General features: G+C 31.1%; 5 protein-coding genes and 1 pseudogene across 8 annotated transcripts; 2 read left to right on the top strand and 4 right to left on the bottom strand.

The window, feature by feature from the left end:
• The first annotated feature begins 7,580 nt into the window (after window positions 1-7,580).
• LOC8281949 (probable polyol transporter 6) lies at window positions 7,581-9,492 on the top strand. Its single transcript, XM_002531383.4, has 2 exons — window positions 7,581-7,871; window positions 8,053-9,492. Exons 1-2 carry the CDS (start codon window positions 7,766-7,768, stop codon window positions 9,438-9,440), a joined length of 1,494 nt encoding a protein of 497 aa, XP_002531429.2. The 5' UTR covers window positions 7,581-7,765; the 3' UTR covers window positions 9,441-9,492.
• Window positions 9,493-14,156: 4,664 nt separating this feature from the next.
• On the top strand, window positions 14,157-18,896 carry LOC8281948 (transmembrane emp24 domain-containing protein p24delta3). 2 transcript variants are annotated; one of them, XM_015726753.3, is made up of 5 exons: window positions 14,157-14,497; window positions 15,623-15,835; window positions 16,448-16,524; window positions 16,613-16,757; window positions 18,591-18,896. In XM_015726753.3, the coding sequence occupies exons 1-4, from the start codon at window positions 14,279-14,281 to the stop codon at window positions 16,755-16,757; spliced, it is 654 nt and encodes a 217-aa protein (XP_015582239.2). In that variant the 5' UTR covers window positions 14,157-14,278; the 3' UTR covers window positions 18,591-18,896. The 2 variants fall into 2 exon arrangements, with proteins under 2 accessions (XP_015582239.2, XP_015582238.2); XM_015726752.3 differs by lacking the exon at window positions 18,591-18,896 and adding an exon at window positions 18,405-18,565.
• Window positions 18,897-19,050: 154 nt separating this feature from the next.
• LOC8281947 (F-box protein At1g10780) lies at window positions 19,051-22,329 on the bottom strand. Its single transcript, XM_002531381.4, has 4 exons — window positions 21,823-22,329; window positions 20,004-20,746; window positions 19,583-19,863; window positions 19,051-19,467 (listed from the first exon to the last, which is right to left on the bottom strand). Exons 2-4 carry the CDS (start codon window positions 20,743-20,745, stop codon window positions 19,231-19,233), a joined length of 1,260 nt encoding a protein of 419 aa, XP_002531427.1. The 5' UTR covers window position 20,746; window positions 21,823-22,329; the 3' UTR covers window positions 19,051-19,230.
• A 20,961-nt stretch (window positions 22,330-43,290) lies between these two features.
• On the bottom strand, window positions 43,291-47,321 carry LOC112536681 (probable LRR receptor-like serine/threonine-protein kinase At3g47570). Of its 2 annotated transcripts, none has more exons than XM_048375480.1 (2): window positions 44,582-47,321; window positions 43,291-44,477 (listed from the first exon to the last, which is right to left on the bottom strand). In XM_048375480.1, exons 1-2 carry the CDS (start codon window positions 47,250-47,252, stop codon window positions 44,101-44,103), a joined length of 3,048 nt encoding a protein of 1,015 aa, XP_048231437.1. In that variant the 5' UTR covers window positions 47,253-47,321; the 3' UTR covers window positions 43,291-44,100. The 2 variants fall into 2 exon arrangements, with proteins under 2 accessions (XP_048231437.1, XP_025015259.2); XM_025159491.2 differs by having other exon boundaries at window positions 43,291-44,399.
• Window positions 47,322-56,297: 8,976 nt separating this feature from the next.
• On the bottom strand, window positions 56,298-62,496 carry LOC8281942 (pentatricopeptide repeat-containing protein At1g53600, mitochondrial). Of its 2 annotated transcripts, XM_015726745.3 has the most exons (3): window positions 59,267-62,496; window positions 58,056-58,716; window positions 56,298-57,284 (listed from the first exon to the last, which is right to left on the bottom strand). In XM_015726745.3, exon 1 carries the CDS (start codon window positions 62,053-62,055, stop codon window positions 59,899-59,901), a length of 2,157 nt encoding a protein of 718 aa, XP_015582231.3. In that variant the 5' UTR covers window positions 62,056-62,496; the 3' UTR covers window positions 56,298-57,284; window positions 58,056-58,716; window positions 59,267-59,898. The 2 variants fall into 2 exon arrangements, with proteins under 2 accessions (XP_015582231.3, XP_048231733.1); XM_048375776.1 differs by lacking the exon at window positions 56,298-57,284 and having other exon boundaries at window positions 57,977-58,716.
• Window positions 62,497-63,563: 1,067 nt separating this feature from the next.
• Window positions 63,564-68,447, bottom strand: LOC107262230 (annotated as a pseudogene).
• Window positions 68,448-72,089: the final 3,642 nt, after the last annotated feature.

Here is a 72,089-nt window from a genome sequence, read left to right as displayed (position 1 = left end):
TAATTTATAATAAATAATTATTGTTTAAAAATCATATTTGATAGTTAAATAGTTATGATATTTATAATTATGACATTTGAAATCATTTAGTGAATTAAAATTTTATTAAAAAGTTTAGAAATATTTTTAATAATAATGCAATTAAGTTGAATAAAATTAATAATAATATTTTTAACTATTATGAACTATTTTATTAATTCATACGACTGAAAATAGCATTATAAAATAAAATACATTAAAAGATAAATTATATATCCAATGGTCATTTAACATACTAATATCAATAAGTAATAGAATTTTATCAAACGATTTAATTTATCAGCTATCAACTATCAACCAACAACAATCGGTTATATTGCTTAGCCAAGCGGAACACATGCCCTAAATTATTTTTATTATATAAAGTTCTACTAAAATTATACATGAAAAATTTATGAAATATGGCTATTTTATTCACAATCAAGTTATTAAATATTAAGTTATGTTTAAAATTTATGAATTCATAATATATTATATTCTTTTTTATATATAAATAAAATATATGAATCATTTATATAAATGCTATAGAATCTGTCTTTCACTTATATTTATAAGAATTTAAGGGTATTAAGTTTGAATCCCAAACGCTACATTACTATTTAATTTTTTTTTTAAAAATAACAAACTACCATATCGCTCATCAAAATCTCACCAACCAACCGATCGACCAGTTCAATAATTAGTATCAAGTTTATAAAAAAAAAAAAAAAGATTTGTCATCAAACTGAACTAATTTTGATCCGATTTTTCTCAGATTTTTCAATTTAATTAATCGGTTCAATCCGGATGCCATAACTATATTGGTGCAAAGTTGATAAAAAATGCTAATTGACTACCTTAAATAAAAATGATAGATACAAATAAAATCAAATAAATATCTTCCTGTTTTATTTGACCGGACAATGGAAGACCAACTTAAAAATATTGATGTACTGTTCGGAGAACTATTATCTATGTCATGTCCAAAAGAAAAAGGGTATCCTCCAATAACTTGTAACCACCATGAATGTGCTCACCGAAAGATTTGGCCTTCGCACCTGAAAGAAAAGAAGGGCAAAGTACAATCTGACCTATCACACTCATATTTTATCTACAATATGGATCCTACCATTCACTTTTTAGGTCAATATAAGAGAGCCCAGTCCCCCACTCACACATATAGTAGTGCCATTATCTTCTTAGCCCATTAATGCTTTAGACTTTGAGTTCAGATCACCCATATAAATGCATGTATCACATTATATTGCTGGTCACCATCTAATAGGGCATAGAAAAAAGAAAGAAAAAGAGAGAAACAAAATTATTTTCTTTTTCTTTATTCAACAACTGACATGCTAAATGTTTTTTTTTTTTCCTTAATTAAGATTTTAAGAATTTTATATTTATATAATTTATCATTCATAAAAATTTTGTCTGAAACACATTCTAGATTAATTCTATAATATAAAAGAGAAATTTCTTTTCCTTCTTCATTTTACTATCAAGAATTGTTTAAGCTAATGTTAATTCAAAAATTTGGACACATTTCCATGTAATTATACCAACTAAGATGTGGTACTGAAGTTGTCTAAAGGAATTCATATACAACTAGTTAGATTGAGATAATTAATTGCATCAAATTTGTCACAGTGATTTAGAAAAAGAAGTTTGGAGATTGGTGATGTTTGAACAGTAATTTCTATTTTTAAAATGTTAGTCTAATTTTAGGAATAAACTACTATATGTATTGATATTTGAGGGATGACATTCAAAAATGTCAGAAAAGAATAATGAAAAAGATTAATTATTTAAACATGGAATCCTCAGATTCCTCAGTTAGTAGGAGGAAAAAACACATGGTCATATCATATCGCTAATTCTAATTGGTGTGAACTGGTAAGATTTATTGGGATTAATTAATTCATTAATTGGATTAGTATGCAGCTATAGCCGAACAAGCAAATTTTTATTAGCCATTTGGTGAGAAATTATTATGTTAATCTACCCTATAAGCTTTAAATTAATTAGATAACTTTTATATTTTAACTCTCTAGTTTGAATATACTAAACAAACACATTTTAGTTTAATTTGTTCCAATTCTTACCTCTGTATTTGACGTATAATATTTTTATAAAATTATTTTATTAATCAATTGCGCAATTTCAAACCAGTTTTATAAACATTATACATCATATTATGTGAAAAAAAGTTGTAATAAATTAAGACAGGACTATGAAATATTATTTTAAACTGAATTAATTAACTAATAACATGTCTTTAAATCAAACCACATCAATAAATTTTAAAAAGGTATGTTCCTTCTGTTAAGAAATTTAAAAAATTTATCATAATTAAAATCTGATTTCCATTTTTTCAAAAAACAAAAATTCATCAATTTCAATAAAAAATTTTATCCAAAATGATTTTCTCATGCTAATGAATCAACTGGTAAATCAAATGACTTGTGCAGGCTATAATATATTGTTTCAATAAACACTAAGAAACTGTTGCAAACGAAGAATTTTCTGCTAAGGTTTTTTTGTTAATTTGCAATTTTTCGGTCCTAGTTTTTGTCCAACTAATTCATGACATGAAAGATTCGATGTGATAATAAGAGCAATAGCTTGTACATGAGGCAGAAAATACCTAAATAGTTTTCTAGATTGGCTAATAACCGATTAAAGAATGATAAGCTATTAATAGTGATTTCTCGGTTGACTTGTGGTTCAAAGCCTTTATAAAATATTAGTAACATCAGATAGTATTCTTCATTTCAATGGCTAAATTTACAAAAAAATATTAAAAATATAAGAGAATTGAATTATTAATGTATTATATGCTTATAAATCTTATTGTAATACTTTAGGTAGCGCTTTGAGATCACCCTATTCCTACTCAAAGTATGACAATATGTATAAGAAATTTCCATTTTACCTGAAAGGACCTTTATATGATATGTTGAAGGCGTTTGATTCAGATGTTTGATACAGCTGGTAGCTGTTTTTCACTTAACACCTATATTAAAGCATTTGGTAAAAATTTAAAAAACAGCAGCTGATAACTGATTTAGTCTCAATCAGTTGTGGATTGTATAAGTTCTGTTTTAGAGCTTTTTCTTATCAGCCGATAGCTGATTTAATTTTTTATTTATTTGGACACTATTATTCTTAATAAAACTTATTAACAATAACTTATTTTAAATTGATCATATATAATTAAATTTTTATATTTTAAAATAATTAATTATTATTTTGAGACTATTCTTAATAGTTAAATAATTATAATATTTTTAAAATTATGGTATTTGAAATTAGAATTTTTTATTAATAGAATTTAAATTTAAATTTCTATTTTTAAAATATTTATATATATATTTTTAATAATAAATACAATTGAGCTAAAGAAAGTTAACTATAAAATTTTAATTACTATAAGTTATTTTTATTAATTTGTATCATTAAATATAATATAATAAAATAAAATATATTTAACGATAAATTATACCTTCAATAGTCATCTAATATACTAACAGCAACCGCTAATAAAATTCTAGCAGGCGATTTAATTTATCAGCTATCAGCCATCAGCTACCAGCTGCATTGATCAACTGAACCAAACAGACCCGTTATATTGTTAGGACTTTTACATATTCTAATAAAATTTTATCTATTTGAGTTCCACTACTATTAGTTTTGAATTCGATATGTAATTCTAATAAGATATGGACCTAGTCAAATTTGATTTACTCGATGCAGCCTACACAATTTATTATGGTTCGTTATCACTTTCTTTTGATTTTTCATTCTTGATAATCTTTAGAATATATAATCAGTTGCTTGATCGAATAGTTATGGAAGATGACAATTCTTAAAGTTTATTTCATATTTTGTTCATTATCTTTTTGTTGTCCTTTAATGTACCAAGGAAGGGGTTTGAATTGGTGTTTGGAAATTTAATGAGCAATTACAATTTCGACCAAAGATAAGATAGAGAGAGAAGAAAATAACACAAATATTTATAGTAGTTCAGGTTAACTAACCCTATATCCGCTCTCTAGTCTCCAATTAGATATTTCATTATCAGCGATCCCTTAGGGAGTAAAAAATCAAACCCAAGTGTTTTCAAGCTCATACTCAAGCTTATACACCAGGAGTTTTCCGGAGTTCATTACCAAGTTTAGTGTTTTGGCTCACACCAAACCTCACAAGAGTTTTTCTTAACTAGGCTAACTCTTAATCCCTTTCTCAAGTCTTTAGGCTAACACTCAACCTTTGCAAGTGTTTGAAGCTCATACTCAAACTTTTACAACAACCAAATAGAAAGAAGTTAATGTAAGAAAGGTGTAAAATTGAAGAGCAATATATGACACTTAAGAATGTTATTGATCAATCATAAATGTCTCTCAAAGGGGTATATTTATATCCCCAAAAAGCTAAGGAGATGTTACTCTATAAATCTAGGCCATATCTTTACTTAAAGCTCTAGATAGTGCATTAAATATATTGTCAAAGCATATTCATGGTTGTTACACTTAAATCACACTCACAACTGCCATATCATGCTCGAGACTGCCTTGTTGCGGTCCCGATACTTAAAGGTGTAATGCCTATAATCCACGTGGCACTTCATGGTTCACCGTGTCAGAAATAATCGTTGGCGGTCTTTCTAGCGGGTACGAACGTCATGGTCGCGATCTTGATATTGTGGTCACAATGTCACCTAATTAAGGAATCTGAAGTTGTGAGCTATGTCGTGGTCGTGATGGTGGCTGCTATCTTCTCTGCCCTCTATTTCTCATTTCTCATAGTCACGAACTTGCCTCTGTTTCAACGACTATGAAATTATGAATGTCATGATCCCGACTTGCTGATGGCGATAATGGTTTAGAAGGTGAAAATGAAAACTAAGCTTTTGAGCACTAAGTTAAAATCCTACAAAATAGACACTTGAGATATGAAATTAGTACTACTCAATTTGATTGTTAAGATCAAAATCAAGAGTTCTTAAATTATAAAATGACCTAGGCTAATATATTTAATTATGTTTTCCATAAAGGTTAAAAAAGGGAGAGCATATTTAAATACGGTGAACTTTCTTTTTCTTTTTGATTGAAGTAATAAACTTGATGATATGTTATATTCTTATTGGTTTAGTTTATAACTTATGTGGTAGATGAAGGACTTATTTGGATTTATAACTAAATATTTCTTAAAACTACTTTTTCATCCAAATCAATTTTTTTTTCTCTTCAATATAAGGATAAAGACCCTCTAAGTCTATTTAATAATTGATGCATCAATTAAAGAATTATGAGATCACCTGAAAGGCTAATGGATCACCTGAAAAGCTATAAGATCGCTCGAAGAGCTATAAGATCATATAGAGAACTATAAGATTGCCCGAAAAGCTATGAGATTGGACATAGAACTATGGAATCATTTGAAAAGCTATGAGATCTCCCATATATCATAATCCATGATCTCCATCAATTATCATGGTCAAATACCATGTTCTTCACTTCATGAAAAATAAGAGACCATGTCTTCACCATTTAAGACACTTTCTCCATAATCTCTAGTTGGTTTAACCTCTAAGAAGTTATCTATAAATACTAAAAGTCACTACATATGTAAGATAGATAATATAATTTGAGACCTTTAATAAAACTCTATTATCTAAAGTCCAAATAAATTGCTAACTTAGTCATTAGAATGGTTCTTGTAAAGTGCATAGACTATTTTTATATTGTTCATCCTGCAAATACCTATGAGCAATTCTTCTGTACAGATCTTTTCAATATAGATCCCGCACAGATCTCCATAATATAGATCTCCATCATCAGCTCTATCTATCGTATAGATCTTTATAGCCTTATTTCAACTCTTCAAGCAACATAGATCTCCAAGGAAGTTGTCAGATTCAGGTCTAACAACATCATTGGTACGGTAAGCATGGAATACACCCTCGAGAAAAGTTTGATTACTCATAGATCACCAAAGTAAAATGGTGGGATGAACCTAGATCGCCCAACGGCTGATAGGATGAGTTCGCCAATAGCATATGTTGATATGAGATGAGCCGGCCAAAGGCAGATTTGAGGATCTATATTAAAAGAGATTTCCAAAGCGATCTCCAAGAAAATTCTCAAAGGTATCTCCATAAAAAAGATTTCCAAAGAGATATTCAAGAAAATCCTTATAGATAATCTTCATCAGAAGAGATCTCCAAGAAAATCCTCAAAAATGATATCTAAGAAAATCCTCAAGGAGGATCTCCGAAAAGATCCTCAAAGAGGATCGCTAAGGAAATCCTCAAAGAGGATATTCATCAAAAGAGATCTCTAAGACAATCCTCAAATATGATCTATCCCAAAAAAAATTCGGATCTACATTAAAAGAGATCTCTAAAAAAAAAAAAATCCTTTGAAGAAGATCTTCACTAAAAGACTTCCACATGCTACTCGGAGTAAAAACTAAGAAACGAAACGTATGGAGATGCCATTACCTTATTCCATAAGGTATCAACATTTGTATAACAAGGAGAGTCAAATTAAAAAAAAAAAATTTGAAGTTTTGAGTATTATCCGAGTCCTTAACTCAGAAATTATGGGGGGATGTGATGCATACTCATCTAAAAAGATCTTCTAGAAAAACTATGAGATAGGCCAAAGAACTATGAGATCGCCCGAAATGCTAATGGATCACGTGAAGAGCTGCGAGATCGCCCGAAGAGCTATAAAATCGAACAGAAAACTATGAGATTACTCGAAAAACTATAATAAGATCTCTCACATATCATAATTCATGATCTCCATCAGTTATCATGGTCAACCACCACGTTCTCCACTTCATGAAAAATTGAAGACTATATCTCCCCAATTCAAGGCATTTCTTTTTTAATTTTCTCTAATTAGTTTAACCTCCAAAAAAATCATGTATAAATATTAGAATATGAAAGGGAGGTAACATACTTTGAGACTTTTAATTAAACTCCATTATTAATTTTTTTTTTTGGCATGAATTAAACTCTATTATCTAAAATTCACATATATTGCTAACTTAATCATCAGAGAGTGCCAGACCATTTTTATATTGTTGATCTTGCAGGTACTTGTCAACAATTTTTCCATTATATCTTTCATACAGATTCCACAATGTAAATCTCATTTTCAGCTCTATCGCATAGATACCCGTAATTTCATTTCGTCTCTCCAAGCAATATATATCTCCAAATTCATGTCTAACAGAATCTGCCGGAGTCTTAGTTTGTTTAACATTATCTTAAAGAGGAAAAACAAATTTACTGACCGAGAATCTAGGTTATAAGTTGGGACCTTTTACTTGACCCACAGGTCAGATTTCTTGGAAATCTTATCCAAAATTAAGTAATCCAACCGTCTTGGATATTTTTTGCAACTTGCAAAATTCAGTGCGACAATGATTCTGGTAGTGTTAGGCTGCTATTTTTCCTGATTTCTTTTTATATTGTGGTTTGAACAATTTTATTTTAATTTTTTTGCTTAGGAAAAAATCTTGTTTGAACTCTGTAGATAGGATTGGAAAATGTGATAAATATTACTATAAATATAGAAATACATTAAGTCTCAAATTGCGATAGACATTAGAGTCTGAGTTTTTGTTCGGTTGTGTATCCTGACCAACATAGTCATCCATATAAGTGGCTTTTATATGAAATATAAGATAAGAGAAAGCTTTTAAACTCACAGGAAAATCATCAGTGGTATCAATGGGAGGAGGAGTTGGTTCTGGTGGAGAAAACTCAACAGAATTCAACAAGTATGCAGCTGCATGTGCCATAGTTGCTTCAATGATATCCATTATATTTGGCTATGGTATGTTCTTTTCCAATCAAGTTCTGTCCTTTATTATCTTTTCAGCATGTCATGTGAGGACATTGATCTCATGTTTTATTTCAATTGTGACAATATCTGTCTTTCAAGTTCTCAAATAGATCATAATTTTATTTCAGTTATGACGATATCTACCAAAATATAAGGTTTTCTTGTCATGTAGATACTGGTGTGATGAGTGGAGCAATGATATTCATCGAAGACGACCTTAAAATCCATGATTCACAAGTGGAAGTCCTTGCCGGAATCTTGAATATATGTGCCTTAGTGGGTTCCCTTCTCGCCGGACGAACATCCGATTACATTGGCCGACGATATACAATTGTTATATCGTGCATCATCTTCATGCTTGGTTCAGTGCTAATGGGATATGGTCCAAATTATGGCATCTTATTAACAGGAAGGTGCATAGCAGGAATTGGTGTAGGTTTTGCTTTAATGATTGCTCCAGTTTACTCAGCAGAAGTTTCATCACCATCATCAAGAGGTTTCTTGACCTCTTTACCTGAACTTGGTATAAGTATTGGCATTTTGCTTGGCTATATTTCCAATGTCATATTTGGGAAATTGTCTTTGAAACTCGGTTGGAGAATAATGCTTGGAATTGTTGCGATACCTTCGATTGGATTAGCCTTTGGTATCCTGCAAATGCCAGAATCTCCAAGAGGGTTGATTCTGCAAGGTCGTTTAGGTGAAGCTAAGAAAGTCTTGCTCAAAGTTTCCAATTCTGAAGAAGAAGCAGAAGTCCGTTTCCGTGACATAAAAGTTGCTGCAGGAATTGATAAGAATTGCAACGATGATTTCGTCAAGCCAACCCAGAAAACCCACGGCGAAGGGGTATGGAAAGAACTAATCTTAAGGCCAACACCTGCTGTAAGACGGATACTAGTCGCAGCAATAGGAATCCATTTCTTTGAGCACGCAGTTGGTATTGAAGCAGTTGTATTATACAGTCCAAGAATCTTCAAGAAAGCTGGTATAACCGGCAAAGAAAAGCTCTTGCTTGCAACAGTTGGGGTAGGGCTTACAAAGTTTATATTTATAACCATAGCTACATTTTTGCTTGACAGAGTTGGAAGAAGGCGTCTACTGCTAATAAGCACATCAGGAATTGTAGTATTCCTGACACTGTTAGGAACTTGCTTGACAGTAGTTGAGTATCATACAGGGGGAAAAGTGATATGGGCCTTAAGCCTCAGCATTGTCTCTACCTACATATTTGTGGCATTTTACAATATTGGGTTATCACCCGTGACATGGGTTTATAGTTCTGAGATACTCCCATTGAAGCTGAGAGCACAAGGGTATAGCATTGGTGTTGCTGTGAACAGGCTTATGAACGCTACAATTTCTATGAGTTTTATTTCACTCTACAAAGCAATTACTATAGGTGGAGCCTTCCTCTTGTTTGCTGCTGTCTCTTTCATTGGCTTGTTATTCTTCTATTTTCTTTTCCCTGAGACTAAGGGAAGGTCCTTGGAAGAAATGGAAGAGCTATTTAGCAAGGGTACTAGGGCTAAAAATGAGAATGTGGAACTTCAAAATGTGTAAATTAATGATTATAATTTAGTAATATTCAGATATAGATATGAGAACCATCAAACTGTATGTCTTTTTTTTTTTTTTTTTTTTTTTTTTTTTTTCTAAACGAAGCTTTCCTTTTTAAAACTTTTGTTGCATTGAAGTCCTGCTTGGATTTGATCACCAAATATAAGATGTCTGCATTGCTGAATTTCAGACTATGCTGAATTTGCTATATGTTAAGTTGTTAATCTATTGCAAAAATTGATTTCTGAAAGAAGTCAAGAATAAGTGAGTAACCCATTAATTCTAGATTTTTAGATGACATGGGAATTGGGAAGAGCAGAAAAGGACTAGAACTATAGACAGAAAAACAAATATTACAATACTTCTACTTCTAAATAATAGATTGTGATGAAAGGCAAATATATTTTACATAATCTTTTATGCATATTGAAAGTTAAATTCCCAGCAGATGGTTCATCAAATATAAGAATAAGAAAATACTTTATAATTGAATTCCTCATTGATGTTTTATTAGGACCTTAATATGTTAAAAATTCACATTAATTAGTTAGCTATGATACTTGGTTAGAAACTAATGTTTGAAACAAAGATGCAAGAAAGAGGATTTTTTAAAATTATTATGATATGATAAATTTATAATCACAAAATACTATAAAACTAATAATATTTGGGTCCACAACAAATTTATATATAACATTATATATATATATATACTATGTATTCCATGTTCTAATTTATGAAATTTAAAAAATTATTAATAAAATTATCAATAAAACTTGAACTATTTTTGTAAAGACTGCTTTTTAATTCTTTTGGGTTTAAAAATGCTATTAAAAAAATTAATAAATTAATGTCTTTTCTTAAAAGTGGGTTGACAAAAGAGATTTAGGAAAACATTAATCTATTTATTAAAAATAAAAAATCTAAATACATATTTTTAATACCTAATACTAATCTCAATATATTATAGAAGTTTCAGTTTAAGTATAAATATTTTATTATTCAGCAACTTTTCTTATGGTCTTAATTAAGAGATCGTTTTCATATTAATATAATTCAAGAGAACACTTTTTTTCTTTTTCAGTTTTCTGCATTTTTTGTGAATCAACAAAAACTATATCCTTTTTTCTATAATTATTTTTAAATCAAAATAATTCTTTCTTTTTCTTTTTGAAAAAAAAAAAAAAAAACAAAACTATTACAGTGGCATGCATACTTTGAAGCTATAAATCTTATCGTATTCTTAAATCAATAGATTTAGGAGTTTCTCCATTAGTAGCTCTGGAAACAAAACAAATAGAAACTTTGCACAAAGACTTCAAATTAAATCTAACAACATTAGGGATGGCGGGGTATTTTTGGTTGGGTATCCACTTATCCTACCATGATAGGATGAATTCAAATAATAATAAATAAGTTTAATACATGTTTAAAATTTAATTTTACTATTTTTATCGGGTTTGGATCGAATATGAACCCGCAGGTATTCGTTGTTCGAATCCGATTATATTAAATTTTATTATTTAAAGTATTATTTTAAAATTTATTAAATTTATACTTGAATTGTATTAATATATTAAATATTTAACGTTGAATATTTAGATTTGACTAGTTTATATTTTATATTTTTTTATTTATATTAATTTTTGTTATAGAAATTTAGAATTTAATTATTATAAATGGATTTAGTAAATGAGTACTCGTTTAATTATCCGAAAGTTTAGATAAACTGGTAGAATACCTGCTACCCATTTAAATATTGATAGTTCATATTAAGTATATATAATTAAGATATTTTAGTAATTTATTGATATGTTTTATATACATAATATGTAGAAATATGTGATTTTTATCTCACTTAGTCTTCTTGTCTAATTTCAAATAATAATAGCCGAAAAAGGAGGATATGAGTCAAAAATGCATGAATGAACTTTAATTGTACTGTAGTTGTAAAAGGCTTGGAATTAATACACGTCGACTACCAAAATCACAAGCCTAGCCGAATTTATCAAAGCCCACGAAGAGAAAATTAATTAGTTATGATATAATTAATGATAGTTATATTTTAAGTTGTCTATTTTATTTTGGACAGTAAAAAAGATAACTATAATAGTGTTATGCTGAAAGAAAGGCTCTAAGAAAGGAATTTCTATAAGAAGTAGAGGTTAATAAAATAAGAGGGAGGATCTATTATTATTCTCTCGGTGAATTCTATATAGTTCATCTTCTACAATATTTAGTTAATCTTTGCATTGTTCTTTCAAGAATCAGAGAAACTTTTCAGGACGTGGAGAGTGAGAATCAATCTTCTTCATTTCTTGAAGAGCTTCTGAATTTTGAGGGAGTTTTAATTTTTTGTTTTATATATCTTATATTTTTCTATTTAATTACAATTACCATTGGATTAAATATATCATGCTAAGTTCCATAAGTATTTAGTTTGACTTTGTATTTATATATGAACCTTATATATTATGAGTTTAATAAATAATTTCTTTACCTTCATACATGTATTAATTTCATCTATTATTATTGATTGATCATCATATCAATTTAATGGTAATATTTGTTATGAAAATTTTTAGGTTAAAAGTATTAGAAACATTATTTTTACTTTAATCTATATTGGTATAAAAAACCTAAGTTGTATCATTAGCTTGTGTGACTTAGAAAAAAAACATATCACCATCTCATTCATTAGATTTGGACTTAAGAGAAATAAGGGGATTACTAAATATCTGTTAGACTAAATGATATTTTATCATATAGTTTACATTAATTATTCCAGTTGTATATTTATTTTCTAGTTATTTAATTACTTTTCTAAATCTTAAAATCATTCTAAAAATTTGGCTTAGAGTGTATAAAATTATTTTTAGTATTTTGTGTGATAGTTGGTGTTTATAATATATACTCTATAATTCTTTATGAGATTGATCTCGTAATAAACTTGCCTGTACTATCATTCGGTTCGTACACTTGTGAGTACTAAATTTGAAACATCAATATCTATAAATATATTTAATTTAAATTGATTTTAATCGAATTCAGTTAGTATGTAGATATTTCCATTCGGGTTTGTAAAAGATTAAGATAACAAAGACAATTCATTAAATGGATTTAGAATGGATTTGGATATACATTTTCTAATGGGATTCAAACATCCTTAAATGAATGGATATCTTACCCATTAATGTTGCTAAACAATATCTAGAACAAGCTCCAACCTCCCAATGGGAGTATCTAGTGTGAGGACAGCTTTAGTTTGGAGATTGCAGGTTTTACTATATAATTGAAATAAAAGATACTTCAGCTTGAATACAATTTGTTACCATTAGACTCCATTTAAATTTGCTTAGATTTATAAACTATAAATGAGTAGAAAATATTCAGTTGGATTTGAGTCGTTTTTAGAGGAGTTCGGTTCAAACTAGCCAAAATTTAGCTTGATTTGGTTGGTTTGTGAACTTATTCAAGTCTTATTTGAAAATTAAGAAAACAAATGAACCTTTCTTAGATCAGATTAGATGGACCACAATATGAAAAATGACTATCCAACACTAAATAAATATGCATACTAACTCCACGAATATTCAAACTGATGAAGAACATAAAAATTTACTAGAACTTTCAAGAGGTAAGTTATTCATAATCGATTGAATTAAAGAAAACCTCAAAAAGAATGAATAAGTTACGAAATCAACAATGTGGCAGCATCTGCCTTATTAGTTCAAAGAAAATAAGCATTAAGGAGACTATTTTAAGGGTAGAAATCAAGACTCAAACCTCATCAAACTAAAAGAGAATATTATGTAGTTAGTAAGTTAGTAATATATATATATATATATATATATATATATATATATAAATTTTGAATCTAATTTCTTTTTAACATATATACTTATATTTGATAGACATTTAAATTTATATATAATTTTATAATTTTTTATTAATATATTAATTAATAAATTATATTTCTAATTAAATATAAATTTTAATTCTAAGAAATAACATATTAATTATATTTTAATATTATATTATTAATAGATTAATTTTTTAATTAGATAATAATTCTAATTCTATTTTAAAAATATCATATCATATTATATTATTATTTAATTTGTAAATAATTTTTTAATTAGATAATGATTTTAATTTTAAAAAATAATATAATATTTTTGTTATTATTTTAACTAATAATTAATTTTTAATTTTGAACAATTTCTAATTTTAAAAATAATAATATTAATTATATTGATAGTATTACTTTATAAATATTGAGAGTACTTCTAGTTTATATAATAATAAAATTTATTTATAAATAATTTTTATATTATTATACTAATAAAAATATAAAAAATGAAAAATAAAAAATTAATTTTTATTTTTTAAAAAATTATAAATTTTATTAAATTTTATTTATAAACTTAATTTTATAATTAAAATAATAACGATAATAATAAACAAAATAAGTGACTAATGTGATTAAATTTTTTAGTAAAGTTGAAGTATTAGAATAAAATAAACTAACATTAACAGATAATTTTATTGAGCAAAAATTGACCCCACCTCTCCCACGCCAAAATAAAACAGAGAAATCACTATGAAGAGCAAAATCTAAGCAGTTTTAATTGCTATAATTATTAAAAGACAAAAAAAAAAAAAAAAAAGAGAAAAAAGAAGAAGAAAGAGAACATACAAAACGGTGCGTAGAGAATTGGTTTAAGCTAGCTTGTATTGAAACTGAACTTTCTTTTCGTCAACTTCTCTTATAATCCCAAAAACAACTCTACAGAGAGAGAGAGATTTGAGAGTGCTGACATTTGGAAATAGTCCTAGAAATGGGGCTCGGTGCTAACCTGCGCAGGGAGGTGGCGTTTCCATTGTTGTTAACGCTATGGCTTTGGCGATATATTCAAGTGAGTGAAGGGATATGGTTAAATCTGCCGGCGACAGGAACAAAGTGTGTCTCTGAGGAATTGCATTCCAATGTTGTTGTTTTAGCCGATTATGTTGTCGTTGCTAATGACCATTCTCTTGTCCCCACTATCTCTATCAAGGTTCAATCTTTTCACCGTTTCTTTATTTGGTATTTGATTCAATTCTGATAATGTATTCTCTATATATGATGGATCTTTAGAGTCAAAATTTTGAATTTTTTGGTTTTTTTGGGTTGGGTCTTGAATACCCTTTTTGGGAATTGATTTGTTAGCAATTGAATTCATTGGAAGATCTATTTTGTTCATCCATAATCCAGCCTGGTTGTGCAAATGAAAGTAATTTAGAACCTGAAGATGAGCCCATTTTTAGTATTATTAGACATTGTTTTATTGATAATTATATTGTTGTGGAGAATTGAGAATGCTAGTGTGGTCAATGCATCTCTTATATGCTCAGGGATCACTCCTGATTTTGAATTTGGCTGCTTGTTTAGGCATGTGGTATGCTGGGACTGAAGCAAATTAAAAATTAAGCCTTCGTCATTTGCTCATATTCTGCGTAGGGAAGGGAGTGATTTATATTAGAATATTTTCATTTAAAGATAGAAAGAGATAATTAAGAGGATTCCTTTTTCTTTTTTCTCAACTGATGCCTCTACAATGGAGCATGAGGATAAGGTTGTATTTCCAAAATGGAAACTTATGTACATGCAAATCAACAACCGATATTTTCTATGAAAGTGATGTAATAGTTTATTCAAATGAAAGTTTGTGATGGGATTATGTCGCTTTTTGGAGTTAATATGCTGTTAAAGAAGGATTTTGGTGTTTTGTTTTAAGGAGCATTTTTTGCCTTTTTAGAGAAACTTGTAAAGTTTTTAGTGTTGGACAAATAGGAGGCTTCAAGTAACTTGGTGCCAGAACACATGGAAAAGTAGCTAAAAGGGAAAAATTATTAAGGAATTAAACTCAGCAAATTGTCATCATAAGTATTAAATAATAGCCTTAGTTTCATCATTTAGCTGAGATGTAATGTAGCAAGAGTCTCATGTTCTTGAATGGTATAGAAACATTAAATGTGATAAACCCCAAAACTCTTAAAATTTGCTAGGAAGTAATTTGTTTCTCCTACTTGCATCATAATGTATTCGAAGGCAAGATTTTTCTCTAAACTTGTTTGTCCAGTTGGCCTCTGTTTTACTATTTCACGAATAACTTTTCATGTCAGTTTGTTTTCTTCTATAGGTTACGTCACCCTATGGGAACAATCTTCACCACAGGGAGAATGTGACACATGGTCAATTTGCATTCACAACTCATGAAGCTGGCAACTATCTGGCATGTTTCTGGATGGATAGCCATCCTAAAGGAAGTGGAGATATAAGTGTTAATCTTGACTGGAAAACTGGAATTGCAGCTAAGGATTGGGAATCAGTTGCAAGAAAAGAGAAGATTGAGGTTAGCACTCTAACTTGTTCCTTTCCCTTAACCTGGAAATAAGTAAAGACACCAAGAAGAGAGGGAGTAAAGAAACGAATATGGTAACACCTGTCGTCGGGTAGACATTGAATGAATTCTAAAAAGTGCTAGTTGTCATGATTTCTGTATCAAAAACTTGCACAAATTTTATTAATCTATAAACTGGAATGGCCAATTTTTTCTATCATCTCTTCACAATTGTGGGTAACTTGCCCTATAAATCTAGTGCAGACTGATGCAGCTGTAGATTTGTGGAATATTAACCCAAATAAACATGTTAATGAGGGAGGTGCAAGGAGTTTTTGGTCCTTAACCCTTATTAAAACAAAATTTAAGAGGTTTGAGTAGAATACAAGCTACAGATGCTTAGCTTTCATTATGGTTGATCTTGGAAGTTTTCTTTATTAGGAAAGACCTGTAGTCTAGAAGGGGTTGATATTCTTGAGATGTGATTGAATTTTCTATTGAGATTAGATTTATCTAGGGCAGTTTAAAACTTTCTTATATGCTTTTTTTTTTTTTCCTTTAATGTTTGCATGCATGCTATTTTCTTATATTGATGTTGATTATGCCTTTATTATCCTCATCTAGGGTGTTGAACTTGAGCTGAGGAAACTTGAAGGAGCAGTGGAGGCCATCCACGAGAATTTACTCTATCTCAAAAGCAGGTTAATATTTTGAAATTTGAATGTACTAGACTCTTGAGCACTTTTGTTTTAATACCTAATACTTCTCTCATCCCGGTTATGCTCGCAGAGAAGCAGAGTTGAGGACAATGAGTGAGACAACAAATGCTAGAGTTGCATGGTTTAGTATCATGTCTTTAGGTGTCTGCATTCTGGTCTCAGCTCTGCAGTTGTGGCACTTGAAGCGATTCTTTCAAAAGAAGAAGCTTATCTAGGTATTGGTAATTTTTATTACTGTTTTGGGAAAAGAGCAAATTTTGGAATTCCTTCATTTTCCTTTTATTGTACGTTGCAGAAAAATTTTGATACCATGAATAGAGTAACGTTTTTACTTCCACTGACAATGCGTTCAGTTTTCATCTTTAACAGCCTAGGCCAATATCTTACTTGTTTTTACGTAACATTTGCTATTACATCCAAGTTTAAAATTTCTGTGTTCAGAAATACTCGACTATAGTTTCTATCTTCTGCATGTATCTTCCCCTGGTACCTTACAGGATGTTCATCTAGCTAGTTTAAAACTATTTCATGGTGGATTTTCATCAGGAATTTGCAACAAGGTAGAATCAACAAAAGGGTTGGCCTGTTTGCATTGTGCATGCAAGCCTAGTAAGAGCCAATCTCAGTTGAAAATACTGTCAGGAAAGTTACAGGTTTAGTGAATTTCTCGTACGAACTAGACTATGATTAGCTGATTAGCATGTAACTATCAACATTTACAGTAAAAAGAAAAAAAAAATTAGAATTAGAAGACAAAACACAAGCTATATATTCTAAAAAATAAAGAAGAATAAAAATATAAACTTTTTTTTTAAAATACTGTAATAGAAGGAACCATGTAAGCTTGAGAAATTTTAACATCTGAGTAATCTCCAAATTTGTGCTTCCTATAGCTTTGGATACTCGTAAATGAAATTGCATAAAAACAAGATTCTCTATTTAAGAGGTGACAGATTGGTATTCATATACCGGGCAAATTACATTTACCTCCTTAAATTTTAATCATATTTAACATTTCAATAATTTTAGTTGTAAGTTGAGTTAAATGGTTATGGAGTTTTGATTCTGTATCAAGTTTTTATGTTAATTCTTACTATTTATTAACCTAATCAAAGGACTTAATAATAAAAACATTCAGTTTAGTCCTTAAATTTAATAGTGATTATCAAACTCAATATTTTTTGTTACCAATGTAAAGCAAAATTTTCCAATTCTAGCTTAATTTGATTTGAGTTACTAAAAAAATATGATCAAATATATTTTACCTTACTAAAAAATTTCAGGCATTTTAGATGATATTTATATTAATAGTTTTAATTTCATATCATTTTGATATAAGTATGAAAATCTATAATAAATTATGAGTTCAAGACTGTCTTTTCTGTTAACTTGTTATGTATTTTTAATTTTTAGAAAGAAAATAAAAATGGTTAAATATTTATTTTAATTTTAGGTATATTGATTTGATTAATTTGAAATAAAATTAAAATTGAAACGAAATCTGTTAATGATTGATATTCTTAAACACAATGCTTAAAGTTGTGGTAAATAAAAAATAAGAACAAGTTATTTTTGTGAGAAATTCAAATTGAATTATGCTAAAGTTATTATTTTTCTCTAATTTGATAATAATTAATTTGTGATGATTACATAATATTAAATTTAAGAACCAAACTAAAATTCCTTTTATTGATTGTCCTTCAACTAGGCTGATTAACAATAAAAGAAAATCTAACAAAAGAACTTAAATGTATGCATAATCAAATCTCGCAAGAAATGTAAGAACCTATATATATTCTTTTGCATTTTTAATCTTTTTAAGTTCTATTTTAACTATTCATCTCCTTCGTTATTGCTAACAGACCATAATAAGCCAAGCAAGTTAAACAGAGTAAATCGAGTTTGACTATGTATCTTATGGCCTAAAGGAGTGACATGATAACAAGACAGAATTGTTGAGTGTGGAGTAAAGGGGCACTCAGGAATCCAGATGATAGAAGTTCCCCAAGGGTAATCCAAGTCTCATTAAAGAACTGCATTTCTTGCAGAGTATAAGATAGTGATGAACGGAACAACACAGAATAAGCAGTTGCATCAAACTTCTTTAGGCAGTAAGAAAATGCAGCACCTCCTAATATCATCTTCATCCCAAAGAGTAAAACAAAGCACTCATGAGGTAATGAGTAAAAGGGGAATGGCACAAGCAAGTAGCAGGTTACCTTTTTGCGTTGTTTTCTTACCTCACTACCCTGCTGAAATTGACTGGAGAATTCCAAAGATGCCTAACCTAAGACATAGCTATATTTTCAACTATCATTCTATAAGCAATCTTAAAGCTTTACATTCATACTTTATTTTGATAGACCCCACATCCATGTTGGAACTTGGTTATTCAAGCACATCAGTTAACAGTTGTTTTTTTCTTTCTTTTTTGGGTTTGGATTCACCAGTAAAACTAGAACATGCATACTGAAATGGCTAACCAAAAAGAAGGCAAAATCAGTATGCTACCTTGAATCTGCAGGTTAATTAAAATCTCAAAAGCATGGTTATCAGTTCAATCATTAAAGAATGACCGAGGTTTGAATCAAATCAGTGGTCAAAACTGTTGATCAGTGAACATTAATGAATGATGTGCGTTGACACTACATAAATGAGGGTGCGACTTCTCCAGTTACCATGTAAGCTTTATTCTATTCGAACAATCTTGCGGTTCATGCGCTGAAACCTGCAAATATCATCGAAAAAATCATCTGCGCTGCTATGGTTGCTCTTCATTTGAAGAATCCTTATTACCATCGACGTTATATTTTTCCCAGATTTCAACAGAGACTCAAGGGTGCTCATTTTCTGTTCAGCATTTAATGGCGATCTGACTGTGATCACTACCTCCTCCAAACAAGGAATTACAAAGCCTGATTCAACCTGCAGGAAGATGAATTATCTCTGTTAATTTTGCAAATTTGAGGATTCACTAAGCATTAAGAGATTAAAAACATTGCACTTCTCAAACATCCATCATATAATTTACGTAGCGCACATTTTTCAGGCTGTTCTTCTGGCAGAGAGCTGCAAACATGGCTCCATGAACATCAAACTTTTGCAGCTTTTGATGGCTATTAAAAAATTCAACAAAGTCAACCTCTGGAAAGGGCAAAAGGGCATCAAAGTCTCCTGTAAATTCCACCTTCATGTATAGCTGCTTCACCTCACTGGCCCACTGAAGCATTTTGCTTATTGCATCCCAACACCACTGGACTCCTCTGATAGACAAAAACTCTAAAGCAGCAAGCCTTCCAAAGTCCACCATGTAGACTCTTCCTGTAAGCATTTAACAAGAGTTTGATTCAATTATGCTGATTTAAAACCATCAACCAGTATCTTTTATTGTTGACAGGTAAATAGACATGAGAATCTCAAGGTTCTTAATAGGTAACTGACACTGAAAATCAAAAGCTTACCAGCATTATTAGAAATTGAAAGTTTCCTCAAGCAGTTAGTCTCACGGACCCTAATCCAACTACAACCTTGTACTTCAAGGCATTCCATTTTTGGGCAAGTAAGGGTAAGTGAGCAATTACCCAAGCCATAAAAATCCAGTTTACATTGCTCCAAATGTAGAAGCTCAATTGAAATAGATCTAACACCTTCACAACCAAGCAACAGCAAATTTTTTAAGTTAGGGCATGCCTGCAGGGCAGCACATAATGCAGGATCTTCCAATCTAGCACCAACAACTTCAAGGTTTTGAAGCTTTGAGAAGTTATCCCACTTGGGTGAGTTTATCATTAAGACACCCCAAAGCTTCAAGGATTCCAAATTCTTTGCAGCACTAATGCATTCCAATTTTGAGGGGCTTTCAATACACGTTTGGTATTCGGCAAGATTGTCCATTCTAAGTTCAAGATGTCTGAGCGACGAACCTGCAAGCAATAGCCATGAGGCAAGACCTGTGCTTGAGAATGGGCTGTATACAACAAGCTCTTCTAATCGGACAATGGAAGCTATCATCTTCCACACAATGCTATCAGGGTGATCAATGCCTGTGTGATTGTCGAAAGAGTTCCGAGGAAAGTAAAGGCTTTTGATATAAGGCAACGAATCTTTCCATCGCTTGGATACACAGTTACAAACAGCAACATCCTTTGCATTCTTCATATGTGACAGTATGTATTGAACAATTGCATCAGGAAGAGATTCCATTCTGAGAACACCAATCAAATACAGCGGACTTAACTACTGATGTTGCCAAAGAAAAACTTCATAAATGCGTACACAAAAAAGAAAAAGCTGAACTTTATCCTTCCATAGAATATCAACCATAAAGAAGATTCTGTGAAGACATTCATAAAGAACATTCCTTTCTACAAACACCAATGAGATACAATGGATTTAATAATATTGGAAAAGAACGACAACTACATAAACATATTCAATACGAAGCTGATTTTTATGCATCCATTAAGTATCAACCAAAAGAAGATTCTATTGAGACATTCACTAAACTAAATATAGAGAGAGCTTTAAAACCGAACACCAAAATTGACCATCTAACCTTAGTACTTGAATCAGTATTCCCTCCTCAGTATTGTATTATAAGTCTAATTACTAGAAAATTCTGAGCAAAAGAAGCAACCTTTAAAGCTACAAACGCAAAGGAAGGAGTTCTTTCTTCTTTAACTTGAATTTCTAGATAATTCATCGTCTCATTTGTGACCTAAGGTAGGGGTCAAACTTTTCCAATCAGCAATATCGAAACAGAAAAATGCCACTTATACATGCACTTTCTGTGAAGCACATTTCAGTATCTTCAACAAGAAAAAAGGATATTCTTCCCTGTCAAGTAAATGAATAAAGTAACAAAATCCAAAACCAAACATGAAGAACTTCATAACATTTCAATAGTCAAACTTTGAGCCACTTGTAAGAAAAAGAGGTTCCAGTGACAATGCCAAATTACCAATTTAGTTGAATGCACTATGAAATTTTATAGGTTTAGCCTCCCCTCAAATTGATATAGCAAAGACAATTACGTTATTAGGAACCCAGATGATAAAATCACATTTTAAGACAAAACCCATGAGTCCATTTCAAAAATTAATAATAATCTAATCAAAATTAATTAAGAATAATACCAAGAAACCCAAATACAAAAACAAATGGATTGCATATATATTTCACTCAATTGAATCTAAATGAATTCAGACACAAGCATCCATTGCTTAACACAAAAATCTAAACAACACCCAGTAACCAAAAAAAGCAAAAGAGAGAGCTTACAAATTGAAATTTTGAATCTGAGATTTCAAGAAAAGAGTAGATCTGATGAGCTTTATGGGATACTATTCAATTCAAGGGTTTAGTCTGTTTCCTTTTTTTTTTCTTTTTTTTCTTTTTTGAGGGTCTTCTGCGAACAGAAGTGACAGTGGCGACTTACTAAAGGTTATATAGAAATGGAGATAGTGAGCGAGAGAGAGAGCGCGCTATGTACAATGAAGAGAGGGTTTTCAAATTTTGAATAACAAACCCATTTCCAAACGGTATAAACCCACCTGCAAATGCTAAAATAGCCCGCTTTCTTTTCAAATGTTTTGAAAATCCTTTTTTTCTTTTTTTCCATTCTTCTTTTTACCATTTTTACAAAAAAAATTATATTGTTAAGAGAATTATGATTCTCTGCAACTAGATATTGTTGTGTATGGATCTCTGTTTAATCAACGGTTGAGATCATCTGAAACTTTGTGCTGTTTCTGTGGGTCCTGTTATATATTGTTGGGTTTATTTATGTTTGCTTGATCGAGTCGCTAAGGTGATTCAGAAGCTTTGTGAGTTGTGAGTGATCATGCATATGATGAGCCGGCAGTCCCTGACTTACATGCAAGTTGTCTGCTGTTAACTGGGAACCACTCCCCACATGATATTAATAATATAAGTTTTCTTTAATTCTTATTTTCTGTTACTGATATTATTTATTTATTTATTTATTTAACGAGTGTGGATAACAAAAAAAAATTTAAATTTAATTTTTTTTTAAATTAAAATAAATAAAAAAGATACACTCTTTCATTTTCGCTATTAGTTTTAAACCATTTTTATTTCTAATATTGTTCATGATTTATGTCTTAATTAAGGGTCCTATTTATTTTATTTACATAGACTCAACTAAATTAGGTAAAGTATAAATGTAGCATTTAACCCTAAATCCCTAAATGGACTAAATTAAATGATTTTCTTTCTGGTTATTGAAATTCCTTACTGCCTTTTATCAAATCTTTTCTTTCCATAATAATTATAAGAATAATAAGAGAGAGCTTGGTTTTGAAACAAAAATAAAATAATAATAAGGGGAGCTTGGATTTCAAATGATACAGGTTTCTGGCAATTCTTGATTTCCCTTTTATGTGGTTGGACCATTGATTTTTATGGATTTTTATGGGTGTATATATTTAAGTCATTAAATTACACTCGGCCTCTTATGGACTATGGAACATCAAAATATATTTTTTATGAATGAATATTAATGTTTATAATAGTTAGGAAAAAGTTTTTTTCTAAAAAAAATCTGAAATACTGTATATTTAGACAATTTTTATATATGATTTTTTATGACAAATTACAGTTAGTAATTTAGAGTATGTTAGTTTAATTCCATTCAGTAAGCTGATGTGACACTGATATTATTGACATATCAATATCACATTCATAATATTAGTGTTATATCAGGAGTATCAGAATTATATATCAATTCTTTTTAGACACGAGCTGACGATAGTCATGCACCACCTGTGTCCATGTTCCCAAAGGCACCCCTTTCTTTCAAGAGGATTCACGGAATTGAAATCTTAGATCAAAACACTATGTATGGATGATAATATAAAGATAATTTAAGATGCTAATCACGAAAATCACATATATTGAATTGTTATAAATTAAAATATTTGTTTGGTTAAATTATTCCAATAGTTAATAGCCAGTAGTTGATAGTTGATAGTTCATTGATAATTATATGTAATAAAATCACTTATAGATGTTTAACAATCAATATATACATTAATTTAATCATTTTTCTTTTTTATTAAAGTATACATTTATTATTCTTTTAAAATAATTTTATTAAAAAGAATAACATATTTTAGTTTAAAATTAAATTAATATTTTTAAGAGATATAAGAAATATTTTAAATTGTTATTTATTTGTAAAAAAAATCAAATTAAGTTATTATAAATTAAAATAAAAGAATAATAAATAAAATTAAATAAATAATGAAAATATTAATTTAGTCCATTCATTTTAAAACTAAGAGCGGGTGAAGAAAAACTATAAATTGGAGCTATTGTAAACTGTAGTTAATGGATGTCCTAACACAGCTGTTCAAAAAAATTAATACCACACTTTAACATAACTCTTAAAAATTGAAAAATTATCAGTTGCTCTCCAAAAGAAAATATTATAGATTTTAACTAAAATAAACAACTTATGATATTAACTATTATTTTGTTGCCATCTATTCAAAAAATTCTATCTGAAATTTAAATTTATATATATTTTGAAAATTAGAATATAAAGTATTATCAAATATAAAATCAATAAAAAACTTTTCTTTATCATATATTAGAGATATATTTATGGGAAAACGATCCCAAATATTCCGATCTTTAACCAATTTCTCAAATCTACCCTCACCTTTAAAACGTATCAATTTGGTTCACCATGTTTGCGTCTTGTACCATTCCTACCCACCCGTGTTTTGGCGTGTGCCACTAATGACATGGCGTCCACACGTTGCTCTACTTTGTCTACGTGGTTGAGGATATAGAAGTGCCTCAAAACTCACAGTTTCGTCCCTATTACTTCCCCAATTTTTTTCCTAATTTTTTTCCAATTCTATCCCCAATTCTAATTTCTAGGGTTTCTAAATACAATACAACTAATAACTTCCATAATCCATTTCTTTAGCTTGTCTAAGGAAAATGATGCTTTCGTTTCAATTTGGTCATTTAGGGGAGGAGCTGTGCTCTTATCATGACGATTGGGTGAATGAGAAGAAGTTTGAGGATTGGGGCGGAGCTATACTCTTACACTGACGAGAAGAAGTTTGACGATTGGGGCGGAGCTATGCTCTTACAATGACGAGAAGAAGTTTGACGATTGGGGCGGAGCTATGCTCTTACACAATTGTAGAAAATATGAAGGAATGTTTGTTACTTTCCAAGCTCAGTTTCTGTGGTATGGTTGAATATTGTAATGAATGATTAAGTGAAGTTACTTTCCAAGTTCGATTAAGGGAAGTTTGATGAAGGAAAGTTTAATGAATGATTGAAAAGCTTTCGATTTCTGTGGTATGGTTGAATATTATAATGAACGTTTGTTACTCTCCAATCAAATTTTATGCCTGTTTCTGCCAGACAGAAGTTGCTGCTAGACAAGCTTTATGGTTGATGTAGCAAGGTGTAGGATTTGGTTTTGTAGTAGATGGGTGGGGTTGAATCTTGTAATCAATGATGAATTGAATTACCAACTTTTATAATTGATTATGCAATGAAGCTCTTATTTTTCTGTTAAGATATTTTGCATGTATTCCTTTTGGCTTTGATGAAGTAAAATGAACCTATAGTTAATATGACAGATTCATATTTGGACAGATAAAATAGGCATTAAACAGCCTTTTAACATTACTATAATATAGAATCCTTACAAAAATCATGAGGTACATTAAACATATGTCTTGGAAAAGACAAACACATAAAACAATATATATGAAGGCAAACTAATTGATATGATCTAAATGACAGTTTTGTTCCATGCAACTTTATGAGCTCTAATAAAAACACAGTACTGCAACTTCTCTAAGGCAACTTCTTAAACTTCTGCATTGGCTTTGGCAAAACATGTTGCCCTTCTTGAATCATCAAATCTGCATTCTTACTAGTCTTTGTCTTTGTAGGTACCAACTTCTGTTTGCCTTTCGAACTAGCTACTACCTTCTCTTTGCTTTTGGAACTAGCTACCACCTTCTCTTTTGCCTTTGTAGCTGTTGAAGTTTGGCTACAAACTTTCACACTTTGTACATAAGTAGTTGTAGTTGATCTTTGTTCCTTTATAAATGTAGTTGATCTTTGGGTGTCAGACCTCTTTCTGGATTGCCTTGCTGCTGTTGCTGTTTCTATATAACCACTAACAGTCCTCACATTCCTTTTCCATGGCATCTGCATTATGACATTTTATATTTAGAATATGAAACATATGAAAACACATAAAATTAGAGATTCACATATGACATGTTGAGTACGTACTCTTAAATATATATACTAGTCTCTATGGATATGTGTAGGCCATATCCTTTTCTAGCCTGCAGTACAACAACACATAACTTATAGGATTACAAAGTATAATTTACACATAACTAAGTTATGAACAATATCTGAATTCTTTCTTTGGCAATTATTCTCTTATCATATGGTGGTTTGGATTGTGAAGGACCAGCTTCTACATTTTCAACTGTAGTTTGATTTGGTATATCAATATTGGTAACATTACTTGTAGGAGCTGGTGGGCATCTACTTCTCCTTCTGCTTCTCTGTTACAAGTAGAAAATTCATGAATGAACATACTACTTAATTTGTGATATAACAACTCTAACAAAAAAATTATACCTGATTGTTCAAAATGTCTTTAGATGCAGGTGGATTATCCTTTTTTGGGCACCTTCTTTTATTGTGTCCATATGCATAACAAATTCTACACTGCATCCTTATTCCATTTCTACTTAATTTGTTTGGATCCCTTTCTTTTTCATCAACAGCTTTCTTTCTGTTCACCCTAGGTCTTCTTGGCATCTTTTTGAATGGTGGTGGATGCACTGGTGCCTTAGTGATCTCATGCCATATCTTCTGGCATACTGATAGGCTTGTAAGTACATGTCCTTCTTGTAGCATTCATCAACATAGTCATCCACATTCTGCCTCAACCAATGAATACTGGAAATTGCATGAATGCAAGGAATTCCAGTCAATTGTCAAGCTCTGCATGTGCAACTCCTGTATGGCAGAAACACCACAAACTGATCATCAAACATTTTAACCTGAAATTTGTCATTCAAAGCTGCCTTTGGTATACAGAATCTGGTTTCCCACTTTAACTTCTCAATCTTCTTTCTAATCCTTGGGCACAATTCATCCATACTGTTTTTCACCATGTCATACTTCATTTTAATCCTTTCCATCAAAGCACCCCTAATCTCTTCCAACATGTCAATAATATGCAGCAACCTTGCTTTACATATCCATCCATTAAAAGTCTCAACAATGTTGTTGTCAATATTGTCACACTTAGGGAGAGTGGATATGTATGCTTTACAGAAGAGTTTTGGATCTCTGGAAACAAATCCATTTTCTGCCTCAGGATCAACTTCTCTAAGTTCCTTCAAGTTAGCCAGAAATTGTGCTTCATATGTACTGTATACAATTTTCCAAAATAGTTGTTTCAGTTCAATTCCATTATGCAATTTCTTTCAATTTGCATAAATGTTTCTTGAACAATTTCTTATTTCAGCATGTGGGACATACTCTTGTAATACTTTAATAAGGCCCTATAAGCATCAACAAAACAAATTGCATATAAGTAATTTAACTATTAACTGATTCAAGTATAAGAAAAAATAAGCAATAAAAAAACCTTTTGTTGGTCACTTATGAAGGTCCATCCTATGCCTGTGTCAATGGACAAGTCATTGAAAAATCTGCTTAGGAACCATCTCCAAGTGTTTTCATTCTCAGCCAACACCACTGCCCAAGCAATGGGGTACATTTGATTGTTACCATCACGACCAATTGCACTTAAAATTACACCCCCAAGTATATTCTTCAGAAATGTACCATCTAGGGATATGACAGGTCTACAACCTTCCATAAAACCCTTCCTTAATCCGCTAAAACATATGTATAATCCTTGAAAAATAGAATTATCCCTTCCATATTGCATTCTAGGTCAAAACATCCTTCTCTATCAACTCTCTTCAATTCATGCACATAGGATCTCAACTTGGCATAATGAGCCTCTATTGATCCTCTAAGCTTCACTAAAGCCAGCTTTTTTGCCCTATAACATGAGCATTTTGAGACTTTTAGTGCATATTTTGTCATCAAATCAGATTCCATTTCAGCTACAGAATAATTTGGTTTCTTTCTAAATTCATTTAAAAACTCGTCAGCCATCCACTTTATATTTGCCATATTATTGCTTTGCACCCTAGCACAGTTATGGTTAGGTCTAACAGTCCTAACCATGAATGTCCTCTCATTTGGAACTTTTGAAGCATACACTCTCCAACTGCAGTTTTCTTTACATTGTGCTTCCATCCTACCTTCTCCAGTCCTTTTCCACTACACATCATACCCATTTGCAATAGCATAATTATGTACTGCTCCTCTAAATTATTCTACATTTATGAATTTCATTCCTGCTACAAACTTTAACTCTTGATGATTACACTTAGGATTGTAAATTATTTTTTTCTCCCTTATTTTTTTTCCTAAAACCACAGTCATCCTTATCACTTGAAACAGGAGTATCAACCTCAGCATCACTGTCAGGGTACTCAGAATGGCACTCACTACTATCACTCAAATTGCCATCCACTCTAGTATTGCTACTAGCCCCCACAAACCCAGTGTCATCTGTCCCTTAATCCCTATCCAATCCTAAACCAAATCCATTGTCAACTACATTCTTGTTAAAGTCCTTTAGATTCTGTTTTGCAGTCACATATTCCTCATCCACATCCGAGTCAGAAACATCAGAAGATAGGCTATCCTCATCATTATATTCATCGTTTTCAGGGGTATAATCTTCATCTTCACTAGATCCAACATAGTCATCAACATTGTTCACACATTCAGTTTCTACTTGATTTTTCCCTTTATTTACAACACTTTCATATTCAGTTTCATTTTAATTTGCATTTTCAAATCCAACTACAGTCAATGGTTCATCTGCATTGTCATTATGATGTTAATTCTCATTTTCAGTTATAGTTTGCCCACAGTTTGGAGTAATTGTTATAGCTTTAGCATAAATTTTTAAAAAGTCATACTCTAAACCTTTTGCAAACATCTTTTTGCACTCTTCCTCGGTCTCAACAAAAACTAAGCCTAATTCCTTCCCTATAGGGTTCCATCTCCTAGGGGATTCATAGGCAACACTTAAGAAATGTGTATATCTTAATGTTTTCACTACCTCCTCAATATCATCCATAGTGAAACTAGAAATGCCACTAAGATTTACAGAACACCCACCAATATAGTTGATTATAGGATTACTAATTAATGCCCCACCATGATAAAATTTAATAGAAATACTACAGAAATATACACATAGCAATTATATTAGTAATGCAGCAATACAAATGCCACTCTATAGTAATAACAAATGCAAATGCATGTAGTAATAACAAATGCAAATGCATATAGTAATAAAAAAATGCAAGTGCTCAAAGGTTGTAGTAATAACAAATGCATTTTTCATACAATGTTATACCCATGACAATAAGATTCCCCACCACTTGCATTGCTTTACCCATTCAATGTATTAAGAAATACATACCTTCGTTGTCGTTTTCTGGAAGGAGCCGTCTTACAGGGGACCGCAGGCATGAGCTTCAACAATAATGGACCACAGAAGAAGGGACAAAGATAATAGAGCGAAATGGGCGAAATGAGGCTATATGTGTGGACGAAACGGGTAAAAATTAGAAACCCTAGAAATTAGAATTGGGGATAGAATTGGAGAAAAAATTGAGGAAGTAATAGGGACGAACGGTGAGTTTTGAGGCACTTATATGTCCTCAGCCACGTAGACAAAGCAGAGCAACCACGTAGACAAACCAAAGCAACGTGTGGACGCCATGTCATTAGTGGCACACGCCAAAACACTGGTAGGTAGGAATGATACAAGATGCAAACATAGTGGACCAAATTGATACGTTTAAAGATGAGGGTAGATTTGAGAAAATGGTTAAAGATCGGGGTATCTGGGATCATTTTTCCTATATTTATTATTGTTTAACTTAATCTTAGTTCTAATAAATAAATAACTAATTCATATTTTTCACCATAGTTATTGATGACTGAATTATATTTAGAAGAACAATCCTATTAGGATTCGATCTCACTGATCTCGTGGATTTGGCATAATGGTATAAGGATTCATCCAAATATGAGTAGAGATAGGATACCAAAACATATATATAAAAGATTCAAAAAGTAAAGATTAATGAATTAAGTTTTCTATCTGCAAATTAACTCACTTGATACTCCCAGTTTTCTAACTTGATTATCGGAGTGAATATCAGAACGTATCTCCAATATTCTTTCTAACCTTGTATTTTGCAAAATCAGCCAAGGAACCCAACAGAGGATCTATCAATTCTTAGAGGAGTCATCAATTGGCATCATCTGTGAGAAGAATATTTTCTTTACTATAATACAATTCTCGTTGATTACTTCCTAAGAAAAAGATGTTGCATCCTAATAACACTTCGGAACCTCCACCACCTCGCACAACTCTACCACATCAAAATCATGGACCAACGAATCAGCAAGCATCCTCAACCTTTCATTCATATGGCCAATATCCTTACCCTTACCCATTCACAACCCCTATGCATTATGCACCCAGTCCAATTTCAAGATCCCATGCACCAATACCATTCCTAGACTTGAATGGCACGCCTCCAACTATTGGAGGAGCTCCAGTCCCACTAGGAGCAGGGATCCGCCCACCAAATTTACCACCACCTTACCAAGGCTTGATCAATAAAGAAATTAATTCGCATTTTATCTCAATTTGAAGATCGACTGACACAGGTGCTCTTAGGGGAGCAAGAAAATAAAAACAAAATAAATGCGGATAGCGAGCTGAATTGTTCAAAAGAGAGAATTAGTAGGCAAAGGCGTAGGGAAGAAGACGCTAGTAGAGAAGTTGAATCGCAAGACAAATCATTAAGGCTACAAATCCACGGATCAGGTTAGCTTAGATCAAGAATCTTCAATCGAGGCAAAGCAACAGAAATCTATTAGCTCAATTGGAACAAAAGAAAAAGAGGAAAAAGCTTGCAAAAAGTACTTAGGGAATATCCAAAAGAAAGAAGAAATTCAAAAAAAAGTTGATGCGTTGAGCAGGATAAAAAAACAGAAATTGAATTAGAAAAGTATACAGAAAATACCGCTTGTAGACTCAATCTTAGAAGAAAAGTTTCCACAGAAAGCGAAGTTGCCCACTATAAATTCTTTTGATGGAACTAGAGACCCGAAGACTCATGTTTCAAAATTCAAAACTATGATGCAGTTGTTGGATGTAATAGACGATGTTCTCTGTAAAGTGTTTTCAACTACCTTAAAAGATTTAACTTAGGCTTGGCATTTGAAATTGAAGCCGAAATTAATTAATAATTTTGAGGAACTGGCAAAGACAATTATGTTCAAATTCATGACCAAGATTCGATTAAAGAAAAGCTCTAATGACTTGTATTCTTGTAAGCAAGAAGAAGGAGAAACATTAAGAAAATATTTGGAGTGATTCAATAAGGAAGTCGTTCACATTGATTTACTGAATGTGGATACAACGATAGAAGCCCTGAAAAAAGGAACCAAGCTAGGAAAGCTTATTGATAAATTACATACTAAGAAAGTGGAAACATTCATTGAGCTGATGGCTCTAGCCCAAAAGTATGTATACTTGGATAAAGAAAGAAGAATCATGAGGAAGCAAAAGTTAGAGCAATAAGAAAATGTAAAAAAAAACATCTGAAAAGAAAAGAGATTATAAAAGAGAAAAGGAAAAATATGCCAGAACTGATGATAGAAGGCAAGAGTACACTCCTTTATGAGAATCTCAATCTCATATTTTAATATGGGTGAAGGAAAATATAAGAAAGATATCCACTAGCTACAATAGACAAACCCAACAAAAAAAAAGATAAAAGAGATAAGAATAAGTATTGTGCTTTTCATGAAGGTAATGGGCATACAATAAACAACTGTTTTCATTTGAAAAAAAATAGAAAGATTACTTCAGGCAGGAGAGCTCTGGAGATTTATTGATAAAAGAAATGAGGAGAGGAGTAGCGATCGAGATAAAAGATCTAAGGAAGAATCCAAGCATGATGGAAGAAGGGATGACTCTGGTAAGAATAAGCGAGATATCCTAGGAACGGTTAGCATTATTGAAAGTGGAGAGCAACTAAAAAGAAAGAAAGTCTGGTGAAATATCCTATCAATTAGAAAAGGAAACATCAATCTGGGGTCAGTCACCTTCAGTGAAAAGGATGGGCAGCATATGAAAGGACCACACAATAATGCACTAGTGATAGAAAGCTATATAGAAAAATATCTAGTAAAAAGATGTTTAACAAATGAAGGAAGCGCAGTCAATCTGATTAAACTAGATGCTCATAAACATATGGAAGGAACAATAGCCAAGCTTAAAGAAGCAGTGATTCCCCTTGCAAGATTTGGAGGAACCACGATTCAACCAGTAGGGGTTACAAAGCTCATGGTAAAGTTTGATGATGAAGGGAGAACATCTTATACAAAAATGCTCTTTAATGTGGCTCATGTCAAATTAGCATATATAATCCTAGGCACACCATTCCTTTATGAATTAAAGGCAGTTACCAGTATCCGAAGGCTATCAATGAAGATACTCATTAGAGGAGGGATAGTCATGGTTAGAGGAGATCAAAAAAATGGTTGAACAATGTAGTAGTATCAGATTGGATAACAGCACTGAGGCATTACCTATCGATGAAATATCGAATCACAATATAGGAGAAAGGAAAAAGACAGTGCTAGTATGATTAGCTAAGCTTAAATAACCGAAAGATGGTAAAGGTTGGATAAGATCTAGAGGATAAAGTGAAAAAAGGGCTTGAGAATATTTTAAGAGACAACATCAATTATTTCCCTAGTACCACATCAGAAATTAAAGGCATAAGTTGAAAAATAGCTTCCCACGAGCTGAATGCAGATTCAAAGATAAAACTAGTAAAGCAAAAGAAGAGAAATTTTGGTACTAGTTAAGAAAAGAAGTGGAAAAGTTATTAAAAGCAAGATTCATCAGAGAAGTGAAGTATTCAAAATGGGTTGCTAATGTGGTACTAGTTAAGAAAGCGAGTGGGAAACTTCGAATGTGTGTATATTTTATTAATTTGAACAAAGTGTGTCTAAAAGATAGTTACCCTTTACCAAATATAGATCAACTTGCTGACTCAACAATGTCTTTTAAGTTGTACAACTTTATGGATGCAACACAGGGGTATCATTAAATACCAATAGCAAAGAAAGACGAGGAAAAAACTGCATTCATGATAGATAGAGGGACGTATTGCTATACTATAATGCCTTTTGGTTTGAAAAATGCTGGAGCAACGTACTAAAGACTGGTAAATTTCATGTTAAAGATAAGATAGGTAAGAATGTGGAAGTCTATGTGGATGACATCATTTTGAAAATTCATAGTGAGGAGCAGCACCTTAATGACTTCAAAGAAGTGTTTGGTATACTGAACCAGCTCAACATGAAATTAAATCAAAATAAATATGCATTTGGAGTGAGGGCTAAGAAATTTCTACTATTCATGATTTTCTAGTAAGGTATAGAGGCTAACCTGGAGAAGATAAAAGCCATCTTGGACATGCAGTTGCCTGAAAACATCAATGAAATGCAAAAGCTTAATTGGAGAATCACTGCATTAGGGTGCTTCATTTTTTGTTCTACTAAAAAATGTTTATCATTCTTCCAAACAATGAAGAATCTTAAAAGCTTCAAGTGGATGGATGAATCTCAAAAATCTTTTGAAGAGTTGAAGCAATTGTTGGCGTCCCCACCCTTGCTAAGTAAATACATCCTTGGAGAAGTTTCATTCCTTATATCTGGTAGCTACAAAAGAAACGGTCACCTCAGTTCTTGTTAAAGAAGAAGAGGGAGAGCAGAGGCCAATTTATTAAATAAGCAAAGTGTCACGAGGTGCATAAATCCGTTATTCGAGCATTGAAAATTAGCTTATGCAATGATTACAAGCGCGAAGAATTTGAGATCATACATCTAGGCCCATACAATAGTTTTAAGAACGAATTAGCCGTTAAGAAAAGCATTTTAATAACCAAAAAGCTGAAGGAGGCTCGTACACTAGTTGGTTCAGCTAGGAGAGCACGATATCATATATGAGCCGAGACAAGCCCTAAAGGCGCAAGCCGTAACAAATTTTATAGTACATATGGTTGAACTGTAAGAAGAATCATCGATATCCCAATCAGATTGGAAGCTTTATATAGAAGGAGTATCCAACGAGCAAGGGGCAGGTGCAAGAGTCATACTAATAGGTCCACGAAAAATTAGAATATCTTATATTGTGCATTTAAGCTTCAAAGTAACAAATAATATGGTAGAGTATGAATCACTCCTTAGAGGCCTACGACTAGCCCTAGAGATTAAAGCAAAATCATTAAACATATTTAGTGACTCTGCATTAGTAACCAATCAGGTCACAGACACGTATCATGCAAAAGATTCGACCATGATCAGATATCTAGAAAAAAATGAAAGGTATGCTAAAGGATATTACAGATGAAGGAGGATAATGGCATATTCATCAAAAGCGAATGCATTAGCAAAATTTGCTACAGAAAAATGAGAGTTGTATATAGAAACCCTCTTAAGTGAACAATTAGATAAAGCTAGTGCCTTTGCAGAAGATGTTCTTCCAGTACATATGGATAAATGATGGATGACTCCCATAATCCAATTTAGATACAAGAGAATTTTCGGAGGATAGAATAAAGGCAATTAAGTTGCAAAGGAAGGCATCCAACTACTCATATCATGATGGAATGTTGTTTAGGATGTTCGCTACCCACCCTTGGAGTAGATGTGTGACTAAGGAAGAAGGTAATTATGTACTTAAGGAAATGCATGAGGGTATATGTGGAGCACAATAAGGAGCAACTACCATGATGAGAAATGCACTACTCCAAGGATATACATGAGGGTATATCTGGAGCACATGAAGGCACTACCATGGTACAAAAATGTGATAAGTGCTAGTAGCACGACAATATTAACCATCAAGTGCAAGTTTGGCAATCATCATTTCTTAGTCCTTGGCCATTCGCGATTTGGGGTGTGGATATTTTGGGACCTTTCCCTCCTCTAGCCAATGAAAACTCATCATTGTGGCAATAGATCACTTCACTAAGTGAGTTGAAGCATAGGCAGTATCCACAATTACTGAAAAGAAAATAGAGAACTTCTATAAAAGGGATGTAATATAAATATTTGGGAATACTTCACGTAATGATCATAGATAATAGCAAGCAATTTGATTATGAAAATTTCATATTGTTCCGCAAAGACTACCACATCCAATAACGATTCATAGCAGTTGCTCACCCACAAACCAACGGTTTAACAGAAGTTATAAATCGCATCATTTTACATGGGTTGAAGAAAAGGTTAGACGGTTTAAAAGGAAGATAAGCATAGGAGCTACTAAACGTCATCTGGATGTACAAAATAACCCCTAGAAGAGCTACTAGAGAGACACCTTTTAAATTAGCTTATAGTAAGGAGGCAGTAGTACCAGTCGAAATAAGAATGCCAATTGAGAGAGTCCAACATTTTGATGAGAGCATAACGAGCAGGTATAAAACTAAGAGCATAATGAGCAAGGTATGAGACTATGTCTTGACTATTAGAAGGAAAAAGAACTATACCGTCAATAAAAGGAGAAGCATATAAAAAAACTAATAGCCCAATATCATAATAAAATAGTCAAGCCAAAATACTTTGACGTTGGTGATTTAGTGTTATGGAAAGCTGAGATATTTAGAGGAAATGCTAGAGTACATTATTAAATGAGATATCACTCTAGCAAGGAGCATACAAGCTAACTAAAATAAAAGGAACCATGATACTTCGGTTCTAGAACACAGAGAATTTGAGAAATACTACCATTAGTAGAGATAAAATATGATGTGAGCATTTTGTGTGTATTTATATTATTTTTATATTTATTCCATTTATATAATTACATTTATTTTTCTCCAAAAAAGAGTACATTTTTATTTCCAAAATTGTCAATGATAAGATGGTTTTGCCAAAGGAACCCTATAAATAAAGTCTCTACGATGAGACAGTTCCACCAGAGAAGCCCACTCAATAAAGTCTAAATGAAAAGACAGTTCCACTAGAGGAGCCCACCAAATAAAGTCTCCACGATGAGACGGTTCTGCCAAAGGAACCCTATAAACAAAGTCTCCACTGTGAGATGGTTCTGCCAGAGGAATAAAAGAAATCAAGTTCCCGCTAAAAAAACTAAATAAATAAAATTCCTAAGGTGAATCGTTTCGGCCATAATGAGCACACACCAAAACCATCACTAGGAGATAACTCAAGCAAGAAAAAATTGCTTCCCTTATAACAATACAGCTCCACTAACCAAAACTAATGAAAAGAAATGCAATTGATGCCTTCCTTAGGAAAATACTTCTTGAAACAACATTGGCATTAAAACAATGAAAATAATTTTTCAAGAAACTTATATTCCAACAATCAAAATCGGAGCAAAAAAGTTAATTATAAAGGATAAAGAGACTATATGCAAACAACAAAAATCACTTCGCCAAGATAGTTCATTAAAAAAAAGAAAGCAACAAAACAAACACAAGTTAGAATGATGCACGTAATTTTGACTTGGCTAGAAAGATCAATAAGAAATATGGTCATAGAAGGGTCTCGTAAGTATGATCCCCTGAATGTCATCAGTAACAACTAGAGACTCAGGATCCTCTAAAATTACAGGATCCCTCTTAGGCGTAAGATGAGTATCAACTTCATGAGATACAAGAACAATGACCTCAATTCCACAAAAAGCATCAATTGGGGCTGGGTGAGAAGTTGAACCCTCACAGCCAAGTTTTTGGACAATTAGTCGGCCTATATCCTAGATATTAATATTTTTAAGAAATGACAAGTCGAATCCATGAGCCATGGATTTTAAGGCCTCTTGAACCTTCACATGATATCGCTTCACAATTCTTGAGCATAGTCTTGTTGCTTCTTTTTATTTGAAGTAACCTTCTCCTCTACCTCGACACACCTCTTTCGGTATAAATATAGGGTTTCCCTGTCAAACTCAAGTTGTTTCTTAACAAAATTTAACTCACCTTAGTAGACAATGTGCTTTGCTTGAAGTTCAATGTATTTGCTCCTCTTAAGTGATACCAGCTTTTAGGCATTGGTAGCCATAATCTCAAAGTTTGTACATCTCTTTTTCATCGACTGATGATATGAGTCCAACAAGATAGCACCTTGAGCTATTGTCAAGTTGTGGCCAACAATTTGATTAACTAACTCCTACTACTCGTAGGAATTCCAATCTTTCATATCAGATGGAAATTACACGAAATTAGTTACTTTCTTCATGACTTTCTGGTCATACACTGTGATCTTGGGATTATCGTGCATGAACCATCTACAATATCCTTCAACTTCTTCAGTAGACGAACCTCATCATCATAGCTCATATCAGTTGACTTGTTTTTATTACTTCTTTTCCAAAACCTTTTATTACTAAATTCAACAGATTAAGCATCCTCTTAGAGCTCTCGATGACTCTCTTCTTCTTTCTAACTGATTTAAAGTTAGAAGCCATCATAATGACTTCATCGTCATCCTCCAAGCTATTGACGAAATCCATTCCTATCATAAATTAAAAAAATATGGAGAATCAGATTAGTCACACGAGAGAATGAAAATAATTCATGAAGAATAAATTATATACCTTTTCTAGAACAACAGATTCATTAGCAACATGTGATTTAGAATCTGGTGCATCAGTAGAGTCGAACCATAAGGAGATTATTCAGATCGTAAAGGTTGGGAAGCATTTCCAAAATATGAGGGAAGGTAAGTTTGAACAACCGGTCTCACCTTTTTATATTCAAGAACTAGGTTATAAAGGAACTCCCTTTCGATTTTACTTACATGACCTTGTTTAAATTTCCCTACCTTTTCTACCCATTCATGAGGAACCCATGTAAATCCTCATGATTAATGATAAAGAATCATGACTGGAATCCTTTCATGAATTTAGGTAAATCAGCAAAAAGAGCCCTATTAGGTCTTACACTCAAATATATAAATGGCTCATTGGACCTACTTGAAAGGGTGTATAAATTTTTTAAGAATTCTAGAGAAGTCACCATATTTTTCTCTCGACAGACCTTAAAGAAGCAACACGTCGTTCTAAATGAAGTTGGATGTATCTGACTTAAGGGAATGTTGGATAACAACATGGAATCCCTAATCAATGGCTTTAAAGGAAATCTCAATCACGCCTGCAATTATTCTAAAAAGACTACAATTATGTTTTTGCCTAGATTCATGAAAGCTCTAAAAGAAGGATACAAGGAAGTAACTTATAGCTAGAAGGAAAATTAAAAGCATTAGTTAAAGTATTTATATGCCCCTCATCTACATAAAAGGCAAACTGCCCCAAGTCTTCTTGCATAATCATATTGATAATAGAAAAAGCAAATAGAACAAGAAGAAAGGGTGGGATGGGAACAACACTTGTATGAAATGACCAACCTAGGACAGACATAAACGAAGAACAGAATAAGAAGAAATGAAGATTTCTGCAAAATGAATTGTAAAATAATAGAGAAAGAGACATGTATAATGTAAATATGGAACACAAATTAAGTTGGGAAGACCAAAAGGCACCCATAGGGATTCGCGTCAATATCTTATGGAAGGGCATCTCAGTAATTTGGAGTATATGGTAGTAAATTACTTTTTAGCTTTATTCAATATATGATATGTCAAAAGCCCATGACATCACCTACTCGCCATTTAAAGTTCATCATCCCCTAAATTTAAATTTCAATGCCACTCCTTATATTACCTAAAACACGTGTCAAGGAATTTTCTATTATGATTGGTTCATGAAAATTGTGTCCACTACTGCACTGTTTCCATGATTTAGATCAGTTTTGCACTGGCATGAGTTTAGACACTGGTAAGTTTCTTTTATTATATGTCCATTTGATTCTCCTAAAATAAGACATGAATGCCCAAACCAAACTGAATCGTTGGAGGGACTAATGACGACTGAGCTATATTTAGAAGAAGAATCCTACTAGGATTCGGTCCCGCTTATCTCGTGTATTTGGCATAATGGTATAAGGATTCATCCAAATATGAGTAGAGGTAAGATACCAAGACATATATAAGAGACTCAAAAGGTAAGGATTAATGAATTAGGTTTTTTACCAGAAAATTAACTCAATTGGTACTCCCTGTGATCTAACTTGATTGTCGGAGTGAATATTGGAACACATATCTGATATTCCCTTTAACCCCATATTTTTCAAAGTCAGCCAAGGAACCCTACAGAGGATCTATCAATTTCTTGGAGAAGTCATCAATTATGTTGGTTGGAAAGCATTGCTTCTGAAAAGACAAATATAGAAGAAGCCTATTAGATGAAGGTAAAGAAAATATATAAAGGGAGAGGTATAAATTCACCTCATAGAACAAATATGCCCCTTAATTAATTTTTGTAGCGTCTAACTTGTAAAATATGTTTCCGCCGTTATTTTGGCCCCTCATGAAACATGCAAATAAGTATTACATTGGCATTTTATAATTAAAATGACACCTATATACAAAATATTTGCCCATTTAAAAAAAAATTGTTGACCGAAAAATAGAAAGTTAAACTCATATTTAGGTCCTTGATTTTCGTGGTTGTTTCATTTATCTCTATCCATCTATTGCAGTTTAAGTAGCCCTAAACTTCTATTTTTATAAGCATTGGGTCCTTATTTAAACAGACGTCATGCACATGTATGCACACACTCTTAAATTTGTGTATATGTCAACAAAATTGTCGGCATGGATGCTGATTAAGGAAGGTATTTACACAAAAATGATGTAGTTTTATTGAAAAGATGTCAACTTCAACCTTAGCGCTCTCTCTTTCTCTAACCAAATGGGGAAAATGGCTACAACACGTGCAAAACTATTTTCACTTGTCAATCAAGACTAAGCCTTTTCAGAAACCTTATTCAATTATGGATTCTCATTGAATTTGTAATATCTCAAAGTCATAACCTCAATTTCAATAATTTAATAAACTCATTTAGGTTTTGTCATTTTTTGTTCAAAGGTTATACAACTGTAACTATAAATCAATGGCTTCAATAGATGAATCAGATTTTTCTAGGTCTAATGAATTGCATCAACCAATAAAAGAAATCAATAAATATCACAACAAATTAGAGGCACAATTTAGGCAATAACAATAGCAACATCAAAAGAAAATAATAGTTGGCAAGTATATAGGCAAATGCACCATAAAAAGACAAAGATGGAGACAGAGGTATTAGAAGAAGCAACTAGAGAGTATTAAGAATTCTTAGCTAAATACACGTCATTTGCAAGCTAAATGACGACAGTGTAATAAGATTTAACATAAGTAAAATGTGGAAATTATTTAACAGCACAGTTATCAATTTTCACCATCTATCAAATAAGGACCTAAAGCTTAAAAGTAAAAGTTTTGGGACTACTTAAAATGGAATAGATGGATATGGACAAATTGAAATAAACACGAAAAATACAAGGACCCTAATACTCTCATTTTATGCATAGCAATTTAGTATCATATATGGCTAATTATGTTAATTCTATGGTGTTTTGAGTGAGATTATGATGAATTTATTACCTTGGTTGAGTTATTTGTATTTTCAGATAATATTGATAAAAGAGAGAAATTTTGGGTTTAATTAAGTAAGTTAAGGAAGATTATAGGATCTAGAAGCAAAAAACAGCATATTAGAAATACATTAAGAAAGATAGAAATCCTATGAGGTTGCGACTCTTCTCGCTAGGTCGTGAAGCGCGAAGAAGGAATAAACTGCGCGGGACTCCTCCTGAGGTCGCGGGAGAGTGTTGATTTCAACACTCTGGTTTTTAGTCTTATTTTATATATTTTTGAATCTTTAGGTATTTTTATTAGCTTAGGGCTATAAAAACATTAGTAAAGAAGTTTTGTAGATATTCTAGGATAAATTCTATATGATTAGAAAACAAGTTTTTAGAATTAGAAAAAATAGCTAGAGGCAAGGATTGAAAGAGATTCAAAGAACAAGATTGAAAGAATTCTATCAAGATCCAAGAGTTTTTTCTTTCCTTCCTGTTTTACTTTATTATTCTTAGATTCAATGATTTCATTTAATTTTAATAGTTTCAATTATATTATGAGTAACTAAGTTTATTTTCTGAAATTGGATGGAAATCCATTAACCTTATTCTATAATTTGATTTAGTATTATTTCTTGATATTTAGTTTAATTATTTTGACTTATTATTATTGTGCTTCATGTGATTGTGAATGTAAAGTTTAATATTTGCACTACAACTAGACATTAAGCGAAGTAACAATAGTTGAAGTTTGATATTAATTTAAGAAATATTAAGCAATGATTATTAAGACTTAGACATAAAACTTAAATTATTGAAATTTATTTTAATTTGTTATAAAATTTAAAAAATTCAAATAATAGAATTGATCACGTCAGTATAAATTAATCTAAATATATGGTGGGTATGATTTGAAAGAATATATTTACTAATTTAAAATAAATTATCTTTAAAATCAATTAAGTTAGGTTAAGGAAATAGTTATTTGAATTATAAAATGGTTAATTTACTGGAAACTTAGTTTCAGGTTTTTAGCAATATGAATCCATTTTTATATTCCTATTGTTACAATTAAGCTCAGATAAGAATTATCACAAACCGACCCAAATATGGGTTTAGGCAAAAAGGAATTTCTCTTTTTCTCAACAATTGTCTTCTTCTTAACTTTTACCTTTCTGTATCTCTCTCTCTCTCTTTATGTATATCTATCGAAGTCTCTCTCACATACGCTTTTCTCTATTTGCTCAATTCTTTATTTTTCATTCTAAATTGGGTGCGCTTTTAATTTAACGACCCTGCGTATAGTAATCATGAGTCTTAGTTTTCTCGATCAATTTGGGATATTGAGTGTTGGATTCAATAGCGACGAAATTGATATCTCGTGTGATTAAAAGATCTAAAAGCAAATTAAAAGGATCCGAAAGTTCTATTAGAAAAAAGAAAAGCTTTTTCTTTCTTTTTACTGTACAAAATGATTCTAAAAGCTTTGATCTTTATGCAATTAACAATTTATATCAAAACCAAGAAACCCTTTTCGTAAAGTTATTTTATTTTAGTGTTTTTCTACTCTAATTCTAATTCAAGACTAATTCTTTTGTGAGTTTTGGACATCAATTGCACAGGTTACTGTCAGGCTATTTCTACTGCAATTCTACTTTCGTTTTCTTCTTTTATCTGTGTTTAATCCTGGTAATTTGCCTTCATTTTATTTTCTATTTTAATCCTATTGATGAGAAAATGATGGTTAAGGATGGAATTTGAATTCTATCTAAAAGAAAGGGATGAGATGTAGTTACAATGCAAACATTATTTTTGTCAATGATATACCTGCTTTTCACTAGTTAAAAGTTAAAACTAAAAATAATTTAGTACTTGCTTTATAAAATTATGTTAGTTTTAGTATTTTGAGGTCCTGTAAGAACTAAATTCTCGAGAAATATTATAATGGTTTCTTGAATCAAATGAATTTATAATGTCCATAAATGACAAAATTGAAGATATGAATATAATATAATTACATAATTAGTATTTATCTTAGCATTATAATTGTGCTAATACTATTTTTCTGAATTAAATAGTAATTCTTTTATTATGTGAATATAATGACTCTAAATATTAATATTTATTTTGTCTTTTAATATATATAGTCTAATTATTAAAACTCATCGTGTGTCACATCTAAATAAAAAACTAAATACATCTTGTACCAATAATATATTGTATATAATTAAATATTAAAGTATTTACTAATCAGTTGTGATTTAATCTATTAAAGTATGTTATTTTTAGATAAAAAATAATTTTATATAAAATTTAAAAAAAATAATATTAGTGAGATGAAATAAAATAAAAATAAAATTTTGCATATAATAAAACCCAAGTATTTTTTATTTAACTTTTGTTAGGATACAAAATTAATATTTAAATGGATCTAATAGCATTTTTATGTATCATTATACTATATAAAATTTCTTTTGATGATAGCTTTGGTGTGACACGTGCTAAATATTGCCATATTTGACCTAGTGTTATATTTAAACATGGTACTAAAAAAAATTATTATATTTTACAAATATTTATATATAAAAATTGAGATATAAAAGATTTATGATATATGTATTTATTTTTGACATATAACCACTGATGTGTAAGTTTTATGTTTATTTGAATTATTATATGAATAATAATATCTTATAGTTAAAATATTAACTAATATGTTATTTTTTAATTAAATAATAATTTTAATTTTAAAAATAGCATATAATTAATATGCTAATTAATAAATTACTTTATTAATTCAAAAACAATTTCGAATTCTAGAATTAGTATATTAACTATATTTTCAATATTAGTTTATAAATTAATAGAGTTTGAATATAAAAATTTCACCTTATACAACATATTGTCAATTATACATTTTATTGAATTGTTTATTACATAGATTCAATTTAGTCTATATATATAGATATCTTTTCAAACAAAAAATCCAATTTAAATTTTACATATTGATCAAAATAATAGCAAACCATTAATAATGCTTTAGTTCATATTAGGTGGACTTTAATTATAGACCCTTGTTTTCTATTTCAATTCCTTTCTTCTTCTTTTTTTCTTAAAAAAAAAAAAAAAAGAAAGAACCCTTTTTCTCTCTCATAAATTAGGCTTGAAATTTGGCTAAGATGGTATATGGATCAATAGATGAATGCAAAAATTCATCATCATCTGATTGCCATCAATTATCTGAGTCCTTAAATAACATGCTCCTCTTTAAGTAACCTGAGCATACCCTGAAGTGGCTTACAGGTGCAAACCTGAAGAAAGATTTTGTTTATGGTCTGCTAGTAAATACTAACAAAGTATTTGACACTGCATCTTCTAGATTAAATATAAATTTTATGAGAATTTGCTAGTTCTTACAAACATTGATATCAGAGAAAATGGCCATGACTAGATATCTGAAAGAACTGTATTGTCTCCCACTTGTGTTTAATTGATTCAGATTGAGAATAGCATTTCATTTTAACAACAGAAATTGTGCAGACCAGGTAAATTATGCAGTGTCTTGACATAAGTAGCATCCGGCAGGTTTCCACTTTATAAGAGCCAAATAAGAAATAAAGAAAGGGAAATATTATAATTTCACAATCCAACTATTCAAGTATGTGTATCAGAAATTGGTAGAACCAGATTCTTATATTTTGTATTAAGAAAAGAAAAAAAAAAAAAAAAGATAAGGAAAGAACAATATTAAACAAGGGTATGGCTATCAGGAGCATTATTTGTAGTACCTATCTCTCAATGTCTTCTGATTCTAACAAGTTTGTCTCTGATGGCATGCAGCCCAGTTACCACATCATTGATTTTCATTCTTTCTTGTGGCATCTCTGTCGAGCAAGCAACCCCAATTCTAAGCATTGAAAACAAGCATTCCTCAAGTCTTTGGCATTTTCTGCTGTTCAACCTCGTTTCCCTTACAGCAGTTTCCTGAAGAAGAATAGGATCTGCAACCTCAGCCAGTTGGTCACGAAATGCTATCTCAGCGAAGTTGTGAAGGTTCAAATCCTCTTTGAACATGTCATCTGTAGGCCTTTTCCCTGTAAACAACTCCAACAAGAGGATTCCATAACTGTAAACATCGCCATATGTTGATACGTTGCTTCCTACACCATACTCTGCAGTTCATATTTTATATAACAAGAACCTTAGTGTCTTAATGCATGGTTTTTTAAGATTTAGTTTACCTAATGGAAGTTTGGAAGTAGAAAATTTAGTGTACCTGGAGGAGCAAAACCAACAGTTCCTCGTACTCCAATTGAACTTGATTGACTGACAGGAAAACTGTTGGTGCTTTCTGAAAGGATTTTTGCTAAGCCAAAGTCACTAACATGTCCATTCATTTCACTGTCAAGAAGAACATTGCTCGGCTTGAGATCACAATGAACAATTGGTGTTGTGCATTGATTGTGAAGATAATCCAGTGCAGAAGCCACATCAATGGCTATGTTTAGCCTCTGAAGGAGATTTAAGCTTCTTGGGGGCTCAACTTCTTCTGTTCTAGGAATTGGATGCAACCATTCCTCCAGGCTTCCATTCACCATGTACTCATAAACCAAAGCCTTAAAATCATTACCCTGATAATCAATACCAGAGCATGCAGTAAGTACCTTAACAAGATTCCGATGTCTTATGTTCCTCAGGGCCTCGCATTCGGCTATGAAACTGGTTGAAGCTCCATGGTGAAGGAGATTGAGCACCTTAACAGCGATTGTCACATTTCCCTCATCAAGAAATCCTTTATACACATGCCCAAAGCTACCCCTACCGATAAGATTAGCTGAAGAGAATCCATCGGTAGCCCTTAGAAGACTTTGAAAAGACACATTCAAGAGTAAGTGTCCATAAGGATCCGAAGTAGGCTCTTCCTTTTTCTTTCTTAACCAAAAAGTAAGTGCAAAAATGAGAATAAATGATAACCCTAAAAGTGAACAAATAGTAGAGATTACAATCTTTAGGAGAAGAGTCAATTTCTTTGGAGATTTAGCATTGCACTTAGCAAGATGAAATTCAGGTATTCCCCCACAAAGCTTATCATTTCCCATGACTAATGTTGTACTTGCATTTCTGAAAATTCCTTCTACTGGTACACGCCCTTCAAAGTTATTGTATGACAAATTTAACGACTCCAACAAGTCAAAACTCTGCAAAAACTCTGGAATTTCCCCTGACAAATTGTTACTAGAAAAATCCAATACTCGAAGTCCTCTCAATGAACTTAGAGAAGAGGGAACAAGTCCATCAAAGAAATTTCCCTGCAAGGCCAGGACTTCAAGTTTTATGCAACTTCCAAGACTGTCAGGAATTCTTCCAGATAACATGTTATCTGAGATACCCAGCTGTTCCAAATCTTTCAAATTTCCCACTTCCATGGGAATGACACCAGTGAAATGATTGGCAGACAAGTCCAGCGCAATTGATAAGGAAGAAAGACCAAATACCTGTAAGGGTATGGAACCACTGAGATTATTTTTGGCAAGATCTAGTACCATCAAATTTTCACATTCTGCTAAACTTGAAGGTATTCTGCCCTGAAGATTGTTATCGTAAAAGCTCAAAGTTAACAACATTGTCAAATTTCCAAGAGAAGATGGAATGGTTCCCGAAAGTTTATTTCCAAATAAATGCAGAACCTTTAACATATTTAGGTTTCCAAAATTACTGGGAATGTTACCTGAGAGCTGATTATTCGCCATCTCAAGCCTCTCCAAGTTAACAAGATTGGAAATGCTAGACGGAATTCTTCCAGATATATTATTTTCAGCTATGACCAACTGAGAAAAGGTAGTTGAGAAGTTGCTAATGGATTCAGGTAAAACCCCATGAAATTTGTTATTATGTATCTCCAGTCTCCATAAGTTGGTGCAATTGACCAAGGATGAGACGAAGTCTAAATCATTAGCTTCCAAACCAAGATAGTTATAGCCAAGGCCTAGTATTTGAAGGTTGTGCAGCTGTTCCAGGGAGGGTACTCTTCCTGTTAATTTGTTTTCCGACATTATGAGCCATACTAGATTTGAAGCATTGGAAAACGAAGAAGGAATAGAACCAATAAAGTCATTTCTCGCAATGGCAAAAACCTGGAGATTTGGAAGAGTGATGCCCAAGTTGGAGGGAAGCCTTCCTTGGATTTGGTTATACACAATATTTAAAGTGTTTATTGAAGAGAGGTTGTAAATTGAAGGAGGAATGGTACCAGACAAATTATTTACAGAAAGAGAGATGAAAATGAGATTATTTAGTTGGCCTATAGCATCAGGAATATTTCCACTTAGATAGTTTTCAGGTGCAGATAGTACCTGAAGAGAGGATAGGTTCCCTATCGAAGGAGGAATGCTTCCTGAAAAATAATTTTTCTGAATGGAAATAACTTGGAGCTTTGCCAGTAAGCTGAGCTCCTCAGGAATTTCTCCTTCCAACTGATTATAAGCAAAGTAAATTTCAGAAAGCTTGGAACAGGCAGATATATTGGAAGGAATATTGCCCGTCAACGAATTGTTAGACAGCCTTAATCTTTGTAATCTGCGTAACCGGCCAACTTCCGGAGGGATTCCATGGCTGAAACTGTTGTTCTGGAGATATAGATCTCTTAGGAAGCTCAAATTACCGATGTGTGGTGATATAGAACCCGCAAGCTGGAGGGATCTCAAGTTCAGGATGGCGACTCTCTGATGTCTGCGGCTGCAGGTAACACCATACCACTGGCAGAAGTGAGTGGAGTCATTCCATAATGGCATAAAACCGAGAGGATCATCAGTTATTTTGGCCTTGAAATCGAGCAAAGCAAGTCGATCTGTCAGGTTTCCATTGATCACACAGGCAGCTAAAGTAAAACTTGACAATAGTACTATACAATGTACAGAAAAATAATACAAAAGCAATCTTGAATTCATGCTTGAGAGCCACAATTTATCTTGTAAATGGAAGGATATTAGGAATTGAAGAAACTGAAAACTAATACTTTGTTCTGTGGGCTTTAAAAAGGAGAAGCAGAGGATAGGGAAGATACATAGTTGCTAAAAGTCATGTATTCAATTCCACTACGGCAGGACTGAAATTCTACATAGATGATTGATGGTGATAGCGCAAACTGGAGTCGTGCCTAATGAGTTAGAATGGAAATGATACACCATTATACTTGTTTTGAAATATGTTTTAGTTAAAAGGTAAAAACATTTGCACTTTAAACTTACATTTGAGGTATAGCTGAAACGGCAAGAACTTTGGCTCTTTCTCCATATAAGACTTGTAATTCGTGTTGTTTCATGTCTAATCGTGTCGTGTCGAAATACGTATATAATATAAAATGACTAATTCGAATACGATTCGTTTAATTAATTGGGTCAAAATATCAAATCCAAATACGGACATATTTATTAATTAGATTAAACGGGTTAACTAATTTAACCCGTTTATTAAGTTTAATTTCTTAAAAGTATATTTTTTTAAATAAAAAATTAACCATTATAATTTTAAAAAACATATATATTTAATTATAAAATGACTTAAAGTTAAATTATTATTTTAAAATATAATTATATCTTTATAAATTGTCAATTATTTATATAAATAAATGAAGAAAGAAAATAAATGTGTTAAGCGTGTTTATATGTATCGTATATATTTATTAACCTATTATTTGGTGGAATTTTGTTGAGCATGTTACATGTGTAGGTATACAAACCGTTGTAATTAATACGCCTTGAATTGACTTCTAAATTAAATTCTTTGTGAATTCGTAAATTTCATTGGCAGTTTTCTTAAATCATCAATAGGACACCACGAAATTTAAATGAATAGTAGTAAATGATTATAAGGAAATAAGCTGAAAAACTTGTATTTAATCTGCTGAAAGTTTAAATGAACAGTTGAGTTTGTTTGAAACAAAAAGAAATAAATAGTCAAATAGTTTGCTAGAAACTAAAATATTTGTAGAAAATTTCTATTTAAATATTTAAATACTGCAATATAATTATTATTATTAATTCTTAATTGTTGATCTCTCACCATATCCTCCACTGCTTTTTATGAAGAATGTCAAGTTCTATTTTTCTCGAAGAGTGCTTCCACTTTTTCTGCCATAGATTCCTATCATCTCTTTCTATTTAGAAAGTGGAGGTAATTGCTTAAATCACTCCTCCCATTACTCTTTACTTCACATATGTATATTTAGCTATTACCTTTATTAACTAACTAATTAATTAATTATATTAATATTCATGGGCTTTAGACTTTTATTTTACTCATTGTACCTAAAATTATTTGTAGGTCCAGTACCTATTAATCTATTTAAATAAACGTGTTTATTCATATTATTCGCGGATTAAGCAGGTTAACCCATTTAAATTTAATTTTTTTTGTATCATAATCGAATATGTTTATCATAAATCTAAATCTGTTTAATTTCGTATCGTACCGTGTCGTGTCGTATCATTTAGTCAGTCATGTCAAAAATTACCGACTCTACGTCCATACTAAATGAGTTTTAGTTTTTATAAATAATGTGAAAGAATGACTACCTGTTGTGGATAGTTGAGCCTCCATAATTAAAAATTTTATGAAAGTGGTGACTTGTCGGATAAAGGAAGACTAACATATTTTAATTTCCGGGAGGGTGAGTTTGTCGTTGTCAAGGTGGAACGTGGTCGACGGGGCAGTGGAACTTTCCTCCAGATCGATGACCAAACTCAAGTCTACCAAAAACTATAACTATCAGCATCACCACAAGTTAGTAATGTCATTAAGCACTTTGCTATTCTCCTTGTATACTACGAAACTGAGATATGAAAATTAATGTGGTGCAAACATGATAATGGTAATTAATTAACTGCTATGTATTTAGTGAGTTGTTAAGTCTTGAATAACATTCATTTCGTTAATTTGATCAGAAGCAAAATTCCAGTTTTCAGCTTGATCAGGATTCATATAATAAAGAATGTAACTTCTCTAAATTCTTTAACCAACTTGATTTCTACCAAAATCGATCTATAAGCACCCCATATAGGGCTTTTCTTTGAATTAATTTTGTGCAAAGACCCTATATTAAACTTTTAATATTTCTATTTTACTGCAGATTCTACTAAAATTACGTACGTGAATCTAAGATGATTAATCTAGTTAGTAAAGGAGATACTCCTTTTATTTTATAATTACAGTTCGATTTTTTTGAAAGATTGATTCAAAAAGTATCATATAACTAGAAAAAAAAAAAAAAGAATATAAAGCAACATGAAATTCCATTTTAGTACACATAGGAACAAAACAATTTCAATTCTTTAAGGAAGTCTTCTTCTATTAGGACTAGAATTCACTTTCTTTATAAGCACATTAGCCCAAGGAAAGAACTTCATTATGGTTTTGATAAGTTTCTGTAGTAAGCATAAAATCAATTAGCATTCCTTGTACGATTAAACTTCAAGAAAATTACCACTTCTATTACAATGAACAAAAGAAATTAGTACACCAAAATGATTTTCACTATTACACAAAAGACTTCTGTCATACTGCCTCACACAACTTATTTCCACTCACTCTTCTCTCCACACACTGCCTCACTAGTGGCACACACTACTATCACTTCACTCTCAGTCTAACTGGTTACAAGCCCACTAACTCGATCATTCTCTAACTCACACCACACTAATGCTCCACTAACTCTCTTACTAAGCATACAAATGGCCGAAGGTCTATATTTCCTTTCTCATGTCGGCAAACATGGCCTGGATATATACATGTAGAAGCTTCCTTAATGGATATTAATTCATGACTAGAAAAATTTTAGTGAGAGCGACCTCATAGGATTAGGGGAGAGGAAGTGGCGGATATTTAACATTACTGTCGCAGTGTAAATAAGCTAAGTAATTCAATTTCATAATCAGTTATAAGCACTTAAGTGTTGTTGCAATAATATATAGGAACCAGGTTTAATACTATTACTGTGACCGTGTTACGTACCAGATAATATATATACATGGAATAAAGTTCGGTTCGGCCACTAATCTTATTGTTCGGGTTTAATTTAGTCATTTTTAATATTTTTAGATATTTTAATCCAAACCTTTGTATATTTAGCTCAAATTAGTCCTGTATTACAAAAATGAGATAATGAAAAATAAGAAAAATATTAATTTCTTATATTAAATAATTTAAATTAAAAAATATATATTGATATTTAGACAAAACATAATAAAAAAATAAATACTGTTACAATGTTCTCACTGTTCTTTTCTTAATAATGACAGTGAAAAGAGCGATTCTGATAGTAGTGGTGCTGAGGGTGGTGGAGGTAAGAGCGTTTGAAAATAATGGTGGTAATAGTTACTTATTGCTTAATTACATTTATTGTACTAAAATCATAAAATAATTATTTTATTTTCCAGAATAGGATTAATTTGAACCAAATATATAAAGATTGGGTCCATGTGACAAGATTAGTGGCCAAATTGCACTTTATATATATATATATATATATATATATATATATATATATATATATATATATATATATATATATATATATATTTATTTATTTATTCTAATTAACTTTTAGATCAACTTAGTTTTTAACTGAATTTATAGTTTAGATATACGTTTCCATCTATATACTAAATTGCCACTAAATTGATAGAATAATAAAATAAATTAAAATTGCCACTATATTGATAGAATAATAAAATAAATTGCCACTAAATTTTCTACTTAATTTTATTTTAATTACAAAATCTTAATTTGTTTAATTTCAATTATTTAACTTTAATTTTGGCTACGATTTAGTCAATTTATCAATAAAAAGTTGACATGTCATGTTTCTCATTCTTAATTACTATTTTGTTATTGATTGCATTTACTACATGTCAATCTTTCATTGTGCAAAGTGACTAAATTAAAAAAATAATTAAAGTTGAATGATTGAGACAAACCAAATTAAAATTTTGTAACTAAAATAAAACTAAATAGACAATTCAATAACTATTTATTTTAAAAATTTCCAAATTAATAGGTGATTGATATATGTTAGCTATAAATAATTAAATATGTATCTAAATCCAATACCAAAATATAAAACATAAGTGTTACATCATATTTATTGCAATATATACATCTAATATTAGTAGAAATTAGCCATTAGTTAAATATCTTATTTAATTCGATTTGCATGGAAGAAGTTTAATGGACTAGTCTATATCACATTGTTTATGTTTTTTTTTAAAGTTAAATTATTGTAACATTAGAATCTAATCCTTTATCCTTCGAGGATAAGGATTATTCAAAGTTTTATAGAAGTTAGTTTGGAGAAGATATAATAAAGTCTTGCTATTTTAGGAGTAGAATTTTATTTTCCTCTTTATATAAGAAGGAAAAGAAGTATTATCTAAGGGTTAAAAACTTCATTGGTATCAAAATTTTACCACATATATTCAATTGATACCAAATTTTTAAATTTTTTCTTTTCAGTATTACAATTTTTCTTTCGTTGATGGTACCCATTAAAAATGTAGGCACATTTTGATGATGTAAGCAACTTGCCACTTAGCTATTATGTCATATTTACTAATGTGTAGTACTCAAAAGAAAAAGAGCTAAATGTTTGGTACCAATTATATATATATATATATATAGTTATAGTTTTGGTACAATAAAATATTACTATTAACTTTTGATTTTTACTACTACTAAATAATTAATTTGTCAAAAAACTAATTTTCTAAAAAAATCCTCTAACAATTAAATGCAAAAAAGGCATTGAATTGTACAAACCCATATAATGTCAAGAAAAACCTACTATAGTAATTTGCCCAAAAAAACTAACTTTTAAAAATCCATCAATATTTGAATCACTAAAATACTAAAAAACCTTAATAAAAATATCAATTACCATATATCTAACTTGTCGATTACAGATTGATAAGTTCTTACAACATACTAAATCTTTAAAAATTATTAGATCAATTTTTTTTAAGAAAAAAGAATATGTTGTTGAGTGATTATTGATTGTAAACTAGTAATATTTTACATGGCTGATGTTTTACTTTGCTCGATCATGATATAACATTAATCGTGCAACTGTTTAACTAATTAGTTTTTGTGCATTTGAAGAATTTAAGCAAAAAGAAATATGTTAACTGAGGACTTAAGCTTAAATAGAAGACTTAAAAGCTAAAAGAGTGAATAATTACGTTGGTACCAAAAGTCTACTATATATCAAGCTAGTACTAAGCCTTTAGTTTTTTCTTTTTGGTACCACATACCTTTTATGATGTGGCAAATGAATGACTAGCTGATGTGGACTTTTAGCTGCTACGTTGTTAAATGTTGGTCGAATTCCTAATTGGTATCATAATCTAAAAAAGAAATAGAAGGTATGGTATTGAAAAGAAAAAAAAAATAAAGATTGGTATCAATTTATAGTAAAGTTTTGGTACGAGTGGAGTTAATATTACTTAAAGAAATTTTATAAGAACCATGTTTAATTATTACATTATCATTGCAGAAGGGTACATATTTTAATTCTATCATCATCAATTTCAGGGTGTGAAGATAAAATTAGGGAAGACAAAAAATTTATAAGAACCATGTTTAATTATTACTATTTATTTTGGAATATAAGGAAGAGATACCAAAGAAAATACTAGGAATGAGAAACAACAAGACTATACTATGAATAAAGATTCGAAAAAGCAACAAACATGCACATTAAATTATTCCAAGAACACAGGTGATCAAAAATTTCTTGGCTTTGCAATCAAGAGTTGTAAACTTAATGTGCATAATGAAATAATGAGGTTCAGAATCAATGTAAATAATCATATCAAGATAGAAGAAAGCGATTCTTTACTAGAGAGCGAAAGTAACAAGTCAAACTCAAAGGGTATCATAGATACACCATTTCCTTCTCTAAACCTAGGATCAGATCTTCATCAAGCTTTTAGTAACAACAAAATAAAAGGGTTCAAGCTCAAAGAATAGAAGTGCACCGAAGACATGCAAAATTACTCAAAGATGAAAACAGGAGAAAGATAAGCTTTCTTAGAAGTGAGAGCAGCAAATTAGAGAAGTGTTCAAGCTTAGAGAGTAGTAAACGAACACCGGTTTCTTTTCCAAGCCCACTAGTGACAGACCTGCCTCAAGAGTTAAAGAACAAGATTGCCGAAGTGAATGGTACAGAGGTGAGGTTAGTAATTCAGAAAGAGTTAACAGAATCTGATATGAACAGGACTAAATGTTGCACGTCAATAACTAGAAGAAAACCCTTTATGATTTCTTGAAAGAAGATGAGAAATATAAGCTCAATGAGTGTTGGAGATTCCATATCATTAAAGAATAAAAAATATAAATAATTTATAAGTGGTAAGGCCAAACCAATTAAATGGCTAGTTCTAGTTATTTTGGTATTAGTTGTACTTAAGTGTAATTACATTAGTGGATTATAAACTTTACGCATTCACTTTAACGGATACTTTGTTTTGCGTTAGTTAAAATTCAAGAAAAGAAGTGTAAGAGTTGCTGAGATTTTTGTTTAAGAATAAAAGTTAGATTAGCTAAATGTTATTAGTTAAATGTGTATGTATTATTGACATAATATGCTTTAGGTAAAAAATAATGGTCAGAGCTCCATTATCTTTGAGGGGCCTATTTAAGTTAAAGAAATAAATCAATTTTGAAATATTTGGTTTAAGATGAAGCTTAGCTTTATATTTGTGAAGTTCATGTCTCTATGTTTCCATTTTGAATTCATGATTTTGGAAAATAATATTTTTTAATGGATTCTCTATAAAATGAAAATGGCAATTTGCCTCCAAAATGTCTTTGAAAGGGTATTATTACAATCACGATCTATTGTGCTCTGTTTTTCATAAAAGAAAAAAGTTGTGGTGTTTTCCTGAGTTGCCAAAAATATGATATTTGAAGAGACCACCATGTCCTTACACTGAAATGTCCATAAAAGAAGGAACCTTAGCAAGTCTTTAAGCTGAATGTTTTGATGAAGATTATCAATTGAAAATTTGATAAAAATTTGATGGAAACCTTCAAAACTATGAAATGAAATGGGACTTTCATGTCTTTAAACTGAAAAGGAGTTCAAGAAACTAGCATGTGGTTCAATATTTTTATAATTGAATGACATATTCTTTTTTATTAAAGGAGCGACGGGTGTTATATTTTTTTAGCATTTTTAAGTGCATTTAATATTTTCTCATATTTTAAATTGTAAATAATAATAGAAACATAAATATTTTATAAAATGAATATTTTTAAATATTTTAGCATCCGACTAGATATTTTGTGATCATTACAAATTATTAAAATATATATATTTTTAATTTTAATTAAATTTAAGAATAATTTTTTAAAATAAAATTTTAATATATTTATAAATTTTATGATGCATTATTAGATATCACGTCGCTTAATAAATCATATTTAGTAATGGTTCCAATTAAACACATGTAAAATCATATAAAAAATAATAAAAATATAAATATGTATCTAAAAAATACTAAAAAAATAAAGTGTGTAGTATTCTTTTGATATAAAAAATATCTCTAACCTTCAAATATAAAAGCGTTAAACCACATTATAGTTTTTTGAACTTTTCCCAACTGAAATAAAGTAAAATTTAATCAAATCCAGAAACTTAAATGTTGATGATGGAACCTTGCATATCTAAAAGTTGCTTAAATTTATTGAGTTTGTCGAATGGCCATGAGCCATTTTCTGAAGATTTAAAGAATCATAGATACTTTTAAGGTGGAGTTTTCTTGTTAGGGAAGAGGACACCAACAAAAAGAAAAACAAAATTTGAAGAGAAGCAGTCCAAGTAAAGTTGTAGAGATAATGATCAAGAAATTGCAAACGGACAACAAAAGAGGTCAGATTTGTGTTCCATGGAAGCAAACCTGAAAGCTAGAGTAGTAAAGAGTTATTTTTTAAGACATGGTTTTTTCTTTTAAAGAGGTTTGAATCCAAAGGCCCACTTTTAAAGGAGAAATACATATATATATATATATATATATATATATATATATATATATATATATATATATATGCCAATTTTTCTTATAAAACTCTATTTAGTAATATTTTATAACGCAACATGATATAGAGTTTTAATAAAAATTTATAATTTTGACGTGATTATATAATAATTTATTATATGATATTAAATACTAATCAAATAAAATGATAACATTAAATGCATTATAATATTAAATACTAATCAAATAAAATAATATTATTAAATACCTATTAAAATAAAATGATAGCTAAATATAATAAAAGAATTAGTGATTATATAATGCTACTAATTTACTATATATCTATTATATTTTTTATTATTTTTATAATCATTAAATTTTAAAATTATTAAAGTAAAATAATAATATTAAGTGCTTAATAAAATAAAATAACAGCTAAATACAATTATTTTCTTATAATATAATATATTTATAACTAAAATAAAATATTTTAAACTAAAAATTTAAATAAAAATATTATCAATAATTATGCATTAACACAAACAAATTGTTAATATTTAACAACAAAATAAGAATAATACTTTTTTCATCAAATTTGGTCACCCAATATTTAATATTTGCTCAATTTAATCATTTAGACTTTTTACAGAAATTTAATTTGACCATTTTAAAAAATAATTTAAAAGGACTTTTTAGAAATATTTTAAAATTAATAAAAAAATATTATTTTTACTATATAAGCTTTTTTTTTAAATCTAATTACTTAAAAATTTCTTACACTTTTTAACAATTTTAGCTCTTATTATCAAATTTTATTACAGAAAGCATCAATTTCTTTTTCTAAAATATCATCGACCATCTTCTTTTAAAAAAAAAAAAAAAAGAGTGTTGCTGACTCATCCTTGAAACTATCGGAAACATCTCTGCTCAAAGGTGCACCACCACACTCCAAGAACAACAAAGAACTCAAGTCATACTTTTTAGTTAAATCAGATTTCACTAAAGCCGCAATCAATGTGGAGAAACTGGCATAAAAGCAACCTTATACTTGTTCAGAACTCTTAACATTCCTTCAAAATCAACTCTTTCCATCAAAAACACTATCTCTCCCATAGCAAATACTCTTACCAACATAAACAACCCAAAACATGAAACAGGGGCAACATAAGAAGTGAAACTGGCTTAGGTTTGGGTTTGTTTGGATCTTGACCCTTGTTGTGATAAAATCCTGGGATTAATGCTCTTACATTTCGGCGAGTCAAGCTTACACCTTTGACTTCTCATGTTGTTCCCGATGAATAAAGAATAGTTGTCAGGTTGACTGATTCACGCTCACATATGTGGTAGTGTTTGAATGGTGAAGAAAAGAGAGAAACTCAGGGGAGTCGACGAGAATAGTGCCTGAGGGTAGAGAGGAAATCTGTGAGTTGTCTGTGTCTGTGGGTATGAACCTAAGTCGCTAGAGGACTGGAATTTAAAGGATGGATTAGGCGGATGTAGCGCCTATAGGTCGAGGAACAAGAATGGTGGTATATGCCTCTGAGCCTCAAGAACTTACCGGAAGCTTCTTGCTTTACATTCAAAGCTATATGGTCGTGGCCCATAAATTAAGAGATGTCTCCTCTGCTGCAACTACCCAGAAATTCGATCCCTTCTCTTATTACGAGATCTAGGCTCCATTCAAAGACTTTCCATCTCATTCTTCATTTTCACTCGTCTCTCGTGAAAATTCTGCTTTTTGTTAATGCTTGCATAGACTAGAAGGAGACTCCAAAAGCTCATGTATTTAAGGCTGACCTTCCAGGACTTAAGGAGGAGGAAGTGAAAGTGGAAAGTGAAGATGACAAAGTGCTTCAAATCGGTGGAGAGCGGAATGTGGCAAAGGAAAACAAGGATGATACTTGTCATCGTGTGGAGCGCAGCCGTGGCACGTTCTTGAGGAGGTTTAGGCTGCCAAAGAATGCGTAAATGGGTCAGGTTAAAGTCTCAATGGAGAATGGGGTTCTAACTGTTACAGTGCCTAAAGAGGAAGTCAATAGTTTAGGATTATCAGATGACTCATTTCTTTTTTGGAAAAACTTATTCAGTCAGCAAAAAATAGCATTTTAGAGATAAATTAAAGATAGTATTTTCTATGATAAAATTAATATTACTTGTTATAATTGTTAACAAGTATAAAGTACAGTGACTTTTAGATAATTAAGTTTTTTTTAAAATATGATTTTTAAAATTTACAGTATAGTTATTTTTTAATTGTTTTACTTAAAAATAATTTTAAAAAATAAAATTAAAAAACTATACTTTTAATATTTTAACATAGTAAAAATAAATAAAAAAATACTGTAAAATTCAAATTAAAAAAACGGATATTTTTGTTGTTTTTTCATAATTTGATTATGATATAGTTTTAATGCTGATATCGAAAATAATTTTAGTTTTTTAGATTATATTTATTTTTTATAATAATAAATTGATATATCTGTGGATATTGATGGTGATTGTATATATTTTATTTTATTAGTTGATGGGTGGATGTTGATAAAAGGACAATAATAATAATATAAATTTGATCTATGTATTGTTTTCAAGAAGTGATAATACTAGTTAAATAGTAAAGCTGTGATTCCATGTAAGAAGTCTCGTTGGAGTAACAAACCGAACATATATTGACATGTTGTAATAAATTTTAAAAAAGAACAATCTGCTAAAAAATGTAATTACCCATATATGTGTGAAAAGGGAGGAAGTATAGTTGATAGCAAGGAATACAACCCTCTTCCAGGCAGATTCACTGATTGACAATGATTTCCTTTATGAACTTTGGATCCACCAGAAGGTTACCCAGAAAAGTGTTACTATCATAAGCCTTCATGATTCCAGCTGCAAAAAATGCAGGCCACCTTCCAAATTCTTAGCAATCCCATTTACTCCAAAAATTAGACAAAAAATTGGTATTTTTGATGCTAGGATCTTAGGTAAAGGCGGCCGATATGTTAGTAGGTGAATCCAGTTCTCCCAACTTCAAGTCCCATCACATCTCAATCCTATTTGCATGGATCAGATGCATCCCCTATGCATTATTACAAATCTTAGGCGCATAGAGAGCTTGCTCCGCACCGTTAATCAACATCCTTTTTATCCATCAATCAGCCAATCAAGATATCTCCACAGCACCTGAATTAAAGCCCTTAGCAGCTTCATCTCTTTCCTCCTTCAAACCACCGAGGAATCATGTATCCAAAGAAGATGCAATTGCAGGAGCTGCAACTGACAGATTAGCGGCTTGTTTTACAGTCCATTTATCTGTACCCTCATACCAGTTTTGTTCAAAACATTGTCAACCAAATATTCATCTCCCCTGTCATCTTTAATTTGAGATACTCTGCAATGGTCACCAATAAGGAGTTCAGAAGCTCAACATTTGATTTATATGGATATAGACATGGACAGGCCTCATATTATATAGCAAACTCTCTACAACGTTCAGCTGGCCTAGTTATAATGTGTTTCATATGTTTATATTTTCTTATTATTATTCATGGTTGTATGATGAGTACATTTTTAATTCAATGGTATCAGTTCAGAAATCAAAATATGCCCCTAAGCTGCAGGAAATACTCACAGCTAGTCTTGATTCATTACTTTTCAAGAATTATATATATATATATTTTAGATATAAGTATAAGAGGGACAGAAGAGAAAGGAAGAAAAAAAAAAGTATACTCAAACTCAACTTCTAAATTCAAGGAATTCAAGGACAATCAAGTTAAAAACCAAACTTAGAACAAGAGAATTAATCCATAAACAATTCATACTTCAATGAGAAAAAGGACTACAGAGAAGAATTTGTTACCTCAAGTTACAGATAGAATAGCAGAGCTACGTAATTTGTTAGGAGTTAACACTATAAGTCAAGGATAGAAACAAATTACCTTCATGGCTCTAAGGGTTTTAATGGCTCTGATCACTAACAACAATCCAAAGACAGGAATTGGAATTGGAACGAAATCAAACTCTGATTTTAATTGATCTTTATAGGGAACTTGGAATATCCCACTATAGGCCTGTTTAGGACATCAAGTATGAGAACCGTTGAAATTTCACACAAGAAGGAAGCAGAGCAGAATATCCCTTCAGATATAATTTGCTTGCTGGACGCAGCATCTCTATGCGGATATGCACAAGAACCATCAATCATTTTATGCGGAGCAGAATGTCTCTCTAGAAGACTAATGGCAAGAATACCTAGGTATACTCAAGGTTAGGAGGTAATCTACAAAGAGAAATAATCATTCTCAGACAATCTCTGCAAGAATATGAGAAGTCTTTCAGCTTTGCATCAAAATCATTTTTTGCAGCTGAAAAATATAAATAATATAGAAGCGATGAACTGCTATGGCTTTCTCCTCGCCATTTGTCACATTTCTTGATCCTCCAGCACAAATACCAAACAAGCAAAATCTCTTCTCAAGGTAATCTGAAAGAACAACCCAGCCTTTCAACTCTTTTACTGTATAGGAGGGAAAGCACAACAAAGTACAGGATGAATAGCTTGAACAGATTTTTATAAGTCATTTCCATGGCAATCCAAGCCTCTCATTTCCTTTGTTATTGAATGCAGTGTAAGTTTAATCTCTTCCAAATCGATGTGGGATTGATCTCCAGCAAGAAATAAATGAACCTTGTCCTTCATTATAATCCAGCTACAACCTGGACTCTTCTTTAGTCCTTTTGACCTTTTCATCATTCTAACTTGGTCTGCATCTTTCTTTTTTCCTATAGTATTATATATATCAGACAAGACCACGTAAGGGGTTGCGCTATGAGGCTCTAGTTTGATAAGGTGTAGAGCTGCCAGATTAGCCAAGTCAAGACGAAAGTGAATTCTGCTGGCACCAAGCAGAGCTCCCCAAACCCCAGAATGGGGCTCAAATGGCATTGAGTGTATTAAATTAATCGCGTCATCGAGAAATCCAGCTCGACCAAGGAGATCAACCATGCATGCATAGTGATCTAGCCCTGGTTTAATATTGTAGAAAGATTTCATCAAATTAAAATACTCCCATCCTTCCTTAACTAATCCTACATGGGTACAGGCTGATAAAATACCAAGAAATGTGATCTCATTAGGCTCCTGATTTTCTTTCCTCATTTTGCTAAATAAGTCAAGAGCTTCTTCCCCATGCCCATTTTGGCTAAACCCAGTAATCATCGAGTTGAAAGAAATAATGTTGGGTGCGTTAATACTTGTAAAGACCCGATATGCTTCAGCAATGTTTCCACATTTTGAGTACATTGACACTAAAGAATTCCTTATAGACAAATCAAATTGCACATCCATCTTTTCTACATGGGCATGGATCTGCAGGCCTTGGTTTAGTGTCGCCAAACTGGCTGAAGCAGTAAGCATACTACTGAAAGTTAGTGAATTTGGCTTCACTGCTTTCTTAAGCATCTCTATAAACCAGAGAAAAGCCTCTTCATACTCGCCATTACTCACAAAACCAGAAATGACTGCAGTCCAAGCTACATCATCTTTCTCAGGCATTATTTTAAACAATTGAATGCCCTTCTGAACATTCCCTTTAGCAGAAAATCCTGTAATCATAGTCGTCCAAGAAACCACATCTTTTCCTGGAATCTTCTCAAAAAGTTTATAAGCTTCCTCAATTTCATCATGTTGAATATAACCAGAAATCAATGAATTCCAAGATACCACATCTTTATTGTTCATCATCTGAAACATTCTCTTGGCTTCATCCATACAGCCAAATTCACAATACATTGCAATAATAGAATTTCCCAAAAAGATGTCAAATTCAAATCCTATGCGTAAAACCAAACCATGAACCTGCATTGCCTCTCTATATCTTCCAAAATGACGACAGGCTTCAAACATTATAGTCAAGGTAAGAGGATTAACTTCAATAACTCTTCTCATACTTAAGAACAAACTAAACCCATTTTCAAAAAATCCAACATTCATGTACCCATCAATCATAGAGGTCCAAGTAACCACATTTCTCACTGGCATCATATTAAACAGCTCTCTAGCCTCAAAAATTCTTCCTTTCTTGCAATAACCATCAACCATAGAGCTCCAAGAAACAACATCTTTCTCCACCGAACCCTCAAAAACCTTAATTGCCTCTTCCAACCTCCCAACCTTCAAATACCCACTTATCATTGCATTAGAACAAACAGGTTCCCGCCACTTAGCTGGGATCTCGCGATACAAATTCTCCGCCTTTTCAAACATTCCTGCCTTGAGAAACCCAGTGATCATAGCACCATAAGACACCGCATTTCTTTCACTCATCCGAGAAAACAAACTAAAGGCCTCATCTACCATACAACTGTTCCTTATATATGCAGTGATCATAGCATTATATGTAGCTGTGGTTCGCTCAGGCATTTCATCAAACAGTTTCTTTGCTTTTGCAATTTGCCCATTCTTGGCATATGCAGTTAGCATGGAAGTGTGAGTTATTACGTTTTTGTGTGGCATGCGGTTAAATATGGACTCTGATTCTTCAATATTTCCGTTATTTCCATGTTTATTGATCATGAAATTGCAGTAAACAAGAAATTTATTCAATTGTTTATTATTTCTTTGAAAGTGTTTTTGAGGGGAGAAATTTGAGTAATGAAGAGTCAAGAAGGAAGATTTGAAGTGAGAGAGGTTTCGGCAGTAATGGGTATTGATTCCTTTTGCTAGCATTGTTTAGTCCGGACGCAGAGATATCAAAACAGGAAGATACCAATTTCTTATACTTATTGTGATTAAGTGAATACATTATTTAATGACTAAAAAAATCTTCTTCTTCTTTTCTCTTTTGATTTTTTTCACTTTATTTGGTTTGTTTTGTATATTAAAATAATCCAAATTAATTCCAACTTTTTATAGTTTTTTTTCTTTAATTTTTATTTGTCAAACAAGAACTAATGGTTCCCTCAAATTATATATATTTACTTTTAATGAGACCTAGTTATATCTGTTTTACCATTAATATAAAATTCTCATAAATTCATATATTTCATTTTAATTTTAATGTTTTTGTTATAAATTTCAATTAAATTATTTTTGTAATTTTAGTTTAGCTTCATCTACTACAAGAATTTTCTTTACATCAGGAATATGCTAAGTTCTACTCCTGCCCTGAATATAATTAAAACTTTAGTAAAATCTTAAATAAGGCAAAAATCTAATTGTTAATAAGTAATAATTAGTAACCATTACTTTAATTTTTTTTTTTAGATTTTCATAATTTTTGATATAAAATTTTAAATAAATAGTCTTAATATAAATAAGAAAATAATTTATTATATTTACTAGCATTAGAAATAAGGAAGAAAACTATTTTCCCAATTGATATTAGCCAAGAATTGTAAAATATTTCCTTCAATGTAGTTAAAATTGTTTCTAATATTATAAATGAGGCTAAAATTAATAAAATATTAAACTGTTAGAGAGAAAAAATGTATGAAAACCCAAGGATCTGATTTACCTTTTTTGCATGATGGTTATAACTTTTAATCTTCCAACAATTAAGGGAAGATGAAAGGTTTTTTTCTCGAGTCTTATTTTGATTAAAGGTTTTTTAAGAACTTGCTAACTGGAAGAACTTTTTTGAAATTTCCATGGTAGAATTGTCACCATCAAGAGATGACTTGCAAGAAAGTCTTGCAAGTCAAAGGTGATCAAAATCTTGCTTTCAATTCCAAAGAACTTCTGAGAAAAAACTAAGGAGGGCTAAGGCCATACCTGGTGTTGATGTCTGAATTTGCAGTTGAATAATTAGAAGCAGCTGCAGATTTGTTAATAAGGATCATAGAAGACAAACTCTTGGAAATTGATAATAAATTAACATTCTGATTGCATAGAAATCTTCACCGTCACAGATGACTTGCAGCCATTTTTCTGATGCATTACAGCCTGAAGCAACTGCAGGACCATAATATTTAAACTGCATACTATTCAAACCTTTGTATTTCAGGGAAACTTTGAGGTCCATTTAAAATGTAAACTTTCTATGTTTTGGAGGAGTTGCCACCCCAAGTAAACTAAACCATTCATCATCCATTATCCTGTATGTGTAGAATGATTTCAGCTATACATGAGATTTAATAAGCCTCGAGAGTTATTCAGAAGGTTAATTAAATCCGATATTTGATCTAATTCAATATGATTAAAAAGGACATTTGTTTAATATTCTTATGCACCTAAACTGAAATGAAATACCTCAAAAATTGTATTAATATCAGAAAATGTAAACAATACAAAATATACTCCCAACAGAATCCTCCTATATCTCAGCTATATATGAAAAATCCAAATCCAATGCTTAACAATGAATAGCAGAATCGCTAATAAACAAAGTAACAACCAATTCAAATTGGCATCTGTTTTGCAGAAGTTCTCTTATTTCTGCTAATTCTTGGTCCATTCTGCATCACAAAAGCACCACTCTTTACTTATTTGAAGTTCTCTCTATAGTGTTTAGAGCTTCCGCTCTCCTCACTTTTAACAGCTATTTTCCCTCTGCAAAAGTTGAAGAATTTAGCAATAGTTAACTATAGAAATGACTTGATGAAATTCCTTTCTTTCTTTTTTCTATTTTTCATTTAATGAATAAAATAAAATCTCATTTATCGGTTGAGAGTGGCTCTAGACAAGTTCGAATTCAGGAAGAAACTTACTATGATTCTTTTGTCATGCCTTTTGTTTCTAGCGGCATAGTCCAAGTGAAGAATTTATACGAGTCTATCACTCCACAGTCCACAACATCTATAACCAAATCAACAGAATATTTTTAACCTTTAGTTTAACGAAATTTTCCTCTTGGCAAGCACTGAGGTGTGTAAACCTTTCTTAGCATTGAAATTCACTGTAAAGTTGGCAGTCCAACAAGCTATTTGATTGTTAATCGGTGCCCAACTATCCTAACTCATTCTTTCTCAATTACTAGAACATGCTAGAAATCAAAATGCATCTTGGTGTGACCTACAGAGGTACAAAATTAGTATTAGCATACATCTTTAAATTTACACAGATCATTACAGTCTTTCCATTTGTTTGCCACCAATAAAGCACAGATGGTGCTAAATTTCATTACCATAATATCCACTAAATTGTACTATCCATAAGCATGCAGGACAAAGATATGAACAAATTAATATACCTCATATGTGCGCATTGGTGGTCAGTGAAGGTGATTAGTTCATAAGACTAGAAAGATTCTTTGATTCCCCTGCAGTGCAGAAAACATTGTTAGTTCAGGAAACTAAATAGCAGAATGAGCATCAACTAGTTTGGGTGTTAGATGTGTGACATGTCAGCTTCATGCAGCTACAGTTGACAAATTCAAGATATATAAACTCAATCTCATATTCTTCTTTTTCTTAATGCAAAGGAGAAAAGATGATTAGTTCAGAAGATTAGGTTCCAGCATTCATGAGAAGAAGAGAATAGGGCAATACCTCAAATAGTATGTTGACCAAAGGCTCTCAGATATTGAGAGAACAGGGCAATGCCTCCATTTGAAACCAAAGCACAGTGCCTCCATTTGAAACCAAAGCACAGTGCCTCCATTTGAGACCAACTTCCCTCCTTCACACATGATCAAAATTAGATGTAAATGGTAATGTCGTTTGTTGCTCGAAATATCCATAATGCATTAGCTAAGTTGTGGTATTGAAGAATGTGTATATATGCAAACTTCAAATTCCAGCTTTCATGATCAGAAGAGAACAAGGCAATTACCTCAGATATAGAAGCATAGACCCGCATCTTAAAAGGACATGATTTTTGAAACACAAAAGCTTCTTAGAAATTAATGGAACAGTGTGATACCTCCACTTGAAACCAACTTCCTCCATATCTTTATAACATGAATGATTATATTTTCCTGCAATATCAAGCTTGGAATTTTAGATTCAAATGGAATGTCATTAATTGCTTCAAATAAACCATCCAACACATTCAACCAGAAACAATAACTAAATGATACCTCCTCACTGATTGGAATGCTGTAGGTGGTACATCAGATGCGTAGACGAAATGATTTTTGTTAACGATAACTATGCGATTGAATATGCTGGAATGAGGTCCATCATCTTCCAGCAGTCTTCTTTCTGCTAAGTACCACCATTTTATGTGATGCAGATTCATGGACAGCCCTTCATATCAAGTAGTAAAATCATTCTTTAAAAAGGCTGTGGTTCTAGAAGTTCCACATCATGATTGTTATATTCAAAGGACTTGTAAATTATAGCATTGGACTTTCTCAAACGAAGCTTTAGGAATGCATTAGAATTGGAAAAATAATGAACAGTATAATTTTTTACCCTTAGTGCAATTCCTTCAGATTTCTTTGGTGCAAATTCAATGGATCGATAGCCATATTTTTCATATCACAATAATAATTCACCTTCGATCATCCAAGAATTCGCAAGAAAAGTACAACAAAGAATTCGGCCAATTCTGCAATATCATGTTTCCAAAATAGAAGAAGAAAAAAGAAGCATTAAACACAGATTGTAATCATAACAAGGGATTTGAGTTGAAAGTCAGAGAGTAAAAGAAATGATACCTAATCTATTTTGACCCATGGGGTGTGGGAAACGATGGACCGATGATCATTTTCTTTCAGGAGAGGACATTCACTTACGAATAGTTGTCCAAGTGTAGCGGGAAAGCCCTCTGGCAACAATACGAGATTTGGGCATAGATAAATGGATAATTGTCTAAGAGAAGAGAGTTTTTGGATTCCCCTTATGATGGATTTCACATTCTTAAAATCAGAGATGCAGAGAATGGTGAGGGAAGTGGGAAGTGGGAAGAAGTAGGCCATCATTATCTGGAAATGAATAAAACATTTCTACACTTGGATTTGCGCCTTCCATTATGAAACGGGTAAGAGATGTGAGCCTATGAAGTCCCCACTCTAACATTGGCTCTTTCAGATTTTTGCAATTCTTGAAATAAAAAAAAAAGGTTAGATTTGGGGGCAAACCCCCACAACCCGCCATCTCTAAAGTTTGAAGAGACATGATTTCGCACATGTGATTGGGTAGTGACCTTAATTTCTCGCAATTGCAAATAGAAAAATGGGTAAGATTGGGAATAGTCAGTCATATTTTGGGGGAACTACTCTAATTGAGGACATCCTTTTATTTCAAGTTTTGTGAGACGAGAAGCTAGTATCGTGCATAGAGACTCAAATAACGGTGCCGACCAATTATGCATGTTCCCAATGATAAGAGTCTCAAGCGAATTAGGAAACTTCCCATTTGGAGAAGACTTGAGAGATTTACATCCGCAGATTTTCAATGCTCGAAGCTGAGAAATATGATTACCATGACTTATAATAATACCCTCTAGCACCGACTCCAATGCATTGTAGCCATCGATCTCGAGATCTTTGAGGCTGTATGGAACGCCTCTTGCTGGGAATGACATTAATTTCTCACAGCTTCTGATCTTCAAAGTTCCAAGACAAGTGAGTTGGTGAAGCCCATTTGCTAGCTTCTCCAAATTATTACAATACTTATCTCCAAAACTTGAAGATTGCAAGGCAATTGCCCTTCCTCTCTCGCTACCAATGACACCATCTGCTTACGTTTCGAGACTTCTATACTTTTTAGAAAAGCATATTTTTCTAAATTACTCCATCCGTCCACACAGGTACATCACTTCATCACACCAACTAATCGTCAAACTTTGGAGTCCCACCAAGTCCTCTATATCTGCTTCATCTAAATTTACAAGCCCTGAAATGGTATGGATTTGTAAGGTAGTAAGAGAGGTGTAATCAGACATAGTTCTGGAAGGCCCTCTTGATAACGAGTAATATAAAGTTTTTGAAGAGAAGGAAGACAGCTGGGCAATTCTCGAATAAGCTCCCCACAATACTCTACTCTAAGACGACATAGTTTAGGGAATCTCACAGCTGCAGCCTCCTCATTCTGATCACTAGAGTACAACCACTGCTCCCACTCTTCCAAAACTCACAATACTTAGAGTCTCAAGACTAGCGAAACATGACTGATCTCTGTATAACTCAACGCCTACTTTATTCACACAATCCATTCTAAATATCTTCAGCTCTCTAAGTGAAAGCAACTGTCCCAGTGGTGGAAGTGACGTGATGTTTCTACTATTAGACAGTTGTAGCCGTACCATATTAGTAAATGTGGGATCTCCTATCCATGATGGGATTCAGTTCCACCAAAACCTGTAATCCAAAGGCTGTATAGATTTTGATGTGGCCTTAATCAGTCGAGAGCCTCCACTTCATTACTTAGATTTCTTGAAAGTCCATCCCATTCCAATTTTAATTCCTCTATGCGGCGATTCTCCTTTATTCTGGCCAAATCGGTATCTCGAATATCCACCACATTCTGTAGACCTCTAATACAAAATCGCCCTTGTAATTTAGATAAATTTTTCAACTCTGTAAACCTCATTCCACTCTCTGCTCCCACAATAAAATCGCTCAACATGTGGAGATTTGTCAGCTTACCGATGGCCAAGGGTAATTTAGCAAGTTTAAAGCAGCATATGATATCAAGGCAATTCAAGTCGATTAAATTGCCTATCCCTGAGGATAAATCGGCAAGGAATTGAGACCCACATAACTTTACTGTTTGCGGATTGAACAATTCAGCCACGAAGTCAGGTAACCTTTCAATTAGAGTAGAAGATAAGTTGAGAAACCTTAAATGCTTTAAGGCTCCAATGGAACTTGGTAACTCCACAATATTATAACCAGTAAGAGATAGCACCCTCAAGGATCTTAAGTTCAGCACCAGGTCATGCATCACCTTACTAGGCATATACTTCGGTACCATAATCGGTAATGCTAAGAAGGTCCGCAAATTCTTCATCTTGGAGACGTCTTTAAATTTTTGCGGGATATTTTCATATGAATTGGTATTCTCCAACCTGTTACTCAAATAAAAATAAAAGGCACGTTTCTCCATTGACATATTTGGCTAAATAATGTGTTAGATGATGCATCAAATATCGGGATATATTACTACTAGACTGTTGTAAAGATGATCTTGATAATAACTCATCGAAAAACCGGCAGCCAAACTCGTGCATGTTCCCTACTGGTTTATAAATAAAACCCTCTGCCATCCATAATCTTTTTGGAAACAGAGCACAGTAGGAAAAAGCATTGTTCCATAAAGATCTTACGCTGTATTTTTGAGTTTTCAAAATTTTATAGAATTAATAATATTAAAAAATTTACAACCTATTTTTTTCAACATGCAACGGTTAAAAGCACCTTTATTCGTCGGGAATATCAGTCCATCATCATATAAAGTAATGCTTGCCATTCTTTTATTTCCATGTTAAATAAGAAAATTAAAATAAAAATTAAAAAAAAAAAAAAACTATTAGTTGAATAAGGGAGAAATTAAGAAATTAGCATCTACCCAATGTGTTCAATTGGGCAGAATCACTTTATTGATTGATAAAATAGCAAGAGAAGACAATGTAAAGGAAGGTAAAAAGCAATTGTCGACTACCTTTTGTTGACTTTTATGACCCATTGTTTTAATTATTTTTAGGCTGAATGTATATTTTAATCTGAATTCTGATGGTTTACATATTTTAATTTTTTAATTCTAATTTAATTTAATAAATATTTTAAATATTATTTTTTAAAATTATATATATATAAACATGTTAAATAATATTATAAATTAAAAAATACTTAAAAAATGAAAAAAGAAATCTATTAAATTATATTAAAAATAAAAATATTAAACCGAATAAATACATAAAATTTAAGTATCTAAATATACATTTAATCATTTTTATTATTTAAATCGCAATTAATGTTAGTTAGCCATGTAACTCTCACAATAAATTTTTATAAAATTTTATATGTATCGTTTAGTGATGTAAAATCTATTTTATAAAATTAAAATATAATATACAATCTTAAAATAAACCTATGTTTCCATAGAACAAGTATAATATCTTAATGTTTAACAGTTTGGCTTCTTATGAAATAAGAAGACACATTCATCATAATATACTATAGGTGTATGGTATTATATAAATTTATAAATATTGATATTATTTTGATTTTAATAATCTATTAATATAATTAAATATTAGATTAGTCAGTTATATATAGTATTTAATTATTAATCCAGTAAAGATATTATTTTTATTTATTGAAATTTCTAATTTATTTTTAAAATTTAATTAGTAGTACTTGATAACTATAAAATTTTTGACTCATATAAATAATTAAAAATTATTTATGAATTCATTGACAATCTATATTAGTAGAAGAACATATAAAATAAATAAATAATATTAATTAATAGTCTATAATTAAAAAAATAGATTTATAATGGTAGGATGCCACAATAATTTTCTAGCAAAATTCAGAAAAACATGAATCCCGAAAAACTCTAATTAATTACTATTTTAACAAATTAACAATTTTAGCTTGGTCATAAACTTTTAAAAATAAAAAAAAATAAAAAAGAGAAGAAAGAATTAATAAACCCTTAGCTGCTTTAATATTAAAATTAGAAAATATAAGCTGTAAACTAAACTATCAGAAGATTAAAGGTTATAAAATATCATACAAAAATATCAAGTTATCTAATGTAAGGATCTCACAATTCAATTAAAAAGATTTTAGAAATTAATGAACAATATGAAAATATGTTTGGTTAAAACTAGACTAATAATTAACTAAAAGCATGTTTTTTGTCTATTAGAAATTTCAATGGAAATGAATAATTTCTTTTATTTTCATAGAAATTAATAATATCAAATAGACAACGAAAATGTAATCTTTGAATTCTTGTATTTTTCGACTTTATTTTATTTAGTATCTAATAATCGATTGCATTTTAATAAATTATTATATTGTTATTTTTTGTCATTTTTAAGTCTTTCTATTTGGAGTGGGCATACAAATACTATTATTGAGAGCAGGTAAAAAAATTATATCAACAAAATACTCAAATTTTCAACTTTAATTCAATGGGTTCCCAAAAGAAATCTTATTTTTCTAAAGAATCCATTAACTTTTTAATTGGTTCATTAAATCCCTAAAGATTTATATAATATTTTATTATATTTTTCGCATTCAAATAATATTTAGGTCTTAATTCTTCATATGTTATTAGATTCAACATAAAAAAAAATCTTTAAAATTTGTATAAGAGAATTGTTGTGTACTTATTCTGTCTTATTTCATTATTTTGTCTATTTTCTATTTGATGTGAAAAATAAATATTTTTTTTTAATTTCAGTATTGAAATTATCATCAAATTTAGATTTTATTACTTTAAATCCTTTTCTCTTTATCTCAATGCATGCTAAAAGAAATTGTAAAATTTCAAATTCAATTATTATCAAAACTAATAGCTTTAATATTTTTTTTTCTTTTTGTACAATCTAATTTTTCTTAATAAATACCAATATCATAACAATTCATTAAGCCTTTGGGCATCATCGAGAAAAAATGGTGATAATATTTTGAAATAAGTTGTACCTTACTTTAGAAAAAAATAAAAGTATCTTTTTTAAAAGATTTAATTAAGTGGATATATCTTCACTTAGGCATTATATTTTAATTAAGTTTATGAACTTATCCAATCTTAATATTCAATATCTAGTTTATGTTGCTAAATTATTCTTTAGTTTAGCAACTTCAATAATTTTATATTGCTCTTTTTCGCTTCATTTGTATTATTTTTCTACTACTTATCATCGATTATTCTTAAATTATTCCATTCGAGAAAAATTCTTAAAATTAATGAATGTTTATATAGGGACTTAAAAAAAGTTCAGGAATATTTTAAAATAAAATAAATTTTTAGTAATCTTCCAACAATATCTCTTGTATATTTTCTTATTAAATTATAAATAATTAACTCTCCATTTTAACTTATCTTGAAATATGTGTGTATTTCAACAATATTTTCTTTTTTACTCCATAATCAATCTTTTATTAATAAAGTAAAAAAAGAATAAAGAAAAATAATATGATTCTTAAAGAAAAAAATAAAAGAAATTAATAATAATAGAAAATGAGCATGTTTTAAGAGCTTGACGGAGATGCTCTAGTAAACTGAACTTAAGAATTTTTCTAGTATCTTTAACGTAATTACATGCATATTCTTAATGAAATGGTATAAAATTGGCAAAGATAAAAATAAAAAAATTATTGAAAAATACAAACGATCATTAAATCCTAAATAAAATAAATTTGAAAAGAATACCAAAAACTTGATTTAACTTTTAGAAAGGGAAAAGAAAAAAGAAAATAGTCAGCCAAATCCCAATGTACATTATCGACTAAATGTACATACTGGCCCTTGAGATTATGGTAGTCAAAAGAAATCATTTAAGGACAAAATTGGGATAACATAGTAAATTGCCATTCTATGGCGGACCCTATGATTTTACAGCTCTGTCCTTGGAGTAATTAGAAGCAAAACTAAAGCAGAAAGGACACACCGGTAAAACCCTAATAAAAGTAATGCTCAAGTGATTACTTTGTTTAGCCGAACCAGATGAAAATATATTACGGGAACAACTACTGTAATAATTGAATTAAGATTGAGAAACCTTACTTGGGTGCCAAGCAAGTTCCACGTGTCGTATATAATATACTAAAAAGATTATTTACGCTATATTGCGGGACTGTTTTCCATTTTGAATTGGCCAATAGCAATATATTAAGCAAATTACTCAACGGATGCATTTCT

The sequence above is a fragment of the Ricinus communis genome, chromosome 6 (assembly GCF_019578655.1).
Source record: "Ricinus communis isolate WT05 ecotype wild-type chromosome 6, ASM1957865v1, whole genome shotgun sequence".
Taxonomy (NCBI): domain Eukaryota; kingdom Viridiplantae; phylum Streptophyta; class Magnoliopsida; order Malpighiales; family Euphorbiaceae; genus Ricinus; species Ricinus communis.
This window is presented reverse-complemented; position numbering and strand designations above follow the sequence as displayed.

What these genes read in the sequence shown, in the direction of transcription:
- LOC8281949 (XM_002531383.4), top strand. Translation starts at nt 7,766, where the DNA reads ATGGGAGGAGGAGTTGGTTCTGGTGGAGAAAACTCAACAGAATTCAAC. An exon ending in ATCCATTATATTTGGCTATG is followed by an intron (nt 7,872 to 8,052) that starts GTATGTTCTTTT and finishes CTTGTCATGTAG; the next exon opens with ATACTGGTGTGATGAGTGGA.
- LOC8281948 (XM_015726753.3), top strand. Translation starts at nt 14,279, where the DNA reads ATGGGGCTCGGTGCTAACCTGCGCAGGGAGGTGGCGTTTCCATTGTTG. An exon ending in TCCCCACTATCTCTATCAAG is followed by an intron (nt 14,498 to 15,622) that starts GTTCAATCTTTT and finishes TTTCTTCTATAG; the next exon opens with GTTACGTCACCCTATGGGAA. An exon ending in CAAGAAAAGAGAAGATTGAG is followed by an intron (nt 15,836 to 16,447) that starts GTTAGCACTCTA and finishes ATCCTCATCTAG; the next exon opens with GGTGTTGAACTTGAGCTGAG.
- LOC8281947 (XM_002531381.4), bottom strand. Translation starts at nt 20,745, where the DNA reads ATGGAATCTCTTCCTGATGCAATTGTTCAATACATACTGTCACATATG. An exon ending in TTCAATTTCTAATAATGCTG is followed by an intron (nt 19,864 to 20,003) that starts GTAAGCTTTTGA and finishes AAATGCTTACAG; the next exon opens with GAAGAGTCTACATGGTGGAC. An exon ending in AGAAGAACAGCCTGAAAAAT is followed by an intron (nt 19,468 to 19,582) that starts GTGCGCTACGTA and finishes ATCTTCCTGCAG; the next exon opens with GTTGAATCAGGCTTTGTAAT.
- LOC112536681 (XM_048375480.1), bottom strand. Translation starts at nt 47,252, where the DNA reads ATGAATTCAAGATTGCTTTTGTATTATTTTTCTGTACATTGTATAGTA. An exon ending in TGTTGGTTTTGCTCCTCCAG is followed by an intron (nt 44,478 to 44,581) that starts GTACACTAAATT and finishes TATGAACTGCAG; the next exon opens with AGTATGGTGTAGGAAGCAAC.
- LOC8281942 (XM_015726745.3), bottom strand. Translation starts at nt 62,055, where the DNA reads ATGCTAGCAAAAGGAATCAATACCCATTACTGCCGAAACCTCTCTCAC.